The 70,303-nt window shown below is 41.8% G+C and overlaps 4 protein-coding genes across 5 annotated transcripts; 3 read left to right on the top strand and 1 right to left on the bottom strand.

Moving 5' to 3' along the window:
- Positions 1–13,385: 13,385 nt before the first annotated feature.
- Positions 13,386–17,484, top strand: LOC117003583 (cyclin-G1-like). The gene is made up of 7 exons (XM_033073585.1): positions 13,386–13,486; positions 13,874–14,137; positions 15,166–15,419; positions 15,999–16,077; positions 16,179–16,277; positions 16,516–16,710; positions 17,336–17,484. The coding sequence occupies exons 2-6, from the start codon at positions 13,874–13,876 to the stop codon at positions 16,705–16,707; spliced, it is 888 nt and encodes a 295-aa protein (XP_032929476.1). The 5' UTR covers positions 13,386–13,486; the 3' UTR covers positions 16,708–16,710; positions 17,336–17,484.
- A 5,044-nt stretch (positions 17,485–22,528) lies between these two features.
- On the bottom strand, positions 22,529–27,015 carry LOC117003611 (nudC domain-containing protein 2-like). The gene is made up of 3 exons (XM_033073620.1): positions 26,661–27,015; positions 24,263–24,311; positions 22,529–23,066 (listed from the first exon to the last, which is right to left on the bottom strand). Exons 1-3 carry the CDS (start codon positions 26,847–26,849, stop codon positions 22,906–22,908), a joined length of 399 nt encoding a protein of 132 aa, XP_032929511.1. The 5' UTR covers positions 26,850–27,015; the 3' UTR covers positions 22,529–22,905.
- Positions 27,016–27,128: 113 nt separating this feature from the next.
- Positions 27,129–40,113, top strand: LOC117003298 (hyaluronan mediated motility receptor-like). The gene is made up of 18 exons (XM_033073148.1): positions 27,129–27,221; positions 27,655–27,753; positions 28,341–28,417; positions 29,210–29,290; positions 29,993–30,181; positions 30,404–30,490; positions 30,766–30,866; positions 31,960–32,034; positions 32,168–32,346; positions 33,125–33,273; positions 33,563–33,777; positions 34,379–34,495; positions 35,304–35,462; positions 36,598–36,750; positions 36,861–36,960; positions 37,204–37,380; positions 37,866–38,028; positions 38,630–40,113. Exons 1-18 carry the CDS (start codon positions 27,167–27,169, stop codon positions 38,647–38,649), a joined length of 2,196 nt encoding a protein of 731 aa, XP_032929039.1. The 5' UTR covers positions 27,129–27,166; the 3' UTR covers positions 38,650–40,113.
- Positions 40,114–40,830: 717 nt separating this feature from the next.
- On the top strand, positions 40,831–55,816 carry LOC117003297 (methionine adenosyltransferase 2 subunit beta). 2 transcript variants are annotated; one of them, XM_033073146.2, is made up of 7 exons: positions 40,831–41,282; positions 46,022–46,216; positions 46,813–46,927; positions 47,220–47,372; positions 51,597–51,790; positions 53,122–53,235; positions 54,219–55,816. In XM_033073146.2, the coding sequence occupies exons 1-7, from the start codon at positions 41,274–41,276 to the stop codon at positions 54,387–54,389; spliced, it is 951 nt and encodes a 316-aa protein (XP_032929037.1). In that variant the 5' UTR covers positions 40,831–41,273; the 3' UTR covers positions 54,390–55,816. The 2 variants fall into 2 exon arrangements, with proteins under 2 accessions (XP_032929037.1, XP_032929036.1); XM_033073145.1 differs by lacking the exon at positions 40,831–41,282 and adding an exon at positions 42,922–43,084.
- The last annotated feature ends 14,487 nt before the right edge of the window (positions 55,817–70,303 follow it).

Here is a 70,303-nt window from a genome sequence, read left to right as displayed (position 1 = left end):
ATTCAGATTATTTCTATTAGCCAGTTTTTCAACTTACTCTTTTCTCAGGTAAATCAAGACATTATCTGTTAATGCCAAGTTTAGGGAGGTAGCTGTTGACAGTCCTTTGATTTCTGCTTGAAGTTCTAAAATACTTCCTAACAAAACCATACTTTTTTTACAAGACAAGCAAGAAGCACATTTTCTGTTTATCTACTGGGATAAACAAAGCAGTATTTGGTAATTCATAGTTTCCTTAAATTATTTTCCTCAGTAGGAACTGATACATTCAATAAGCGAGTACTGAAAGGAAGAAAAACAAACATCTGACGTGCTGCAGGTCTTTATCTCACAGCCATGATTATGAAGACAGCCTTTATAGGTCTTCCCCTGTCAGTCTGAAAAAAGTTCCATGTTACAATTAAATCAGATTTGATGTAAAAAAAGAAAGGTATGAAACAGTGAAGTGTAAAGATGCTCATTACCCTGAAAGAAAAATGAAACTGCACACAGAGTAATTGCATGAACCACACATTCTCATATCACCAGCCAAAACAATCTTACTGATAGATATTTTTAAATCTGACATTACCTTGTAATAACATTTTCAAACACTAGTTCTTTCCTATTGATTTTCTGTGCAATCCATTACAGTGAATGCTATCACCTTTGAGTCAGCTACAGGGTTTTAACCTTCCTAGAAGTCTGGGAACACAAATATGACAGTTTTTCTGAGCAGCACTGATTGCCACATATTTTAAGTTATTCTGCAGAGGAATATGAAAAAAGAGCTTATAGATGCATAATGTATAAGCTCATTTACAGGAAGCAAGGAACAAATCAAAAAGGGAGAAGTGACACCTAAGAAACTGACAGAAGCAACAGCAATTTTGTTAAGACAGATAACAACACGGAAATTTAACCTTACGTAAAACTCTCTTTATTCAAAACAGATATTTTGAAAAGCAGCCTTTTAATTTGCAAACTGTGCTTCCCAAAGGTAATGAAGAGTACCCAAAATGAAAAGGAAAGGCATTGCCCCTTGTCTCTGAGACCTCAGCACACAGATAACCTGTCAGTGCTTCAAAATGTAGACTTCCCTCCCACAAACATCCAGTGCACATGGAGAACAGCACTAGGCTTCCTGGCCAATACACATATTCACAAACCTCATGATAAATGGTAAATAGAAGGTTTGCAAACAGAATGCTACTATAATTCTCCATGCTTCTGCAGTTCCTCAGACCTAGACTCATGCTTGATTCAGATCAGCAGCCAGCCAAGTGTAAATGCTTCCTAGGGAAGAGTTTCCCAAGCCAAGATCAGAATTAATTTTATTTCACAGCTTTAACTTGAAAACCATACTATGTTACAACATAATAAATATCCAGCCAGGAGTCCATAAATATTTAACTAATCAGTATTGGTTTTGTTTCAGGTAGGTTGACAATTTACAGCTGCATGCTTAATGAAGCCCAGGTTTTCCAGGCAGCCACAAAGCTCAGCAAAACACGAGAGGGGTGTTTTCCCTGTCCGCTTCCTAAGAAAAGATTCCTGAACTCCTGTCACTGACCACTCTGTTCCAACCATGCATGTACCAGGGGCCTCAAAGGAAGAAGCCAGTCCCTCATGGACCCCACTACTTGAGGCACAAGAAATGACCAGTAGGGATGCTTTAACCTACACATTCCCTACAAAAAGAACATTTGCAGAGTGCCTGAAGATATGCAGGTGCCAAAATGGCACCATTCAGCACACAAGGTATATTTGTACCACAAACAAATTACCACACAAAAGTGCAAAGTTCAGCTGAAAAGTGCCACTTGCTCCTTTTGCACATTGAGAAGGCAGTGGTCACACACAATACAGCACATTTAGCCTGCAGTTACACCTTGGACTGCATGCAGACCTACTCCTCCAACACCTTCGTCATCTCATCAGAAGTTTGCTGCCTATGTACTTTGAAAACGTGATTATGTTTTTATGCTGACTGAGTTTAGATTCCCACCTCCAAGGCCCATCTATGCCACTGCTTCCTGCTTACCAGGCATAGAAAGCAGGAAGGATTATTCTGTGGTACAAGACTCCACTGGCATACTAGTAGATAAATCCAACAAAGAAAAATTTAGCTAGATAAATTTCTTAAATTATAGTTAAAATTATTTGCAAGCAGAGCTAATGTACTTCATCTTAAGCTCAATATAAAAGCTCTGCCTAGCAGTTAACACTCAGAACTGAAGAGTGGATGTGCTCCCTGTCACTTCAAAGCCAGTGACTCTACCACTTTTCATCGGCCAGGGATTAGACATCCATCCTTCACATTGCTCTAGCAAAGCCTTCAGGAAACTCTCATCATGTACAGTGGTGTTAGCAGGCACATAAACACAAACATCCCACCATTCAACAGTCAGCAGCAGCTGTGCTTGCAAGGAGTTACTCTTTCACTTCATTTAATAATCTGCCAAGTCTTCTGCAGAGACCTCAGCTCAGTCTTCTGCGCCACTATTGGCTTGTGACAGCAGAGTTGCCAGACTCACTGGAGCACAGGCTTATGTAAAGCTGGGCAGACACAGAGAACAAACAAAACCAGACTGGACATATTATCAGCAGCTTCTCAAAACCGTAATACTCAATTACATAATTCATTCTATTATTCAATCCAGTTCTTGTGCCACCTCAGCAAGCTATCTGTCTAGTTAAAATCTTATCTTCACTGCTACATTAAGTGCCCCAAAAACCTTGTCACTAGATGCCATATCAAAAAGTCCTCAATTGGTAGGGAAGTCACACTTCAAAATACAACATCCTTAAAACACCTGCAACAACATACATTGTTCTCTCTTAAATCCATTAATATTACTCAATAATGAAAGGCAATTTAAAAAAGCATGATAGGTCTTATGTTAAGTCAAGGGGAAAGGAAATTACTCATCTAAAACTTCCATACCTGCTGCTGCAAAAAAGCCACATAAGGATGTAGCAATTAAAAGTACAAGATTTAAGTGCATGTAAATAGATTTGGTGGGTATCAAACTAAAGGGTAAAATGAAACACTATGTACAAAAAGTAATCCTTTAGCAAAAATTAGTCTTCATTCTTACAAAACTTGAAAAAATTTTCATTCTTGCAAAAATTTGAAAATCTAGAAAACTCCAGATACAGATTTGCAAACTCTATTTATCAAATGAGTGCATCTTATTCCCCTCAGCAAGTTGTCGTGATTTCTTCAAAACTCAAAAATCCTTCTAGGGGGAGGTTAAGTTGAAAGTCCTCTATGTAAAAATATCTCCCTTCACATTCTTTTCTCGTATTTCTCAGCCCTGAATTTATAAAAGTAATTCCACAACACATTCACTGAAACTCCTAATATAAATACACCAAATCTCACAGTCTGTAACGAGTGTTGCATTAAACATGAGCAGGGACTGTGCAATCCATGAGCCACCACTGCCCTCAGCTGGGAGAAGGCTGAATCTCCCGTCCTACTGGGAAAGACTTTAATTTTCCACACGATTGTTTGTATCATTCATTTTGGCAGTACAGATCTGAGAATACATACTGTCATTTACATTTTCCTTCAACTTTAAGTGTCCCCTCTCAACAAAGGGATTCATTTTAGATCCCCAACCTGCTAAGACACCTGAGTAAACAAACAAACAAACAAACAAAAAAAGTCACCAAACAAAGAAACCCACAGCATTTGCTTCTACTCGAGAGGTAACAAGTGATTTCAATGCCGAATCCATCTACATACAAATGCAAACACTAGCTATGCAGTGCAAACAAATCAAAAGCTGAAAATAACTGGAATTCAGATAAAATAGAAAGAGGTAACAGAACAAAAAATTGTTACAATGGGAACAGCTTAAATGTGCTCCACTGTTATTCATAAAGGCATAACTACTCAAGGCAGGATGAAAAACCAACCTAAAGAGGGGCAGAAGGACAAAAACTGATATTGAATAGGTATGATATCCAAAAACTGCAAGGAAATGGAGCCGTGACAAGAAAAATTTGAATAACCATAATTTAAACAAAATCGATGTGTCACAAACAATAGGGAGTCAGATCAGTTTAAAGGAGCAGAAGGAATAGCACAGCCTTGACCCACTATGACACAGAAACAGAAAAAACCCAATCAACGTTATTTTGCTCTCCTCTTAAGTAAATCACAGTCCTATCAAAATAATTTAGCATTTTTAACAAATTTGGCTGTTAGCATTTTATTTATAGCAAAAAAAGCTATTTGAAATGCCTCTATTCCACAAAACATACACTCATAAAGTGCATTCTGTGCCATTTAAGTTGATTTTTAAACGCTCCATATACAAGCTGGAGTCATGATAATATTTTTAAGGAAAACATTCAGTTAGCTGTTTAGTCTAAATCAATCCCTAGCAGTATCATTAAATATTTGCCTATTTATTCCTTCAATGCACTAATCATCTGGTCCTTTTCAAAAAAAAAAAAAAAAAAAAAAAAAAGCTGTCATCCCTTCTCAGTCCCTCCCAACTGGCAGCCCAGTTCCTAAAACTGGCAGCAGAATCTGAGGCTCACAAGCTGAATTCACAAGCTGAATCACTGCTGGTTTCTGCAGAAATTACTTGTCTCAGCTGTTTCAGATCTTGTAGTGGGAGTGTGTCACCAGCAGAAGTCAGTGAGGCTGCTCACAAGCATTTATTTATTTAACGAAGGAAGAATGTTTTCCATGTTTTCAACAAACAGCTGGCAGCTTTGGCCAGCTGTGAGCACGCTGCAGGGTACTTACTCCCACTACAGGATTACTGAGTACTTCCAGCACTGTTTGAGCCTCCACAGAGTGGTATCAGAGATCACTGACCAAAAATTTGGAACTTGATATACCATAATTTAAGAAAAGTATGACAAAAATAAGTAGGGGCATATACAGGTTGGAGGGCAAGATAAGAGTAGCACTGAGGTACTGCAGCATCTCTTTCAAAAATCAAATTTCACAGCACCTCTCACGCCCGTATATTAAAAACTGAAAACTGTACTTCATTTGCTTCCTCTGGGACCTGCTTTTCAAACGTGCAGCACCAGACAAGCAGCACAACAGGACTCATGTTTACCTCAGAGACAATACTCCAGCTACATTTGTCTGACATTTTACATTCACACATTAGGAAATTACTATTTCTGGATTGCAAAATACTGTCTGAAGGACAGACATATTATATACCATGCATTCTAAAGTGGCAGGTTGCTATGGTTTCCCCCTGCAAGAGCAAAATTCACTTCATCAGGTTATCTGAAGATCTCCACTACAACCAAAAGAGGCCATCAGGGAAGCAGCCTGTCCTTTAATCACAGCTCTGCCTTTGTGAACACCAGTCCATTTTTCTTCTGAAACAGCTTTTGAAAAGAAGAATGTAGCTCTGCACATGAACTGAAATATCCTGATACTCCATATTCTGAGATAAGCTCTAATCACAAAGCTGGCCCAACACCATGGGCAGTGACTGACTTGGCAACTGCTGTACTGTAAACCTACGGTTTAATAAAAGGTATTTAACTCTCAGTTGCTTAAACTACTACCTGAACTACCTAACTCATTTGGTAAATCATATTAGGAATTAGCAGGCCCTCTTTTTTTGAAAGTAAGACACAGGTACAGGACAAAATATTTCTTCTTTAAAAAGACACAAGCCCAGCCAAGGCAAACTCCCATGACCAGGTGTCACTTTGCTTCTAGAGGTTGTGGCAGGAATAACATCTTCAAGCAACAATCTTTTCTGTGTATTTTCGCTTATTTCCAAGTACTACATGATCCATCAAACAAAAATTATTTGTTCATGCCATCTCTTTGGGCTCTTCAGCCAAGCACAGTGCCAAAGATCCCCAGGTACTGCTTTTAGCGAATTTTTTTTCAATCATTAAGCGCTCCTGAGCTCTCAAGTAGTGATTCAAGTTGCATTAATTTGGGATTTATCAAAAAGCTGACTTTTTTTAAAAGGCAAAATAAAACTTCCAAGTGCAAGTGATTGACTTCCTAATTTTTTTTTTCTTAACAAAAGACAAACCATGTATTTTCATCATGTCAAATCTCAGCTTAGAGGGCTCACCAACTGTTATTCCAGAGTAGTCAGAACAACGAGCCCATTATCAGTAAGCCTAAAGCAAAAGTGCAGCACTCACATAACCACTGGAAACATTCAGTCCATAAGCAAAAAAAAAAAAAAAAAAAAAAAAAATTAAAATATTGAAAGATGAAACATGACTTTGTACTGTCTCGTAATGACTCAAGTATTTCTAACAGTTCTCTCTGAAGGAAACTGGCACTTTCCCCAAGCTGCTCCTCTTAGGGTGATTAACAAAAGCACACACAATTTTGCAGTTATTAAGCATCATAAGTGCCTGGTCTCAGCTTTTCTTGTCTGTTCAACAAATTACCTATGTTCCAAATCCAGCTGACTTTTCCTAAAAAAGCAGTCCTGAATCTTCTCAAAGTGGGAAAAAATACCTGGCTGAAAATTATAGGCAGAGAAGACATAACCATGAAGAGTACATGACGGCTGCTAGTTTTTAAGTTTACACTGCAGATCCATGATTTCATACCCTGTCCACACCCTCTTCTTCTAGGGCAGCTAACTACACAACAGTCCTATTCACAATGCTTGCTGATGCTCTTAAATAAGGCTGGGGGAAAGGAGTGTAAAACAGCAAAGCAGTTCCCTGAATTATGTCAATATAAATACAGTAATTTCACGCATATAAGGCGCACCCTTGTGACTAAAATTTTGGTCCTAATCGGAAGTGCGTCTTATACCCCGCAGCACCTTATATATGGACAAAGTTTGAAAAATTTGCCAACCCGGAAGTGTGAGCCTGCAGCAGCCCCGAACTGAGCTGAGCCCGTACGGCCCTGAGCGGCAGCACCGGGTGGGAGAAGCACCAGATGGGGGAAGTGCTGGCCCAAGCAGCAGTGCTGGGTGGGGGTAGCACCACCCTGAGCAGCAGCGCCAGGCGGGGAAGTGCCGTCCTGAGTAACAGCACCAGGTGGGGGAAGCGCTGGCCCAAGCAGCAGAGCCAGGCGGGGGCCGCCCGGCCTTGAGCAGCAGTGCAAGGCGGGGCCAAGCCCACCCAGCCCTGAGCCAAGCCAGTAAACCCCGCGATCGCGTGATTCCGTTACTAATTGGTTACTTTGTTGCATGTGGCTCCTCGCTGGAAAAAAAAAGTGCGCCTTATTACACCGGTGCGCCTTATACTCGTGAAGTTACTGTACTTTGGGGGTAAAATATTATTTTTAAAATCAATGCATCACAAAAATAGCTCAAAGAGATCACATAAGCAAGCATATAACTCAGATAGCAAGCATATAACTCAGATACCAGATACAGACAGGAGACTAACATTTAAATTACATATTATTCCAGTGCAGTAATAGAGAAAAAAGAGCTAATAGACTGCCATTATCCCTATCCAAAATAGGGGTTTGGGCATTATCTTTGCCCAAAATAAGGCAGAGAAACCCCTGAAAGTCTCCTCAACCTGGCAATTTCACTCACACAATATACAGTAACAAGCTTTCTAGTTTGAAAAAGGAGATATCCTGTCATTACCATGTAATTCTTCTTTATTTAGAAAATAAAGACAGAAGAAAGAATAAAGGAAATATTTGACTAAGATTAGTGTAAGAATATCAATAGGTAATTACAGATCCTAAATCCTTTCCAGGTTTTGGTATTTATGAAAAGTTTTACAATCTCCATGGTCTGACAAAGTGTCCTTCTCTCAAATGGTTTATAGCAAGGAAATGCAGAGCTCACTGCCTTTCTTTTTGGCCTGAAGAGTTTTTTCTGTTTAAAATCTGAACAATGCAATGTAAGGCAAAACTCACAAGAAACTTTTGAATTAATTTAATCTACATTTCAAACAAGTCACTCACTGTTGGGGCTAACTGATGCCCCCTCTGGTCTCTGTGACCTTTCTTCTTTGGTGAAGCTTAGACCTCTAAATTCTTTACATTAAGAGAGTGGGTGTTAGATACATAACAACATTTAAGAACCTGGATTTCTGCAGGTTTTGAAATGGGGCCTTTGAAATCAGAATTCCACAGTTCTCCTGAGCCTAAACTTGACTTAATATTATGAATATACTTTTACCTAAGGCTGATCCAGATGAGTCCTTCATCTCCCACCTATATTACCAAGCTCTTGTACTTAAATCCATCTCAGAGATCTTTACTCTCTCCTCTGACATATTTGATAAAATGAGAATCAGTAAAAGAGTAACAGCAGACAAAGCAAATCTCCTACAGGATCTTATATTTACTTGGGAAGCTTCACCTCTTTCATTTTATTTACCTTTCTTTCTTGTGTGCACTTCTGTACAATTACGTTAATGAACTAAAGACAATTGTTACAATAAGGGAACAAACACAAGAGAAGGGGCAGGGAGAAACCTTTCCAGCTGTTACAATAATTTATTTTTTTAACTGAAATCACAGGAAAAAGAAATAAGAAACTTTACATTAATTTTGACGCTATAGTCATAAAACACACAGCAAAGGGTGAAAAGACAGCATTAATTTATTTAGCTGTCTTGAGAATGTGGTGCCAGAAGCTATATAGCTCTTTTTCTATAGAAAGTAACAGAAAAGCTGAGGCAAATGCAGGCAAAGGCAGGGCAGAACCTCACCAACAAAGCCTCAACCCCAAAGCAGGAGCAGAGCCAGCCTGGTTGTAGCCATGGGCTGCACTGTCATCACCAGACAAACCAGGGGACACCACAAGTCCAAGGCCCATCTGGGAAATCCAATAAACAAGTCTGGCCAAGCAGGGGAGAAGGCCAGCCACAGTCCTTCCTAGACCATAGCCTTGAACTTACCTGAGGCTCCTGGATCCTCGGGCAAGGAGTATGGGGTGGAAGCCTCAGGTGAGCCTGATGCACATAATTAAGCCCTGCAGGTGCTGACTGAGGCAGTGAGGATTAAACAGACACAGAGATTTCTGAAAGACACCTGACACAGGTTAAGTAGAAAAGAGATGAAGACACCACTCCAGCAACTATCCACTCTGCTTCTATGGCACTATGTGACCCTGCACTCCCAGCACTTCTCAGCTTGGCACAGACACTGGGAGCAATGTGTGCCCTCAGCCACCAGACCAGTCCACAAGAAAACTGTTCTCTTGTCTCAGGCATGACAACCACTGAAGAGGCAGGACAGACAACTAGGAGAGAAGATGTAGCATCATTACTATCCAGTCTTAATCCTCTCTCCCCTCTCTGCCAGAGCTACAACCAAAGAGCTGCAATGCATTTCAGAAGCTGCTAGTGCTCTCACTGTTTGCAGCACCTCTCTTGAGGCATCTTCTACCCACACACAGCAGCCTGCAGAGCAGATGGACTATGTACGCTCACTTCAGCCACTCCAGCATGAAGTCTGGCAACTCAACAGCACTTCCCAAGCTGCTGCCCAAGTTGCTACAGTAACCCCATGAAGGTGTTTTGGGCTTCTGTTTGCCAAGTGCCTCAGCCCAAAGAACATTTTTAAATCATAACTTCTATGTTATATTTAATCAGCATGAACTGCTTTTCTATGCTGTCATGTCAGTCCATAATCCTTACTGCAAGAACAAAAAACAGGCCAACGATTTTGCCTGCTGTCAGTGGTTTCAAACCAGATCCATGGCCTACTGCTTTTTACAGCACTCCTTTAGTCTATTTTTAAGAGCAACTTGAGAAATAAAAGCTATTCTAAAAAGCAGTGTGAAGAGATGTATCGTTTTCTTCACATGATTATTATGTGCATAGTAATGACAGGAAGAATACACAAATGTTTTCCAACTCTTAAAAAAAAATAAAAAAGAACACTTCCTTTGCAATATATAATTTTGAATTTTAATTTAGATAACTCAGACTTAATTACTGGCAACATAAATATCCATATTCATGACATCTGATTTATTATAATCTTTATTTCTGATATGCTGCATCTGTGAATACTTGAAGTACTTGAGTTTGCATTCATGGGCAATTATATTGGAACTTCATCCAATAGCAACAGATTGATTTAGAGTTTGTAGCACTGAAAATTCATTTTGTCTCAGATGGGCTGTGGCATGAGACCTGGGATTGATGCTTCCACTGTCATTTTTTAACCAATTACTTTTTCCTATCTAATAAGACACTCAAATCAAGGACATTATAATGAGGGTCAAACCAGTGCCTTTTAGATGCATTCTCTCAACCAGCAGTTGCAAAGGTCTGAGGAAAGAAAGGAAATGGACAGAAAATAGAAACTCAGATTTCATTCAAGTGTTTTAGAGGGGAAAGAGGCACAGGAACGGTATTTGGTCATTTCACCTTCACATTCAAGGACTCCCTCATGCTGAGCCTTCCAAAAATTCAAACTCTTGCTATGAAAAGCACATTTTCCTTAATAATCTCTACATCTCTAACTTTATTTCCTTCTAGTCTTGCCTGCTGGAAGATTTTCTGAAGTACAAAGATTCTTCAATTTCCACAAATGTAATGATAAATGATAGGAAGAATTAAACAAACACAAAATAAATGTGCAGTACAATAGGAGAAAGTAGCATGAATATTGCTTTTGATGCATATATTGAGTAAATAAGGCGATAAAGATCATGGATGCATGAAGCAGTCTCTCTTTTACGGCTCTTCAAAAAAAGGAGCACAACTGCAGAGGCTTCCCAGAGAGCTGCTGTCTCATCATCCCCTCCTTGGTGACAACAGGGCAAGGAATATTGGTAAGGACAGTCATTAACACAGCGAGGACGTGCCAAGTACTTTTAACAGTGAATCACTGAATTCAAAGCAACTCAAGTGGTTGCTTTGGTGAGTTCTCATTCTTGTGAAAACACACACAACGTCCTTGCCAGTTGTTAGCCAGTGTTTCTAAACAGTTTAAACCTCACACATACGATTTTGCTAACATACTTTTATACCTTACAGCCAGTCTCCATTAACATCATTACTTCTAAGGCATACAGGAATAATGAGAACAACTACAGTTTCCTATAGTTATAAAACAAAGACCTACCTCTGGGAGGCTCATTTCAGGCAGAGGGGACCAGAATTTATTCACACCAATCATAGTTGTCTCACCACTTAAAGTGCAACTCAACCTTCTTTTATTTCAAAGAGAGGCATACAGGACTTGAGAAGCAAAATTTACGGTAAGTGCAAAACAAACATGCTCAAAAGCAGAATACGTAGAGACAAAAATCCCACTCTCAGACTACATAGGATGACTTGGCTTGTGTGTTCAAACGTTGGCTATCAACAGAGCTAGCAAAAAGTGGTACCAAAAATACTGGCTAAAAAGCTAAATAAATCATTCAACCTTTTGTTATAGATAATAACCGAACAAAGCCGAATTAAATAGTAAAACAGCAATTTTTATTTTTGCAACCGAAAATACAGTCCTGGGAAGTCACAAGCGAAAACAACAGTACTGAGCCCGGGAAATTGGGTGACACACACGCTGATCTGACCTCTATCGCATCAGGTCTCCCTGTGTTCACACCGCCATCCCGGGGAGCCCAGCTTTTATACAGTTTTTCTGGCCCGAGGCGAGAGTTTCCTTTATTTCTGCTGCAGATTCTCATATTTAGATGAAATCCTTTTTCTGGTGCTGCCCTGGACAAAGGTCCTTCCTGCGTGCTGATGAAGGCTGTGTCTGCTCCATACTGATGTGTAATTTTCCTAGGGAGTGCTGTCTTCTCGCTCACGGGAACCAGCGAGGTGATCGGCTGTCTGATATGTGGTACTTTGTCGACAGATACTTTATCGATGATTTTTTCTGTCCGTTGTGGAGATCGCCGGGCTAGGTCTGTTGATATGCTAATTACGGCCGTTGTCTACGGCCCCCGGTGCTTGGTGTTTAAGAGGTTCTTTTTCTTTTTATTTTATTTCATGCAACCTTCTTATATTATATAAACACAAATTATAACAACATATATTACACTTTCTTTCAGGAAGATTTCTAAACATCAAACAAGCTAATAAACTTCACTGGGAAAAAAAGTCTTCTTCTCAGTATACTTATCACCTAGGCTTTATTGCAAACTTAGTCTTCCTAAAATAATTTCTAAAAACCATAAAATCCACCTGGATTTCAATTCTTTCATGCCCTCCTGAGATGTGCAGAGTACTTTCTCCCATCAGCAAGACGTGTATATGTTCAATATCTCCATCAGTACTGAAAAAAACCAGTTTAGAGCTATGTATCACTTCATGTATTAGTGACATACCAACATGTATTTTCTTTGAAGAGGGAAAGAGGTCTGCCCTACTAAAAACTTTGTTTTTCCGAAAAAGTCAATTCATTCCTCAAGAGAATTTTAAGCCTTTCAAGCAATTCACAATAACCTTCACAAAATATCTTGAAAATTTTAGGCTGAACTGGAAATAACACCTCAACAACTTTAAGAAAAAAACCTAAGTACCTTTAAGCCCTTTGAAATACCATCCTAATGGTCTGCAAAATGGATTCTTCAGCCATTGTTCAGTCTTTTTAAGAAATTGGTAATCATTTTGGATAAAGTAGCACATAATGGAACATTAACTGAATAAATAAAAGCCTCGGGCCTCAAGCATGTCCAAAACAAAACTGTTTTACAATATGAAACTCCCTTTACTCGCCCAGAGTCTGTTCAGGAGTGGAATATTTTCAGCTCCTGTAAATTTCCAATGCTGGTTTGAGTGTTGGATGTGTCATGGAATTATTTTCTCCGCACTCCTGGGCTATGTGTGGATGAAATTATTTCTGTTGCACATCCTGGCCAGGATAAAGCTATGCCTTGATTCTTTAACACTAGAAGTGTTGTTGGAGGGCTTTTCTCTCTGCAGGTTCGGTGACAACCTCACTTTCCATTAAGATACCAACATACAGGAGCGGCTGGAAAGGGTTAAAGACATGAACTCTTCAATGCCTTGTACCTGAGAGGTTTCAGCCGTGCTGGAGGTCAGTAAAGCACCACACCCTGCTAACCTTCAGCCCTGGGGGAGAGGATCTGCCCAGGCCTGGAAACCCAGCCAGGAGCCATCGAAAGGGTTTAGAAGACATTTATGCTTTAAAAGCCATTTGTACCAGGGCTGCGTGAACGCTCAGGAAGCGCACAGCGCCTCAACCAACGAACTCACCCCAACGGCCTATGGCCAGGCCTTACCCCGGCGGGCGGGCCCAGCGCTCGGGCCGGGCTAGTCCGGCCCAGCCCAGCCCAGCCCTGCCCTGCCCAGCCCTGCCCTCAGGCGCCGCTCCGGCCGAGGGCCGAGGGGAGCCCGGCGCGGCCCCAGGCGGGGCGGCCCGGGCGGGCCGGGGGCGGGGCCTTGCGCAGGGGCGCCGCCAGAGGGCGCCACGGCGGGGGCGGGGGCGGCAGCGTGTGGGTCGGGGTGCGCGCCGGTGCGCGGGGCCGGACAGTGCCGGACAGTGCCCGGCCTTGACCGCGGCCTCGCTCCGCACATTCTGGCCTGCCTGGCCCCTCCACTCCCGGGCAAGGAACGGGGCTGCACAGACACGGTAAGGGCGCGCGGCCGGCTCCCGTCCCGCCGGCTTCGCGTTTGGCATCCCCGTATCGTATCGGTGCCGTCCCCTCCTGTGTTCTCCCATCCTTTCCATAGGGTGGGTGTTGTCCCTCCGTCCTTCCATCCCCCGGCGGAACCAGCAGGTCGCTCGTCCGCCGGCAGAGCCCCGCGGTAGCGAGGGGCAGGCCCGGGCAGGTCCCGGGAGGCGCCGCCTGCGCGGTCCCGCCTGCGCCGCTCGCTGCCGGGCTGCGGGCCGGGGATACCCCGGGGCGCTCCGTGCGAGTGCCCCGACTGCTGCAGCTTGGCCGTAGCGTCTGCGAGGGTTTTGGTGAGTCGGCCGCGTTTTAGCTGCTCTATTGGCTGGCGTTGTTTCTCGTGGCAGATGATCGATACCCTGGCGGGCGGCGAGGCTCGGGACCTGCTGCTCGAGCTCCCCGCAATGCTGGAGCAGGAGCTGCGGACCCAGCCCCGGGCCGCCGGCCTCAGGCTGCTCGAGGCTGCCCACGACAACGGCCTGCGAATGACCGCACGGCTGCGAGACTTCGAGGTGAAAGATCTCCTCAGCTTAACTCAGTTCTTTGGCTTCCACACTGAGACGTTCTCACTAGCTGTGAATTTCTTAGATAGATTCTTGTCAAAAATGAAGGTAAGGCTTCTTAAAGTATAAGCTCTCAGCCTAGTTCCTATTCGAAGCTAGAATGTTTTAGGTTTAAATAAAGGTTAAGCTCCTGCCAGAGATGTTTGGTTGCACAGAGCTAAAAAATGGTGTTCTCCGTTCAGGCTTTGGTATTGTTAAGAAAGGTGCTTCCTCTGGAGAAGGAAAAACTAAAGAAAGGATGCACATGGGCTGGGAAACAAGACATGTTAATGGCTTAGACAAAGACAGACTGCCTGCCTGTCCGGTTGCATAGATTCAAGAACACCTTAAATTACTTCTTATTTAACTGCCCGTTCAACCTATCAATAAGGCTTGTGTATAATCGAGATACTGTTGAACACTTAAAATCTGGTCAAACATTAGTTAGCCCTTCATTCTCCCATGAAGATGTGATATGCTGACCTGGATTGTTTTTAATTGTGTAACAATTAAAGACAAGACGGGATTACCACTGTACAATCTGGACAAGAACAAAAGCTTGTTTTCCTTGTGTGTTAAAACAAAAATGAGATGGAATGGATGAGAAAATGATGATTTTAAAGACTTATGAATCCAGAATAAGCAGTAAAAATCAGGACTGCATTGTTTATGGAATAAAATAAGACAATTTATATGTACATGTATATGTTTGAGTATATATGCTTAAAACAGAGTTAGAAACCCCCAATTTTTTACTATCACCCAATATGTACAACACTTTAAGTCCTAAAAGCTTCCTATTAGGCTATTTTAGAACCCTATTAACAAGCCAGTTCTACCTCAATTAAAATTGCTCTGCAGTCTTGCTTTTTAGATGAATGAGATACAATTTACAGTGCCTAACTGTTTTCTTGTTTGGTTAAATAAAGGTAAGAATATTTGATAAAAGGCTTAGTTTTCAATCTTCAAAAAGCAAAACAACCCCTTGTCCCCCATAATTTTTTGATTAAATAGATCAGTGCCTACAATTTGATACTTGCATGTTGTAATAGCGGATCAGAGGCCTTCTCTGAAAATAACAATTCATTTTCCTTTAGGTACAGCCTAAACACGTGGGCTGTGTTGGACTCAGCTGCTTCTACTTGGCTGTGAAGGCATCAGAAGAAGAGAGAAATGTGCCCTTAGCCACTGACTTAATTCGAATAAGCCAGTATAGATTCACGGTTTCTGATATGATGAGAATGGAGAAAATCATACTGGAGAAATTGTGTTGGAAAGTCAAAGCTATAACGGCCTTCCAATTTCTACAGCTCTATCACGCATTCATTCATGAGAATTTAAGCTGTGAAAGGTACAATAGCTAATCCTGATTTTGCTATAACTGCCTATGACCAGAGAATGTAGAATATAGAAAAACAAGCAGAGAAATTGCTTGAGTAATTGTCCTTTCTGTACTTTAAAAATCCCACAAACTTTTCACCTTACTCGTAATTGTCATAAATGTGAGCATCTGTGATTTAATATTATTGTAATTTTAAATAATGTTTTCATAAATGGAGTATTTCTCTCTTTGGCAAAACCCGAACTTGCTCAATAATAATGGTATAATAAGTCTCTGCTTACGCTGCAGTGAAGTATTGCCTCATTGTAAAGATTGCAAAATCTTGTTTAAAAAATATTCCTTTTGCTAGTAAGCACTGAAATTCCTTGTTAAGCCTGCTTTGGTAATGCAGCTCTTCCTCAGTGTAACACAGGATTTATTTTTGGCATTGGGACTGTCAAAACTGAACACCTGTTTGAATGTAATCTGGGACAAATGAGGCTTTTGTTTAGATAATGAGCATTCTTGCTGCTTCTCTGAGTTCCCAGAGTCATGCTGTCTTGATCAAGCTTGCATTCCTCTAGATTCACTCATCTGTTTTTGTTACAGGAGAAAATACCTTAATTTTGATAGACTTGAGACCCAACTTAAGGCCTGTCACTGCAGACTCATGTTCTCTAAAGCCAAGGTAAACATCTTGAAAGTTCAAAGAAAATTAAACTGCTGAAACTTAACAAAACAGTGTTTAAAACATAACAAAACAGTGTTTAAAAACATCTCTCTCTCCAGCCTTCTGTCTTGGCACTGTCTATTATAGCACTAGAGATAGAAGAACAAAAACTGCTGGAGTTGACAGAGGCATTGGAATTTCTACAGTTACATGCCAAGGTATGTGCAGATAAAATTTCAGGGGAGGGTGGAAGAAAAATGCATGAAAAGAGCTACACAGGGGGAAAGGGACAGGTGCATTGGCATATTGGTTTCTTTTGTAGCTTTCTTGTGATGTTTTGTTGAGTTTTTTTCATTTGGCCTGGGATATTTGGCTGCCTGTCTTGTTGAAGAAGCTGAAAGTACATGTACAAAGTAAAGATTCAACTAGTTATTAACAACATGTCTTATTGTGTAGATAAGCAACAGAGAATTGACCTTCTGGAAGGAGCTAGTGTTAAAGTGCCTTATGGAGTATTCCTCAAGCAAGTGTTCCAAACCAAATGTGCAGAAATTAAAATGGATTGTGTCTGGACGTACAGCTCGGCAGCTTAAACATAGCTACTACAAAATAACACATCTTCCTACCATTCCAGAGACCATCTCATAATAGGTACATCCTTGTAAAATCGACTTCTGACCTTTTAAAAATCAGCTTCTGATAATATAGAAGTAATATTGGCTGTTAACTACCTCCAGGGTCCTTATAGGTTACCTCCTGGAATCGAGTAACATCAGTGTAGTTAGCCTGTTCTCATGTTCTTGCTTAAGCCAGTCTTGTACCTGAAGAAGTGACAACCTGATTAATGTATGAACACTGGAGAAAGAACTGATGTGTGTTGTGGTAGCAGGAAGGTTCTACAGACATTGGGATCGCATTCACTCTAAAATGTGGAGTAAAGCTTGGAAAAGCGGGGAAAAAACCCTTGCATTGCTCCTATCCCAAAAAGAATACAGCCTGTGAAAATGAGTTTCTTGCAATTGTTCACTTAAGCCACTTACAAGTAAGACAGTTTAATACAGTTTAACTGCTTAGTGAAGGCTAAAATCTGTAATTCAGTTATTTCTGTTACTGTAGTTTTACCGTGTAAAAATTGTTAAGTTCTTCCTTACCTACACTTTACATAAAGATGGGTAGCCTCTGGAAGTAACAGCTGTCTTGCTGTTGTCTTGTCGTGCTTTGTTTGGCTCTTGTAGAAAGCACTTCAGCTGACTGGTTTGTTTGGGTTTTTTTACAGGAGTACAATAAAATGAGAAGACCATCCCATGACCTTGTCAATAGGCACACTAATGTTTGAGAAACAGTCTGAACCGTGATCTTAATAATGAAGAACTCAGCTCATGGAAAGAATATGTAACATCTCAGACTAAAGGTCCTTCCAGCAAATACCAGTTCTTTTCATGATTAATTCAACAGTACATGGTGTCAATACTTGGTAGACTGTTTATTAGTCAGTGAAATAACACAATCCCAGTACAAGGAATTTTAGCACCTCAGTATTTTGTAAGAGCTGTAGTTTACCAATGCCACAAGTTATCTCATTGAGTGTAAAAACTTGGTGATACCTAAGGAAGACTAAGGGAAAGAACTGGGTCACATGTAACCCTTTCATGGCCTAAATATGACCTTAGTTTTCCAGAATTTTGCTGTACTAGAGGTAAATGCTGATGCTGAACAGGCACATTGTTAAGAGTTACAGTATAGGAGCAGGGCTAGTTTCCCATCTCAGCCTGTGTGTAGGAGCAATCCAGTTGAGAAACACTGAAGATTGCTTCAACTCTGATGTCTTTAATGGTAAGCTTTGTAAAACACAACTGTTCTGAAGATCAGGTCAATATTTGAGGCATTCATGTTTCTAGAGCTAACAAGGAAGTGAATAATAAGAATGTATTATTGTGTGTTAGATGAAAAGAGGTTCTGGGAGAGTGTTGCTAATTTCTTCTTGAATTCAGCATCACTGTGGGACAGAGGCTGTTGGCAACAGGCTGTTAAACCTGATTGTCATATGAGCTGATGGAGTGGAGGAGAGATCAGAGTGTGGGATGAGCTGTTAGCCAGCCACCCCTTCCCTGTAATGGTACCAGCCGAGGTAGAAACCATTCTCTGCATATCTCAAATGAGTTAAAACATTGACAGAAGACTCCATACCAAAGCTCTCTACTGGACAAATCAAGTCTTCTCATGAGCTCATAGGGGTGATTGCACTGCAAAATGTGTAACTGGGTATCACACCTGTCAGTGCTGCCTGGGCATTGTGCTGACCTGTGCAAAGTGATTCAAAGTTGTGGTCAGCCTACTGGGAGAGGATGCAATGTGCAATTCTAATTGTCCTGTCTTGAGATATGTACCTTTAAATTAAAAATTGAAATAAGCTTAACTAAGCTTTTTTATTGTTTGGTTATGAATAAATGTGACATATCTGAACAGCAACTGGAGAAAAATTTCCAGGCAGGAGCTGACATAATGAACTTTTTTGTTTCCCCCCCAATTTATTTTTATAAGAGGTTGAGGCTGCATGGGAGCAACTAGACAACCACATGAGAAAATGGTAAATATTTTAATAATATCTGTTCTTCAGCAGTGAATCACAGATATGGATGGGACCATGGGTAGCATGACCTGGTCCCACCTCCTTGCTCAAGCAGGGTCATCCTAGAGCACATAATGCTGGATTTTGTCCAGACATTTCTTGATTAATCCCAATAAGGTAGACTCCATACCATCTCAGAGAAACCTGTTCCTGTGCATAGTAACTGCACAGGAAATAACTTCTTCCTTATGTCCAGGTGGAACTTTCTGGGCATCAGTTTCCAGAATCACAAGGTTGGAAGAGACCTTCGAGATGACTGAGTCTAATCCAATCCCTAACATCTCAACTAGACTCTGGCACCGAGTGCCACAATCAGTCTTTTTTTAAACACAGCCAGGGATGGTGACTCCACCACCTCCCTAGGCAGACCATTCCAGTATTTGATCACTTTCAGTAAAAATCTTTTTCCTAACACCTAACTATATTTCCCTTGGTGCAGCTTAAGAATTGTGTCCTCTCGTTCTGTCAGGGCTGCCTGGAGAAAGAGACCAACCCCACCTGACTACAGCCACCTTTCAGGGAGTTGTAGAGAGTGGTAAGATCACCTCTAAGTCTCCTCCAGGCTAAACAGCCCCAGCTCCCTTAGCTGTTCCTCGTTGGGCTTGTGTTCCAAACCCCTCACCAGCCTCGTTGCCTCCTCTGGGTGTGCTCAAGTGTCTCAACGTCCTTCCTAAACTGAGGGGCCAGAACTGGACACAGCACTCAAGGTGTGGCCTCACCAGTGCCAAGCACCTCCCTGCTCCTGCTGGCCACACCATTTCTGATCCAGGCCAGGATGCCACTGGCCTCCTTGGCCACCAGGGCACACAGCTGGCTCATGTTCAGTTGGCTGTTCACCAGTACCCCCAGGTCCCTTTCTGCCTGGGCACTGTCCAGCCACGCCATTCCCAGCCTGTAACACTGCAGGGGGTCATTGTGGCCAAAATGCAGGACTCAGCTCTTGGACTCATTAAACTTCATCCTAATGGACTCTGCCCCTCCATCCAACCCTTCCAGGTCTTTCTGCAGAGCCCTCCTACCTTCCAACAGATCAACACATGCTCCCAACTTAGTGTCATCTGCAAATTTACTAATGAAAGACTCAATATCCTCAGCCGTGTCATCAGTAAAAACATTGAGCAGAACTGGCCCCAGCACAGACCCCTGAGGGACACCACTGGTGACTGGCCCCCAGCTGGATGCAGCACCATTCACCAGCACTCTTGGCCCAGCCATCCAGCCAGTTCTTAACTGAGTGAAAGAGTGCTCCTGTCTAAGCCATGGGCTGGCAACTTTTCCAGGAGTCTGCTGTGGGAGACAGTGTCTTGCCAAAGGCCTTGCTGAAGTCCAGACAGACAACATCCACAGCCTTTCCTGCATCCAGCAGACGGGTCAGCTGGTCATAAAAGGAGACCAGGTTGGTCAAACACAACCTACCCCTCCTAAACCCCTGCTGGCTGGGTCTGATACTCTGGCCATCCTGTAAGTGCTGTGTGATAATACTCAATATAAACTGTTCCATTACCTGACCAGGTACTGAGGTCAGGCTAACTGGCCTATAATTACCAGGATCATCTTTCCCACCCTTTTTATGAATGGGAGTCACACTGGCCAGCTTCCAGTCATCTGGAACCTCACCAGTGAGCCAGGACTGTTGGTAAATGATGGAGAACGGCTTCGTAAGCTCATCTGCCAGCTCCCTCATCACCCTGGGATGGATCCGTCTGGTCCCATAGATTTATGAACATCCAAGCAGCTCAGCAGTTTTCTTCCTCCTCCTGGATAACAAGGGGACCATTCTGTTCCCTGACACCATCTACCAATCCAGGAGGACAGCTGTCCTGAGGACAAGCTGTCTTTCCACTAAAGACTGAGGCAAAGAAGGCATTAAGAACTTCCACCTTCCCCTCTTCTGCAGTTACTAAGTTCCCTCCTGCATCCAGTAGAGAACAAAGGCTGGTCTTAACAAAGGTTGGTTGGCTGCCTCTTGTCCTGTTGCTGGGCACCATGGAACAGAGTCTGGTCTCTGCTCTGAGCCCTCCCTGCAGACGTGGACAGACTGGGATGAGGTCCCCTCTTAGCTGTGTCTCCTCTGGAGGCTGAACGGCCCCACCTCTCAAAGCCTTTCCTTGTAGGAATATCCTTCAATCCCTTCCACAGCCTCTGCTGGACTTGCTCCAGGAGCTCTATGTCCCTGCTGTCTTGAGCAGCCCAGCTGGACACAGTACTCCAGATCTGGCCTCACCAGGGCTGAGCAGAGGAGCCAGATCATCTCCCTGACCTTCTGGCAATGTTTTTCCTGATTCACTCCAGGATATAATTAGCGTTCTTGTCCCTCAGGGCACTGCTGCCTCAGGGACAGCTCACTGTCCATCAGGACCCCAAGGTCCTTCTCCACAGAACTGCTCTCCAGAAGATCAGCCCCAGCCTGGTACATGGGGAGATTCCTTCTCACGTATAGATAAGCAAGAATAAGAAGATATCCTTGCATTAAGACAAGCGGTAGATTTATAACTGATTTGTTTACTATGGTGTTTCTAAAAAGAAAAAAACACCGAAAACAAACATTCTGCTTAAAGTCCTTACTTTTTTTATGTACACCTTTCTCTATAGTCTGTGTCTTAGTATCACAGCTTATAAATCAGCTGCTAACATTTTGTCTTCATTCTGCTGGAAAAGATCTTCTTTCTCTTCACTGAAGTAATTACTTTTGACAACAATCCATTGAAGAGATCACTGAAGTCTTCAACAGTTACATGATTCCAGTCCTTAATGGTAACATGTAATTTGTCTAAAGGATCACATATAAAAAGTTCAGTTTTCAAGACTAGAAAAGTCTGGTCCCCCTTTGCTGTAGTTTCCAGAAATTTCTGCTCCACTGAAGTCGAACCCAGGGTTCTGATGGAATTAAAATTAAAAATTGTTTAGTAAGTAAATTATTTAGAATAAAAATGTTTTTTAAAATCCCAGACAACCCACAAACAAAAACCTTAAATTGCTTTATGTTAGTATTCTGCCATTGTAATAAGAACATATAATAATCAACTTGTCATACATTTATCTCAGCCCTAAAATCCTTGGAAAATGCATCAACAAACTCTGAATTGTCAGTTTGGTTGGCTACTGCTGAACTGACTTTGTAATGCTGTTTTTGACTTAGCAAGTAGTCAGATCTCCCAGAAAAGAAATATTAAGCAAAGTTTAAGGAAGAGATCTGGCTTTTGGTATCCTTTGAAATAAGTACATGCCCTGATGGATAACAAGGTTCATAAAACTACTGTTCTCTGCTGCAGTACATAGCCTGCTGATTCAGCTGGCATGTCAAATGTAATTCTATACCTCTGCAGACAGGTATAGGAATAGTTGTGTGCCAAAGGCATAGCAAAACAATTTAGGCAATTTTAGAAAAGCACAAGGAACATCTTTCCCACCTTATTATTCAATCTTACATTATAAACAAACATATCCAGTAGAGTTTGATGTTTGTATTTTATTGTAAATATGGCTATGTCATAATTCTAGATAATAATAGAAGTTGTGTGTAGTCTAACAAGTGAAAAGTTGTTAGGAAGATGCAATTACTGAAACAGCAATAGCACCTCCAAACTCACCTGAACTTATAACCCTGCAGACAGAGTACAGACAGACAAATATCTTAAAAGCACAGTGATAAAACCTTGTAAGCATTTCATAGATATTGAATTATTGAATTGGAAATTAATACATTTCCATGGCATTTGCTCAGGTTTCTTGGCCATAATGTCTGTGTGCTAACAAAAAATATAAGGAGTAATTATGGTCTTGATTCCTTGGGTTTTAGCACTTATATTTTTCAGATTCTCTGCTGCTTGGTGTGTAACTCTGAAACTTCATATTCAGTCTTAGTAAGTTCTCTTCACAGGGTAGTTAGACAAAACAATCCCTTCCCAGCTAGAGAATCAAAGACAACCCTTACTCAAAAAGCATAAACAATGTCGAAGGGAAGGGGCAAGCCAGGGGGACTTCATAACCTGGGGCTGTGGTTGGAAAATTGACCCCAATGTGTAGATGAACCAAAACTTATACAAGTATAAAAACTTGTGACAGAGATACATTTTGGATTCAACCCGGGTGCAGCCCCAGCCAGGCTCTTGTACTGCCCAAAGTGTATCCTTTTAAGGCCTTTCAATAAATATCTATTTTATTCCTTTTAACTGTCTAGTCTCTGTTCCACATCAGCTTTTCTAGGCATCAGTCCTTTAACTTACTTCTCTTTGGAAGCGCTCCAGTGTAAGTTTCCTTTGCATCTGGTCCTGTACCCAAGGATCAGCAGCATATTCATTTTCTAACAGAGATGTCCAACAATTTCCAGCGTCTCTATTTGTCTTTGTTAGAACAATTCGTATCATCTGCCTGTCTTCTGTTGAATGAAAACACATAGAACAACCTTTAATCTCAGTCCTACATGTTGGTTCTTTTCTTGGTTTGGTAAATTCACCATTAACAAGTACAAGACGTGAAGTAATTTAAGTTCATAATGCCAATGCCAACCTAGTTCTTGATAAATAAACAAACATTAACAAGAAAAAAAGGGCTGAAGCAAAGATAGTCTGTATTGTCATCTCTCCCCAACTGGCCTGTAACATGCTGAAGCTGTTTTAAGGGATTAAACACAGTTCAAAAGTACTTCTATTGCAAACATAAAGTCTTGGAGATATTCACAACAAAGATTTAATCTATTAATATAGGCAACTCTGCTAAGGCAATAATGAAAAATTTGAGATCAGGCTTTACAGAGAGTTATTACCAACAAAAGCCAGAACTAAGTTTTAGCAACATATGAATGGATGATTATTTAAAAGAGTGTGTATGGCCATAGAGAATATACTGGAGGCATGTTTCAAAGTAAATGTGCAGGGTGTTTAGGTCCACTGAAGTGAATAAATACAGCAGTAGAAGTGTATTTTGAATGTTATTTGCATACTGAAAAAGACTGGGCTTTGCTTCACAATGTGTATTAACACCTTTAATTTCAATGCCTAAATTACTAAATTATCAATACATATTTAAAATAAATATAATAGGAAAACACTGGGAGGCACAGTCCACAAATATGATTGCCAGCTCCCAAAATATTCTGAATACTTTACAGTATTTATTATATAATGGCCTGATATGCTTTTTTTCCTAATTATATGTAGGAACTTTAAGTGTGATTTTTAAATTTCTTTCTGATTCTCTTGGACTGTAGATTTCGTCATTCATTCAAAAACTATAATGCATAAAAAGCAGTAATTATGGAGAGTCATATACCACGTAACTGTATCATAACTGTTTAGCTTTAAATGAAGGTTTGAGAGAAACTTCTCACTATATGGAAATGTTTGTAACCCATTGATTACGACCTTCCAGGATTGTAGCATTTTCTCATTAACCTTCATCTCAAGTGCTTTTGTAATACCTCAGTTCCCTAATCCAGCAATAACGACTGCCTTTTTACAAAGCTATGGAAAGAAAGTAATCTTTCCCATTAATAAAGAGGGGGTAAACTATTCTGCAGTGTCTATTGGAAAGTTTTACTGCCTTTATAATGTCACTTCAGATGCAGGTTATTACCTAAGGTCCATGTTCCTTCATCAGTTACTGTAGAGTCAAAAAGTTTACCCTGCAAAAGACAGGTACAGTATTACAAATCAGTAAAACCTCTTCAGCATCCAGTTTACATTGAGTTATGAAGTTTTACTCACAACTTAACCACCTTGTATTCTGTTGAAAATGAATAGGGCGATCTGGCCCTACACGTATACACTTGCATGTAGCCTGTTAAAGAATTACTGCTTGTTACGCAATTATTTTTTTAATTATATTTCAGTATCTGGAGTCATTGAAAAGGCTTGTGTTTCTCAGCAGGTAATGCCACTTTTAATAATCTCGTCATGAAAATGCAAATGTTTTTGCCAGGAGTAACATTGAGCTCTGGTGCAGGGTACAGGTAGTATGAGCAGTTCACCAAGTACAGTAAATTCACGAATACAAGCCGCACTGAGTATAAGCCGCATCTCTGGGTGTTGGCAAATATTTCGGTTTTTGTCCATAAATAAGCCGCACCTGAATATAAGCCACTTGTTCGCAGTGAGGACCCGCGTGCAACAAAGTTGCCAATTAGTAACCGAACCACGGCAGGGCGGGGTTTACTGGCTGAGCTAAGGCTGTGCAGGCTCGGCCCGCTAGGGGCCGCTGACGGGGCCAGGTGGCCCAGCCCGGTGCTGCCGCTCGGGGCCGGCCGCCGCTGCCACTGGGCTCGGGGCCACCCGCCGCTGCCACTGGGCTCGGTCACCACGGCCCAGCGCTGCCCTGCGGTGGCAGGCAGTGACGGAGCACCCCCCGCTCCCACGGCAGCGGGCAGGGATGGAGCTTCCCCGCGACCGTGGCGGCGGCGGCGGGCAGGGACAGAGTTTCCCCACTCCTGCCACGGCGCCGGCGGGCCGGGACGGAGCCTGCCTGCTTCCTGCCGTGGCGGGCGGGGACGGAGTTTCCCCGCTCCTGCTCCTGTCGCGGCGGGGGGGGGACGGAGCCTGCTTGCTCCTGCTGCGGCGGGCGGGGACGGAGTTTCCCCACTCCTGGCGTGGTGGCGGCGGCCGGGCGCGGAGCCCGCTCCCGGCGCGGCGGCGGCAACCGTGCACGGAGCCCGCGGAGCCCACACGGCAATGGCAGCCGGGCGCGGAACCCGCTCCCAGCGCGGCGGCGGGCGGCGGCGGAGAACAGGGGCGGACCCCCCGCCTCCTCCCCGAGCCGTGGGGATAGCAGCACAGAGCCCCCTGCCTCTGCCCCGCCTGAAGTAGGGAACTCCCCTGCCTCCCTCCCTCCCCCCACGCTCCCGGCGCTGAGCTGACCCCACCCGCCGTGCAACACATTAACCAATTTGTAACAATCGCGAAATCCTGGGTTTTACCGGCAGGCGCTCGGCTCGGCACCCTGGCTGGCACTTCTGGGGTTGTAAATGTCAGAAAATTATTCACATATTAGCCACTCCTGAATATTGGCCGCATTTCCTGTTTGAGAGCAAAATTTTAGTCAAAACGGTGCGGCTTGTATTCGTGAAATTACTGTAAATCTCTGTTTAGGCTGGTTTTTTGGGTTGGGTTTTTTTTTGGTTTTTTGCTTTCTGGAGCAATTGAAGCTGTGCGCTGAAATGCTGTCCACATTCACATTAAAATCCATGTGAATTTGTATCTTTGGTATCTTTGTTTTTCATAGAAGCACAGAATGATTTGAATTGGACAGGACCTTAAAGTTCATCTCATTCCAGCTCCCTGCCATGGGGCAGGACACCATCTACTGTCCCAGGTTGCTCCAAGCCCTGTCCAACCTAGCCTTGAACACCTCCAGGGACACGGCATCCACAGCTTCTCTGGGCAACCTATGCCAGGGCCTCCCAACCCTCACAGGGAAGAATTTCGTAATAATATCCAACATGATACTGTCTTCTGACAGTTTAAAGCCCTTCCCCCTTGTCCCATCACTACGTGGCCTTCTAAGAAGCCCTTCTCCAGCTCTCTTTCCATGTACTGGAGGACAGGCACCATCTGTAAAACCTCGTGCAGCTGAACAAAATTGTTTCCAACGAATGTCACTTTTAATGTATCAAACCTGGGATAAAGAACAGAGAGGCACCACAGGGCATGGGTGTGCAAACCTTCTCCCAGGTGACTAATGACAGCACACGAGGGCGCAGCCTAAGCTGTGCCAGGGCAGGTCCGGGAGGGACATCAGGAAGAAATTTCACAGAAAGTATGACAAGACGTTGGATCGACCTGCCCACAGTCGGAGTCACAATCCCTGGAGGTGTTTAAGGCAAGCCCACATTCGATTGACACAGCAGACAACTGTGCAGGCTGGACTCGATGGCCTCAGAGATATTTTACAAGCGAACTGAGCCCGTGACCCCCAGCGCCCTGCGGCCTACGCGTCGGGAGCAGCCGCTGGCCTGTTCCCCCCGGGCTGCCCACGGTACCTGCAGCAGCTCCTGCCCGCACACGGCCAGGGAGATGTGCCGGCTCCGCAGGCTGCAGCGCACGTCCTTGGCGCGGGTGCCCGGCGGGACGCGCACCTCGATGAACACCTCCTCCAGCGTCTGGTACCAGCGGCCCCAGGGCGTCCCGCAGGGCACCACCCCGCTGCGCTCCTCGAACGGAGCCGACATGGGACACGCCGGCAGGGCTCCGCACCGAACGGCACACAGAGTGAGCGAGTGAGTGAGTGAGTGACTCCCGCACACAGCGCGTCCCGCACCGCTCCGCGACTCCGGCCTCGCTCCCCGCCCCGGAGCGCCCGCCGAGCGCCCGCCCCGCGCACGCGCGCCGCCGGCCACGCCCCCGCCGGGCCCGCACGCGCGCGTGCCCCGCGCCGGGCTCGCCGATTGGCCGAGGCGGGCGGAGCGGCGGCAGCTGATTGGCTGGGCGGCGCGCGCTGCGGCCGTTGGCCCCTTTGAACGCCGTGCAGCGAAGCGCTAGTGCCGTCATGGCCTCCGCGCGCGCGCCGCTCTCCCGCCACCTCCACCGCGATGGGAGCGCCGGTACGTGAGGAGAGGGGACGGAGGGAGCGGGGGAGAGCCTTTCGGCCGTGCTCAGGGGGCCGGGGACTGGCCTCACTGTGTCCCTGTGAGGAGCAGCCCGTAGCGCCGTGCCTGAGGACCGACTGGGTTCTCGCAGGGGTTCCCTTCGAAGGCAGAAGGTCCCGACTTCGTGTGTATCCCTGGCATGCCAAATACTGTAGTGATCGTGTATTATGTACATAGTAACTGGAGCGATGCCTTGCTGCCTCCAGTTCCGTTGTAAGAGAAACGTGCAGAGCTTGTTACGAGAGCGTTTTCTGATGTACGAATTTCTCACACTGAGGTTTTGGCTGTAGATTTGCCTTAGGTGTGTTATCACCCTCAACCCATCGAAGCTGAAAATCCTGTCATTTACCTTTATTGTTCTTTGCTGTTCTGAAAATCTAATTTTTAGCACAAACCCCCCTTCAAGGATCCCATAACGTTAAGCCATCAGATGGAGTGGGAAGTTTGCGGTCCTCTGAAGCATGCCAAGGGGCTGGGAAACAGAAGAGTAAGTAAAAATTGCACAGAACGCAATAGTAAGATAGCTTAAGATGTTGCAATTATTAGTGCTATTACTGCTCTGATGTTGAGAAATTGGTTTCTGTTGCAGAGGCTCATTGTCTTCCTTCCAGCTCAGAGAAGGAGCTGTATAAATATCTATTGGAATCTTCCAAAAATAGGTTTATATGTGACTTGTGCTAATTAGGGGGGTCCTCTGGAGGCCAAATAAGCTACTTATTAACTTAGGGTTTAGAGGTATTTTCATGCATTTTTAATGTCTAAAGCATCCTTCAGTTCAAAACTGACATTATGGATCTAGATCATGTCAGGGAAACTTGGCAGAAGTGGAAATATCAGAAGTGTCTGTCACCTGGTAGTCTCTCTCTAAACTTTTGTCAAGTGCCCAAACGACTAATATTGCACTGGAAGTTAAAAAGCAGCTGGTATTGGGTTGAGAAGTTGATAGCCTAACAACCAGGTGGAATGTTGTCTTTTGTACGAACTCAGTTAACCTTATGTAGTTTAGTTACATTTGCCTCCTTGTGTGCATGCACACCTTCTTCCTTCACCACTCTCTTCTACATCCTTCTGTAGGTAAGACAAATCTGAGCAGCGAGAAGAGTGCACCCACCCCCGTAACTGCAAGGAGACTCACATCTCTCGGATCCACGGTAAGACTGCTGTAGTGCTGTTAAATCCCAGCTAAGTCTCTGATGGCTTAAACAATGCAGCATCTTCATACAGTTGTCATTGATCTACCCAAGTCAACTATGAAACGTATTGTTGTAGTTGTGTTCTGTAAGACCTAAGCAGGAAAAATGAAGTTGCTGTATCCTTGGGAAACACATGATAATTAAGTTGGGACTAAATAGAAGCTTGTTATATTTGGTGCTACACTCTTGAGATTTCTTTTCCTCTTGCTCACCATGTAATTATGGTGTGGCTCCTTCTTTTTAAGGAGATGGTGTTCCTGCTCTTATGGGCTAGGCAAGGCAGAGTGGAAACCTGGTGGTGAAAGAAACAAGGAGGGGATGGTACTGCAGGTGTAGGTTCTCAGTGTCCTATGGATATAGATTTCAAGATTAACAGGTTAACAAGCTGAAAAATGATAACCCTGATGTACTAATTAGCTTCCTGAGTACTGATGATGTAGGATGAAATTCCGCAAACAAACCTGAGGTGAAGTTATTTATGTTTTTATAAAGCTTAGGGATGCTAAAGTCTCCAACTTTGTTAATCTTCTTATCTCTGTAGTTATGAGCTGTCCCTTCAAAGTAATGCTGATGAGAAAGTATAAGAGTAAACCCCATCCTAACCTGATACTTTTCTGCCCTGAGACAAAGGTTTGCTCTTTATTTGGTGTCTATCTTTGTAATATCATCTGTATGAAGCACTCACTCTTGTATTTAATTGTGCTCAGCTACTATGAAGCTAGAGATTTCTAACATATCTCTCTTCCAAAGCCGGCTAATGGGATTGTGAAGACTAAAAAAGATCTTATGCTTATGAAAGAGAAAAAGAAACAGAAGGCTCTGGAGAAGGAGGTATGAATCCATTATGTGAGTGACATCCTGTCATGTCTCCCACTTACAATAATAAAAAATACAAACTGGTAGAACTGGCCTCTTTTGCATCATGCAGCACACAAGTAGTTTACAAACATCTCTGTGCAAAAGAAAGATTATAAGATATTATGGATGTACAAAGCTAATGGAACTGCATTAATTCCTGCTGATCATGAGCAACTATTCTGTCACTCTTTTCGAGCTAAGTCCTCTGTTGGCTGCTACAAAAAGGTTCTGTTTTATTGAATAGTTTCTAGCTGAAATTTTTTGCTCATTAATTGTCATACTTTTAATGCTTAAAGAGGCACCCTAAACTGTATCAGTACATTTGTGTGCTGATTGGTGCCTTGTGTCTCAAATGTCACATTCTGCCTTTTTGTCTGTCACAGCCAAGAAAGAGACTTGGCTTCTGTTGCCTGTTAAAGACTATTCTAACATGTTATATTGGCTTAGTAGATAAAATAAGTCAGATGAAACATTGCCATTGTATGATGCATAATAATAAAGAATTGTGGTGGTTCTGTTATTTCCTTTGTGTGAATGAGAGTTGCAGATAAATTTTCTGAATGAAAGTAAATACGGTTTGGATACCTATGCCTGTGGTTTACTTGGAGAGGCTAAGTTCTCCAAGTAGGACTATTTTCTGATAGTAGGAAATAAAGAAAATACCTCATGTTTTAGATTCGTGCATTAGCAAGAGAACGTGGAGAACAGGATAAAAAACTTAAAGCTCTGGAAGAAGATCTTGTAAAGATTGAAGCAAAGCTGAGTGCTGCAGTTCAGGAGAAAACCTCTCTTTCGGCAAATCTTGCATGCCTGAAAAAACAGCTTCTGGAGATAACAAGAAGTAATGAACTACTAAAGTCAAAGGTATTCAGACAAATAAGTGCATCTTTGCTTTGCCTTTGCTGTTATTGAGCTTCCTGTGCAAGAGGAAGTTGCTGATCAGCATCTGTTTTGATGTAAAGCATGTCTGCTTTGGGATCTTGTGCCTTCTGTCTAAACACAGAGCAGAAGGAAAACACTTGGTAAGGGTTTTGTAAACAGCAATTAATACAAAGGAATTACACATTTATCTTCTTTCCTAACAAGCTGTCTGAAGATGGTTTGCAGAAGAAAATGAGCAGTCTGTGTATGGAGTTGATGAAGCTCAGAAACATGAGGGATGCTAAGGAAAAGGTATGACCATTTGCACAGGATAGCAATTCTGAGCTGCTCAGCAATAAAACCAGGGATTCTCAGTATAGTTTGAAGCTCTTGGTGGTAGTTGTTTAACAAGAGGCTGATATCTTTACAAAGGGATACTTGTAATCACATTTAGCATAGTAGCTGGTGCTGTCATTAAATGGGAGTGATGATAAAATTTCAGTTCACCACTGTTTCTTCCACGATGCCTTTTTTTTAACTAAATCTCATTTTAATGTTAATATGTGTGTTTTGTTGTTTGCTTGAAGACTGCACTGGCAAAGCAGGAAGACATGGAAATGAAGCTGCAGGAAGTACAAAGGAATCTAGAGCATTCAAAAGGAGAAGTAGCACAGTTACAAGAAAAACTGTAAGTGCTAGGAAGGGAATTAGATGACATGATCTGGCTGTGTTTCCATGCTTATCTTTTGTAGTAACCAAAATAAAGGCTGTCTCCCTACTGAGAAGGAACAGACATTATCAGTGTTTGTAATCTGGAATAAATAGGATGGAATGATGTTTTAACAACTGCTGTGGTTTGATAAAACAACCATTAGAAACATTGTTTCTCTAGTGTATCTAACATTTTTCCAAAAGACAAACCGTATCGTGTCAACCCTTTGTCTTCCAGTGCGGTGTGGGTGGGGGGTTTTCTTGGTTATGGGGAGGAAAGAGGTATGTCTTTAGAAAAGAATTGCTTTTCAGATTCAACAAAGACATTTGTATGGATGGGATATTTCTGGGCCTTTAAACTACTAAGTTAGGAATAAGCAAGAACAGAAAAGCATTAGAGCAGGAGCTGAAATCCTAATTCAGCAGCCAGGCATTTGGCGTGGATTTGATGAACGCATTCATGTTCTCCTGAGAAGTGCATTAAAGAGCTGTTGTGGTGCCTTCAGAGCTATTTTGATGTAGACACCTGCTCTGAAGGAAGGTAACTGCACAGTCTCTTTGTTTCAGCAGCTCTATGAGAAAAGAGAGTGAGTTCTAGCTCAGCACTTTCTATTTGGCCAAAAAAATGTCATGTGTGCTGCACAGTGCATAATGTGTAACCTATTGCTGAGGATAGTGACCTAGGATGAACTTCCAAGCTACATTTAATGTCAGATTGGCACAACTGGCACTGCGCACAAACTTGGCTGTTAAAATACACAAAGATAATAATGCAGATAGTGCAGGTCACAGAGGGAGGAGATGCTGATTTGCTGCAAAAGCTACATTATGTTAATGCATGTTTGTGTTATATTGCTCATGGCAAAATGTGGCTTAGTATCTTTACTACATCATCTCTACTATATCTTTACTACATAATTTACTACAATGAGAAGACTATCTGGAACAGATATGAAAAGAGGATAGAATCACTTCTTAGAGCTTTTCAGCCAAACTGGGAGATGCAAAGTATTTCTTACTACTTAACTCTGAATTTTCTTAAATATGTCATAAAAACTGTCTGGTTTTAGGTCTGCTACCGAGAGAGAGAAAGTTGAAGAAAAGTCTGACACTGAAAAACTCCTGGAATATGTTAGAGAGCTCAGGTAACAACAAATTCTTCTTAAGAAGGCTGTTTTCCTCTTGGAAACCAACACTCCTGAAAACTTTCTTTTGTGTTGATGTGTAAGCTTACAAACAAAATTGAGTGGTAACAAGTGCCTGAATTTTCTTCTACAGTACTGTTGCAGAAACAGCTGAGAAGTACAAACTGAAAATCATCCAGGTGGAGGAGACACTGAGTAAGAAAGACCAAGATATTGAGATCCTGAGGAATACCCTCAAAGCAAAAGAGGAAGAGTCATGTAAACTGCTGAAAGAACTTAATGAGAGGTGTCAATTGCTTCAACAAGAGAAAGGTAATTGTTAGTTCTTGGACACTGTTCCATATGTGGGATCACTCACATATCTTAATGCATCTCAAATAGATGTTTTCTAAAATGTCAATTTAGACTGGTTTGTTCCAAATGAGTAGTCAAGTCTCTGAGCTCCAGCTAGAAACACCAAGGAATGTTTTTAACAACAGGGAAGTCACTTCACATCGGGCATCTGTTAATTGGTGTTTCCATGGAGGGTAACTTGGTTCAATAGTATGCAATGAAAATTGTAGGAATGGCTTTCATCTTAAAGGTGAGCACTAAGAAGTTATTGTTCCTTACGCTTCATGGAGAAGTGGTATAATATTGTGTGTATTCACTGCTAGCAGTGAGGTTCATTGAGGTGTTAGGAATGTGGTAAGGCTGCTTCTTCACCTCCTTACTCCTCTCAACTGCAGCAACACTGCAATCTGAGATATGTACTCAGGTTTCCGTGCCTTCTGTGTGCTAGTTTTTGGAAGAAGCTTTGGGGAACTCATATTGTTTTCCCTGCCATACTGCTCTTCTGGTGAAGGCTAATTGCTTGGTCCAAACACTCCTGCTGTTAAAATTATTTTAAAGTGGTGTACCTCAAGCCAGTTTTTAGGAGTTTCCAGATGGGTTATAGGTGTAGGTTTGTTTTTGTGGGGGGTTTTCTTACCGTGTTTTTGGTAGTTAGGGGAAAACAAAGATGGAATAGAAGTATTGTGAATAATACATATTGTAGCTATATGAAGATAGAGAAGGGAATTTATGTTATATTGACAATTTTTCTGGGCAGAGAAAGAGTTGTTGGAGGCCAAAGGACAGTTCCTGAGTATGAATGCTGAAATAGAAGACCTGAAAAAAAAAATTTATTTGGTAGAACAAGAACACCAAAAACTGCTTCAGAAACATCAGGAGGTCATCTCTCAACTGCAGCAAGAGAAGGTAAATACGGGCTATAAATTAGTCTAAAAGTAGATTGTATTCCCAAGGATTGGCACTAAAAAATGTTGTTTTGGTTATGCATGAGATGTGCATTCCACAGATTGGGTTATCATTAATAATAGCAAAGTGGGTACTGGCCTGCAGAACCTTCTGTGGTTTAATAGATCTAAGAATCATTGCTGGTGGGATGGGGGTTTTCGTTCTTCCCATAGATTCGAAATTTAAGCGCTGCAAATTAGCCCTTTACTACCCAGAAAGTACTGGTAGTCTTAAAATCTTTGGTATGCAGGAGTCATCTGCATCAATGCAGCAGAAGTTACTAGAGTTTGAAGATGAAGTAACAAGTGAGAGACATCTTCTGAAAGAGGAGCTGAATGATGCCATGAAGGAGCTGAATAAATTGCATGTGAAGGAGAAGAAAGCTGAAAACCTGGTGAAACGACTGGAACAAGAAATCAAATCTCAAGATCTTGAACTTGCACAGATGAAAGAAGAGTTGAAAGGGTTTGTGAGAGAAAGTTTCTGATTCTTTGAAAGGAAAAATGTTAAATTTGTAGTGCAAACAGAGCTTTTAAGTTCAATTCAGGTTTTAGAGACCTGAGCAGGTTTGAAGTTATTTCTTGCTGATTGTTAATTGCTGATAGTAGTGAGATCTAATCACTAGCAGTAGGAACTTGAGTCAGTATCAGTAGTAACTTGAGTCAGTTTTACTTTGTTGTAATTTAAAACAAACAAACAAAAAAAAAGCCAGCTGGGATTTGCTTGAGAGGCTAGTATTGTAGAGCTCTGACCTTGCTGTGCTGGGTAAGCTATGTGCATATTGTATTGGCTAATTCTTTTCTGGAGAAGGCAATGACAAAAAGATTTTCAAGCCAGTTCTTATTTAACTTTACTATTAAGTCTTCAGTCTATTCCATAGCTCCCTTGGAAAATAAGGGGAGGGGGAAATCCTTAGTAATACCTGTTTTGGAGATTGTGCTTTAGTATGTGAGAAGCTACTGGTTTGTCACAATTAATTTACTGCTGCTGCTTCAAGCCTTCTGTAACTGATAGCAGCATCTGGTGATGTGTTCACACAGTGTGCAATGCTGAATTTTTATTTCAGGAAGAATTTGGAGTTGGAGCAAATCAAGGCAATGCATAGCAGTGCTGTATTGAAAATCCAAGAAGAGCATAGCAATACACTACAGAAACTTGGAAAGACTGTTGCTGACTTTGAAAGGTATTTAAGTTTTATTAATGTATAGGTCAGGCATTATCTCTAAGATGACAATAAAATTTCCTGTTTATTTATGTGCCTTGGTACTTCACACTGCATGAGTGTTGGCATGGCATTAGAGGAGAGGATTTTGTGATAGTATTTAGTGGCATTAAGAACTTATTCCTTGAGTACTAGGCAAGTATAGTGGCATAGTATCACTATCTAGTTCAGGAAATAGGATTTTTTTTCTTCCAAAATGTAACCAGTTCTGTGGGTCCTGAATCACAATGATATTTGTAACTAGTGATGGTGTTCTTGGCACTGAACAAAAAGACTTGTATTGACTCAAAATTTACATTGAACTGAGAGTACTTTCTTACAGTTATTGTCTTTAAATTATTTTACCTTAAAATATTCAGGTTTAGAAAGTATATAAAAAGTAATACTGTTATTACTAGGTATGTGTGTCGCCCATGAAGGATCCTGTAGGATATTTGCCAATGCCAACTACACACAGCTGTTGCTTTGCAGCTTAAAATAAACTTCAGAGAGAGTAGGTCCTTTGTGTTTTTAAAATACCTACAAAAATATAGTAATATCTGTATCACAGAATTTGTCATTGTTTTACTGCTTATGGCTTTATGGAACTGTGTTGTAGTTTCCTTCTTGCCCTTGGATTTATCAGTGTCTGTACACTGCCATATCTTCAGATTACAAAATCTTTGATACTTGCTAGCATCAGCTTGTACTGCTCTTGTAAGGTGTGAACACATAAATCTGTATTTTGCCTGAAGTAACATTTTTTTTCTCATTTGTACTGTAATACCAGCTACAAGAAAACATCATCTGAAGAAATTTCCAGCTTTAAACTGGAGAATACCTCTCTGCAAGAAGAAGTTGCCAGCCTAAAAAAAATAGGCCAAGAGAATCTGCAGTTGATTCAAGAAGCAGAATACAATAAAAACAAAACAAATGAAGAATGCGCAAGGTACTACAGAAAAACTTTTCCTTAAGCTAAGGAATGCAAACTGAGGCTTGCCTTTCTAACTAGAATGTCATGTGATGCTCTAGAAGATCAGATCAGTATTTGGTGTAAGCTGAAGTTTCTTGCTTTTCCTATGCAGAAGATGGAAAATACTGACAGACAAAATTTATTAAGTTTATATGTATTAGGAAACTGGTCTGTCCAATCAATTGTTTTGACTTTTGTCTATTTGTGAAACATAGAGGAAAAGAAAAATATTTGAATGAAAGATGTTGGAATATTGTCTGTTTCAGCATAAATATCAGTTACAGTAATTGCTCTGCAAATAAAATCCCCAGGGTAGACAAGCAAATACTTAATGCAGAATGTGCTCTTTGCCACTCCAGTCTGAATGATGTCACCTCAAATTCTGCTCACAAGCAGATGCCAATTAATCATCCATGAATTGCCACAATGTGGTGATGTAAACTGAGTTCCTCTCTGCCTAATATGGGGCGCCACACTGTAGCTAATGAGAAATAACACCCAAGAAGTTGTGTTAGGCTAGTAGCTGAGGACATGCTTCTGACTGTCTAACAGCAGTTTAGCGATCCATGCTTTCTATGGCTCTTTGCTGGTTAAGACACTGCCCTTTCTTTCCTCCCACCTGCTTAATGTCTCCAATTTCCATTAAAGCTGGTAAAAGAAAAACTGAAGAGGTATTTCCTGGCTGAGGTGGCAGGAAAGAGATGAACAAACAGCTGGGGCTGAAGAGGGGTCAGTGCTTTTAGATGTTAGGGTTTTTGAAGTCTTGCATACATCCACACTGAACAGTCTTGATTAGTTCCTGCTTGAGCATATCTCTGCATGTAAAGCCTAACTACTATACTGCTAAAAGCTGTTGGCTTTGAACAACTTTAAATGAGCAACATGATCTTTCTTTGCTTCAGAAGGACTGCTTGCATCCTTACAGGAACAGGTAAAAATGTTGCTCATCTTAAACTTAATTGCCTCCTGCACTACTGTTTTCTTTGTGGCACAGTTTGTGCAAACCTTTATTTCACTTCTACTAAGACCTTTCCCACCATGTTAGATTTACTGTAGTGGAAAAAAAGGAAAAAATCAAGGGCTCATTAAGAAATTTCGGTATTTTCCTCAGGATGCTTTTAGAAATCCGGACCAAGCTTGCACTAAAAGAAGCAGAAACAGAGAGAACAAAAGAGTCTTGCCTTGCAGAAATTACTAAACTTCAGGAAAAATTTGAGGAGCAAACTGAAGTTCTGAAAAGCGAACTTGAAGCAGAAAGATCAAGGTGACTTTCTCAAATTTAAACTGCATATCATGGTTACAGCCAAGTTTTATTGAAAAGAAGTGCTGAGAGCTAATGAGGAACATAATAAAACTCTGCTTCTTGCTTTTTAGGAAAACCATAAGTGAAGATGTGACCTCTAACTTAAAGAAAGAGATTGAGACCTGGCGTAAACTATATGAAGATTTACATAACAAAGTTAAGCCTTTTCAGGTGTGAATTAGATGTTTGTTAGTATCTGTTGACATAAGACTTTTGCAGTTGGCTCAAGTTCTACTCTTGAGAAGTAAATATGCTACATCCCATTGTAAGACATTTATTCTGCGGTAGTTTCCTAAGTTACTATTCAATGAGCCAGCTATTCCCCTTCCCAAAGTAATCTTCCTTGGTAGATTTCAGTTCAGTAAAATGTTATGCTTAGTTGAAAGATTTCTAAGATGTTCAAATGTATTTCAGCAACAACTAGATGCTTTTGAAGCAGAGAAAAATGCCCTACTGGAGGAGCATGGGGCAGCCCAAGAAGAACTGAATAAACTGAGTGATGCATATGCTAAACTACTTGGCCACCAGAACATGAAGCAAAAAATCAAGCATGTTATGAAGCTGAAGGAAGACAATGCCCACCTGAAGCAGGTTTGTGAAATGAAAAATTAGAAATCTCCAAGTTACTAATGTGCTTTGTTTGTTGCTTTAAATATTTATAGACTAATCCTGCAAGCTACTTTCTTGGTTCTAAAATTCCCTGCACGAAATAGATTACAATAAAAATACCAAATGTTTTATTTATGACTGGATTTAAAACATACAGAGGGATCAACAGTACAAATAAATAACTCTACTCTTAGTTTGGTTGACTTTTCTTACTTTTTTTTTTGGTGTCCTAGACTTAATAAACTTTCTACTGAAAGTTTCAGACTGCCATATTGCTTAGTGGTATAAGTACGGTGTTACAGCATACCTGTATGTGCTGCTGGTTTCTCTACACCTGTATGTTTGGGTTGGGTTTTAATGCCACCAATAACTGTCTGTGTTTAGCATTAGGCAAAATTGTTCCCTCAGTAAATGATGATGCCAGCTCTTCTCCTGTTCATCTAACTTCCAAGTATTGTTTTCCCTAGGATGTCTCAAAACTGCGTTCATTGCTGGCCAAGGAAAAGCAAACCAACAGACATCTTCAGGAGCAACTGTGTGCAGTACAGGGCATTAAGCGTTTTGATCCTTCCAAAGCTTTTCAGCATGATAGCAAGGAGAATATTCCTCCAAAAACACCTTTAAAAGAAGGTAAGTTTGATATTGACATAGCCCTTTTACCCCTTAACCAAAGAAGGTATGAGAGTCTTGCCTAGTCTGCTGCATCTGGGGGAGGTGAATGGTGTCTCTTGTTTCACAGCAGATGTTGGTGGCTGCATCAATGGGGCACTCCCAGTGTACTTTCCCTCCCAGATCCCTACAACCTGACAGGAATAGGTGGTGTACCAGGTCAGACAGCAAAGCCATTTTCTGTCTGTCACCAGCTCACATGTTCCTGCTGATGAGGTGACAGAAGTGTCTCCTGCACAGGTCATGAGGTACAAGTGGCTCAGCCAGACCTTTGCACTCTAGTTCTTTAGCTGCTATCTGGCATGACCTTACACCACTGCAGGTGTCAAGATAAGATGCAAAAGTCTGCAGGTAAATGTGGAGTGGAGGAAAAGATGGAAAGAGCATGGGGGCACACCAAGGGAAGCAGGGTAGGGGAGAGAGTTTCATTGGAGTGTCTGTTCCAGGGCTTCCCTGTGAGATTCAGTATAGGGCTTTCTGCCCCCCAAGAGACAAGAAATTACTTAATGTGGTGGGAGCAATAGGTGAAAAATTCAAACTTCGTAACATTTTTCCATTGCAGGTAATAAAAACAAAATTTGAAGTTTTCTTGGTATTAAGAAAATAAACCACCCGTAAATTTGTGTGCTACGGGAGACTTCAACAGACTGCTTCTTCAAGGTGAACTTGGATGCTGTATATAATACAAATCAGTAGGAGCCCTAGAGAAATTATCTAAAATTATATATTTTTAGAAAAATTGTGTTTTACTGAGAAGCAACAGGTGACAGCATATTCTTGACTCCTGTATTATCAGTATAGGCATGAACTCTGAAAAGTGTTCACTGTTGCATGTTTTGGATATGCTGAGGCTATGTAGTTATGTTTTGAACAGAGCATTTTAAATTTGGAAAAAGTGAATAAGCACTGGAGAATAAGATTACAAATGAAATCCAATTTCATGTAAGTTTTTTTTATATATTTTAAATTTTTTTTTGCATCTAATTGTGTATACAGTTTTATGTTAAATTAATTTTGCTGTTTATAGCTACCTTGGTACCAATGGCAGCAATAATGCCATTTTACTTCTGTTGCCTCCACGCTATAGAACCAGTGCAGAAATGGGACTGTACTCTTAATTTTTATATTCTACAGGATCTATATTCAGTATATACAAATTTAAATCCTGGGGCTAGATGTTGCAGCTGCTGATCTTCAGAAGAACATTTTCAGGTCAAAGTAAAATTGACTGCATTTATCTAAATGTTTTTGTACTGTGACTAAGATTAGTGTTTTAAGATCAATGCTGTGTCCACTTGACTCTTAACAGTTAGCTACAAAGATTTTGTGGCAGTTTATAAGTGATCAATGCTACAGTGACAGGGAATAACAACAGAACTTCTCTCACTTGAGTGGGAGGAGACCCACAAAACTCACTTGCATTGTACGGACTGGAACTTTGGCAAGGGAGGAAAGACTGTTAAATTGCATTTAAAATTAAGAACATTTTAGCACAATAAAAATTTTAAATTAAAAAATTTGTTCATTTCCTTTGTAAACCAGGGATAAAACCCAAAATTACGTTATAGTGGGATTCATCTAATGTTCTTTTTTCTACTCTCTTCTTCAAAACAAAGCCCAATGTCAGTCTAGTCTCAAAAACTACATATTCTCTAGTCTTAGGGAAATTAATTAACTGAACTGTACAATACATACAACCTGCAATTCTGTTATTTCTCTTAATGCAAAAGTAAATAATGAATTCAAGTAAAAGATGTAGCTGTGTTTTTGTTATTGTCTGTGCAGCTGTCTTGCACAGAGGTGTTGCAGAGGCAGTACCCAAAGCTTAGCTGGTAGAATTTATTGATGTTTATGCTGACATTGTGAGCTTACAGAAACTTTGTAATTCCTATATACAAAAAATGCACATTAAGTCCAAGGAAAGAAGTTGCTAGATGTTGTCTGTTAATGTCGTCTTTGTGTATTTGCTGGATTACTTGATCATCTGGAGATTGAGGATGAGGATTAGTTTCAAGTGTTTTAATTAAAGAGAGCACTTGGTATTCAGCCTGAAGTGTTGAGAGAGATTTTGATTAAAAAAAGTTGCTAGAAGCATTTTATACTGTTTTTTCCTTGTTAAGGAAAAAAATTAAAGTTTCCTTGTCTGAAAGAGGCAAATAGAGTAAAAACATTGTAGAGGAAAGAGGCATTTTCTGATTGTTAATGGAAGGCTCCACCAAACTCAAAACATGACAATGGAGACACTGAGTTGAAGTTTTTGGTTTTTTGGGGTTTTTTTTGTTTGGTTTTTTTTTTTTTTTTACTGGAGGTGCAAATAGACCAAGGGAAGCCAAGAATGGCAGGTGTCACAAGACTGGGCTTTTAGGATTGCTACATCCTTGTTTTGATACAGCTGGCATGAGCATGTTTATACTGACAGAAATAAAAGTAAACTCCAGCAAATAATTCTGCGAGCCTTACAGCAAGGGTGGTCCTTGAGCTTTAAAACATTGATAAATCATGTAGAGCAGAGTGGGGAGAAGAGAAGGAAAGGGTAGAAGTCAAAGGGAAATTGAGGGCTTTCTGTCAACTTCAGTCTAGGAGGCTTTTTTGCTTTAATGCACTATGAAATTAAAAACTGAAACCTTGACATTTTTAGCTTAACTAACATTAGTATTCACTGCAGGAATCCATTACTTTCATGTTGTGGAAGATTTTTTAAAAATTGAAATATCCATGATTTAACACAAAGTTATTTCTCTGATCATTCATCTTGCTGTATTGTAGCAAAAGCTGGGCTGTGCTTAGTTGAAATGTAACATGAAGAGCTAGAATTCTCAATCTGCTTGACCTAATTAGAGCCCTCCTCCTGTTTGCTATAAAAGACAAATTGTGTAAGACTCAGTGCCAATGCTTTGAATGGATCTCATACACACAATAGCTGGGCTTGCTCATGGCTAGCTGTTACGAGGTAAAAATTTAAGCTCATACTGAGCTGCTTAAATGGTACTACTGGGACCAGACCAAAAGCTTAACAGGATTCAGAGCCACATGTGATGTCGAGCTTGGATTTGTGTTTTGGTTTCAAAGGTCAGCAGAGCCAGCACTGCTCTCAGTCCATGTGCAGGCACAGCAGACAAAGGGACAAGTGCACAGTTGAACTGCAATGATTTCCTAGGCTGGTAATTCCCTCTGTGGTTTGGCAGTGCCTGAAGTGCTTCTTGGAAATGGAGCAGGTAAGGCTCTGAATATTTGCATTAACAGGTTGCTACCACACTTTGGTTACAAAATCAAGGGAAAAGCAAATGGGGAGGGGATAGGGAGACTTAATGATGTTTTAGTCTCTGAATTACAGTCTGAAATGTTAATTTAATGGGTGGTCCATTCAGTCAGCCAGGGATGCATAATGCTTAAGTGGCTATGATCTAGACAACAATACAATTTTTATTGTGTTGTAAAATTTTAGTGCTTCACAAAGTGGATGTAACAATAATAAAGAAATTAAAAGTATAGGTAGAATACTACAGAACTCGAGATAAATATTTGAGGAAAACCTAGTTTATATTATATAATGAAGATACAAAAACTGCAAATAATCTATTCTGGTGACAAAAATGGTAAGTTATTTTACAGGCTGATTGTAGCTTGAGATTTCAGTGTTCATGCTCTTGCTATTTTCATCTTGTTCTGAGCCTAGAAGACAAAAGTTTTATTTTCCTACCTTGCTTTTTGTTAAAATGCGCAGGGAGTTCTTCCAAGCTGTGTTGGGAGAAGATGATGTGACATCTGGTGTACTTGGGAGTTCTTACCTCCATACTGCTACACAGTTTGGTATTTCTTGTAGGTTGTTCTTGATTTCATGTTATGAATTACTGGTATTTTGAAATTGAATTCCCTTCCATTAACCTTATAATCTTATGTCAATTCTATGTCAGCTTGGGCATCTGTATTACATGAAGGCAGAAACTGGCTGAAGTAGTTTAATTCTTTTATGTATATGCACCTTTTTGTCCTTTTAAATGTTAGTTGTTTGTCATAAATAAAAGTCATTTATAATATTCTATAAAAATCTAGTATGATTCCGTTAAATTTTGGTAGACCTTTCTGGTTTTCATTCCACTTTTAATCAAGTCAAAATAAATTCATTGGCATAGATTTAAGTGTGAAGTATCTACAGTGAGCTTTGGCCAGTAGTTTTAACGTATCTTCTCTTGCTAAAAAAATCCTAGGCCCAGTCTCTGCCTTTGTGCATCAGAAAGGGTACAGTAACACTTGGTATACAGTATCCTGTTACCTTCGAAAACTTGTATGAAAAAGAAATCAAATCTGTCAACTTGTAAGCATGTAATGATACAAATATGGTACTGTAAGTAGTAATTGCTCTCAGAAACAACTACCCCTTCTCTGTGGGATTTACCACTTTGTATTTCACAAATGTAAAATCACAAAAGCAAGTTCACAGCTTCAATAGGGGTGGTGTGGTCAAATGTTACAATGCAGTAACTTTTCTTACAGTTTAAAGTACCATGACCATGAAAAGAGGAGCCGGCCCTGCAGATACGTTAGCCTCAGTGCTTGCGGTGCCGCTAGAGTACAGGCCTGAGGCCAGGAGCCTTATGAGTGGCCATGGCGTGTGGTTTCCCGAACGCCAGCGCCGTTGCCGCGGGGCTGTGAAGCTGTGCTGCCGGGCGGGGCTGGCTGCACGCACTGACAGCTAACACTGTCCGCCACCCGCAGCCCTCCTACTCTCCCCGCCCCGGACCCTGCCCGCCCCTTTAAATACCGCTCTGGCCCCGCCCCCTCCTGCGCCCCCCGCCCAATGGGTGCGCGGCGGCGGCAGGCGCGTGCGTCTGGCGCTCAGCGTGACGAGGGCGCCCCCTGTCGCGCGGCCCGCAGCACGGGCGCGGAGGCTCGCTCGCGCAGCGCCGGGCGAACCGCGGGCGCGGAGCGGCACCAGGCCCGGCCCGGTCCCGCCATGGTCGGCCGGGAGAAGGAGCTCAGGATCCGCTTCGCACCGGGACGCTGCGAGCTCGTGGAGGTGAGGGCGGCGGGGCCGGCAGCCCGCCGCGGGGCAGCTGTGCCGGTGTGCATCGCGGGGCCGGGCGTGTAGGCCCGGAGCGCTGACCCGTTCACAGCGGGGCCGGACCCGGGGAGCCGCGGGTACCCGAGAACCGCAGCCGGGAGCGCCCGCGGGCTCCAGGAGCTCGGGTCATTTTGTATCCGCACGGCCCCGCAGGAATGGCCAGGGGGACGCTTTCCTCGGCAGCTCGCGGCGCTCGGGGGTCGCGGGGCCGCTCTCGGCGGGGCCGTGGCGTAGGGAAGGGCTCGGCGATAGCGACCGTGCGGTGATTCCGCGTAGGGAGGCGCGCCCCTGCCTGCTGTCCCGGCCGGGGTCTGCGGTGCCCCACAGGTGTACGTGCGCTGCCGCAGCAATGAGGGCTGGGCGTGTAGGGAAAGGCACAACAACTTCTGGCAACGCGAACGTAGGTTCACCTGTCATTCCAAGCTTTGGAAAGCCCCAGGCTTTCCCTTTTGCTTTCTGTGACTGGGGGGGATGTCAGAGCTAAGAGACCTCAGTCTCCCGTTTCCTTCCCTGTAGTGACTTGGATCTTAGAGTATTACGTTGCAAATCTGTTACAGCAGTAGCTTCCGGGTTTTAGTGGCCATTCCTTAAAAGTGGTTTGAGTTCATCATGATTTTCTTAATAAAAATATAAAGCTTGAAAACCCTTATAAAAAACTTTCAAAGTACTTGTTTCTGGTTTTCAACTTGAAATGTATCAATGTATCATGTATTGTTCTTTTTATGAATTATGCTGTTATTTTATATTTTGGTAGTGTCTACAAAGTGATCTGGTGTCTCATAAATGCCATTTCTTAATCTCATAATGCTGCGAGTTTATTTTTATGTGAATGAGACTTCTAAATACAATACTTTTTTGTTATTCTTGGTTAATATGGATATCAGGTGCCGATAAACGGGATGGTTCCTTACAAACCTCAAAATGGCATGTTTCAGTAGTGTTAGCAGACCATAGAAATGCTGCAGCAGTTGGGTGATGTCCTGTGAAGGAGCAAGGCAGTATACAGGGAAAGAGTTCATCTGTTCAGGTTTTGTGTCAACAGAATGTTAAAACTTCTGACAAGAAAGAGGTTCAAACTGGTAATTAGTTGGTGTTGGATTTATGAGAAATGTGTATAATTTGTCTTGCTCTTTCGGAAACAAGTAACTGGAATCCATTAGTCTTGCAGACAACAGCAGTAGCGTGCAGGCGTGCTTGGTGAAAGCTGTGTTTGTGTCCAGTTCAAGCTGTGCTGCTGATGTAACATCCTCTTTATGATATGTAAAGTAAACAAACAGATGAATGAGGCTTTAAAACATCAGATTTTGCAAATGACACTTTGTTTTCTGTATGTCACTTCTTACTTACTGAAGACATTCAGTGTTGTTTTTAGAGAACCTTTTGGCTCTGTTCTGCAGCAAGTGTTGGATATTTATTAGTGGGTACCTCTGGCTGTGGAAGCCCTGATCAGAGGTTACCTGATCCTGTGACACTCTGTGCAGACTTTTGTAAGAGAAGTACAGAAGAAAATAGTAGTTGCATGTTCTTATTCATGCTCAGAGAAACCTGAGTAGCCTTAAAAATGGTAAATCAGGTCGTGTTCTCAGGTAAGATTTAAGGATAAAAACATTGCTTTTGAAACATCGCTTGCTGTAGTCTGTCATTTTCAGGCAACATCCAGATGTAAATTATTAATTTTCATCTAGTACTAATGGGAATAAATCAATTTTAATTTTGATATTTAGAGCTGAGAAAAATGCACTGTGCTGGGAACTTGAGACAATTGTTTTGGGGTAGGCTGTTTCCATCATGCCCTGCTGCATATACCCACATGGAACAAATGCTTTGTAACTTCACGGGTGAAAGACAATAATTTGGAAGTGATTGCTGTGGCTTCCTGTGCTGCAATCAAAAAATAGCAGACTGGTACAATGCTTAGAAATTACTGGGCCATTGAGATTACATAGCAGAGAGCATTCTATGATGTACAGAATTATAGTAATTTGTCATAAATTGTCCTTGTGTGTAAAGTGGTCAGGACATCCAAGATTTGTCCTGCATGCCCAAAGTTTTTTCTATGCAAGTGTGGTAAAGATACGCTTTCATTTTTGTTTTTAGCAGGCAGTTTTTGGGTTTATTCACGGCAGATACAGGAGGAAAGCATTAAAGGAAAATAAAGATTGCAGAGACACACATGGATCTTATGTTTGCTGTCTCGAAAACTTGATATTCTGGTGGGATGAAGTTTGTGTGTGCTGATGTTCACAGCTTTCTGAAGTACCAAAATGTGCAGGAGCTAAAGTACAGCTTTAGTCTGTTGTATGGATTGAGAGCTGAAATTGTAACACTTCTAGATGCATTTTGTAAAATGGACAAGAGATCTGTATCTTGGTTTTACTTACTGTTAGACTGTTGTATTGAATAACAATTAATTACTCTTCTATTTAATAATAAAATTAAAGATTTGGATTACTACTACTAAGTTATATTGTATTGCTGCAGCCTTTAACAAGAACAACCTATCCAGAATGATTTGTTGTAGGACTTGTACCCTCAATGTTACATCTGTTTTTTGTGTCTATTTTCTAAAGAAGTTATTTCCCTCCTTTCAGATTGCACAAAGTTATCAGCTTTTGAATGAACTTAAAGTTTTGTCTTCACTAGTGGTTTGGGTTGTTGTAGAAGTAAATGAGTTGAAGTTTTGTTTTTGTTACCTTTGAATATATGTGTAAATAGTTGACTGGCTGCAGTATTGGTCCTGCCAGATGTTGGTGTTCCATGAGACACTTCAAAAGACTCAGGAGAAGCTTTTTTTAATACAGTAACTTCTGACTGTAGTCTTGCATATTTCTAAAGGAAAAGCAGTAAAAAATTACAGTAGAAACAAAACTTTTCCTGTTGTCATTTCCCTAGGAAGATGTTGACATTCCCAGTAGGCGAGTTTTGATCACTGGTGCTACGGGACTTCTTGGCAGAGCTGTGTTTAAAGAATTCAATGAAAATAATTGGAACACAGTTGGTTGTGGATACAGGAGAGCTCAGCCCAGATTTGAACATATTAATCTTCTCGACTCTATTGCAGTTCACGATATTATCCATGATTTTCAGGTAAGTTTCTGGAGTATAAAGTGGATGGGAAGGGTACTTTATGTGTCCAGTAGTCAGCTGGTAGTACTGCTGAGTTCTGGGACATGAGGGGGGCTGGTGCTTTGGCAGAGCTCTGACAAAGGTGTGGCTGTGTGTTCTACCCCACCCAGAGCAGAGGTTTGCTCTCTAGATACAGATAGCTCTGGCCTTTGCTATGCTTACCACAGACAGGCTGCAGGTATGTGCCAGTACACTGAAAAGGAAAAGATATATATGTGTTATTGATACAGTAATGTGTGGATATGCAGTTCTGGGAAGGTGGAGGAATATTTGAATATAACAGCAGTAACTTTATGTAGTGTACAGTGTTCACTGGTTTCTTGAGTCTTAGTACCAGGAGGAATATATAAAACCTGAAATACATGATCCAGGGTACCAGTCTATAAAATAGTACATATCATCTTAATAATTTGCATATGTCAAGTAAGCCATATGTAAATAGCTTACCTAAAAATTTTTGTTACTTTGTTTTACCTGAGGGTTGTCATCGTAAGAGTTCATGTGCAAGTGCCATCTCTTGACATATTGGTTGTTTAAAATTAGTCTTTAATTTCCAGCCTCATGTTATAGTGCACTGTGCTGCTGAGAGAAGGCCAGATGTGGTAGAAGGTCAACCAGATGCTGCTTCTCAGCTCAATGTAGCTGCTTCAGCAAACTTAGCAAAAGAGGCAGGTAAGGGGGCCATCTCATGGATTTGGTGTCTTGTTAAAACCCTGCATCTATTTATACAGGACATCAATACAAATAGTATAAGTGTGAATGTCACTTCTGCCATCAGTGTGCTGTTGATCTGTTTTCCGTAGGAGTAGTGTGCACAACTCTGTGAAGGATCTAGGAACAGACAAAGCAGCAGGAATGAATGTGCATGGAAGATGAGATCCTTGGGAGTTTGGTTTAAGGGTCTATTGGGATTTTAAAGAAGGCATGAATAAATATAAATTATGTATAAATATTTTCTTCCTAGCTGGAGTTGGAGCATTTCTGATCTACATTAGTACAGACTATGTATTTGATGGAACAAGCCCTCCATATAAAGAGACTGATGTACCAAATCCCCTGAATTTGTATGGTAAAACCAAACTGGAGGGTGAAAAGGCAGTTTTGGAAAACAATGAAGGTAAGACACTCAACCATTTTTAATACAGGCTTTCTATTTTTAATCAGGTATATATTAGCTCAGTAGACTCTTAAGTCAATGATGAAGTTGCAAAACCATGGAAATGAGTTTCAGAGAAGAAAGTGATTCGGAGTTGGTCTCCTTGCTCATGAGCAGTTCCTCTTGCTTGCATCTTGACTAAAGCTTTTATTTCTTGCTTTTTTATTTCTTTATTTGTTTCTTTTTTTTCTTACTGCTTGCAATCTTCATGTTGTCTCTCACTGATGGACATTCATAAGCCTTTGTCTTGTGAATCTGCTGTTCATAAGGAAAGATAAAATACTTAATTCAATACATAGCTGCAGTTATTTATGGGGATGCATTGCAAGTATTGTCAATGTGTGTTTACTTAAAGGGAAAACCAGACTTGTGATTCAGTAATAATGCAGCTCAAATCAACATGGAGTCTTGTTGCTCTTTGGATTTTGCTCTGTTACGTATGTCAACAGGCCACCCATTTTGGTTTTACTCACCTGCACACATTAGATTCCTGCTTGTAGCACTTTTTAAAAGGTTAGTGACATATTTATGGTTTTAAACAACAAGATTTAAAAATTTGTTTATGTCTTAATGAAAATTTTGCATACGAAATATATAAACATAATTTTTAAAGTTCTGCTTAAGGGAAAAGAGCACATTACTTTTAATTTAAAATTTATTTCTTGCATGAAAGAGAGATTTGGCTGTTTCTAGTTAGTGCACTGTCAGTGTCAGTCACGGATTATAAGGAAAGAAGCACTTGTATTTTATCAAAAAATCTGAAGAAAATAATCTCAGTACACATGCAGAAGAGGCTTCTGATAAGTCAGTATGATACTAACACTGTGGTTCTGTGCTTCCCAACCAGAGAACCCAGCTATTGATAAATTAATGTGATGGTCTTCCAGTAAGTAAATATATGCTGTGTATGATGGATTTGGCATTACTAGTAAGAAAGAAACTTTGTAAAAAAAATACTTTGATAGGAAAACTCTCATCTAAGTAAAAATAAATTTAAATTACAAGTTATTAACTCCATCTTTAGATTAAATAGTCTCCGAATTTCACTGTGATGCTGTTTACTCCCTCTTTTAGATTGGTAATGAAGATAAGACTTTACCAAATCCAAGTATGTGTGGGTATCTTGCTAGACCCTTCCCCCAACTCAGCACTGCAGTTTGTTTCCTAAACTTTTGGATCAGGATCTGTCAGGCAGTAGTGGGTTGCAGCAGTGGTATTATTAGCAGGATGAGTGTCAAGGTGGTGCTGAGTAAAGAGTTTGAAAATATGAGTTCTCTTGATTCATACAAATACAAATATTTTCCATGTACTGGTGTTCCAACGACTAATTTACTGATATGGTGTAGGTAGAATTCCATTGGTCAAATCTGTAGCTGTGTGAAGAATTGCCCTGTTCATTTCTGTTTTAAAATGTAAAAATCTCCAATAAGTGGAGGTTTAACATATTTTAAAAAAGATACTTTTTGTTGGTTAGAAAGGGATACATGCTTATAAAGAAACATATGTATATGCATGTGTATATGTATGTGGTCATGATTGTCAGGAGGTCCTCAGAGCTGTTAACCATGAGGCTGATTCTCTTCATGTCCCAGAGAGCTGAGAAAAAAAGGAAGGCAGTTGTCGTCTCAAAGAATGAATATTTTTAAAGTACAGTAATTTCATGAGTATAAGGCGTACCGGAGTATAAGGCGCACTTCCGGGCTGCTGGCAAGTTCCCATACTTTGTCCATATATAAGGCGCATAAAGTATAAAGTGTACTTTTTTTTTGCAGCGAGGATCCATCGCTGGCTCTCCACACACAGCTGCTGCGGCCACCGGCTCCCCCCGTGTGGCTCCTCCTGGTGCGGCGGCTGCCGGCCGGGGCTGCCCTCTCCCACCCTCCCCTGCCCTCCCTGCGTGGAGCTGCTGGCTGGGACTGCCTGCTCCCGCCCTCCCTGCGTGGCTCCTGCCGGCCAGGGCTGCCCGCTCCCGCCCTCCCTGCGCGGCTCCTGCTGGCCAGGGCTGCCCGCTCTCGCCCTCCCTGCGCGGCTCCTGCTGGCCAGGGCTGCCCGCTCTCGCCCTCCCTGCGCGGCTCCTGCTGGCCAGGGCTGCCCGCTCTCGCACTCCCTGCGCAGCTGCTGCCAGCTGGGGCTGCCTACTCCCGCCCTCCCCATGCGGCTCCTGCCGGCTGGGGCTGCCTGCTCCTGCTCTCCCTGCGCGGCTCTCACGTCTTGCACATCCAGGTTGGCAATTTTCCGAACTTTGTCTATATATAACGCATTGGCGTGTTCGGATCATAATTTCAGTCAAAAAGGTGCACCTTATACTCGTGAAATTACTGTAATTTAAAAATAAATGTTTCAACCAATATTTAAAGAGAGGAAGAACATATCTGCTGAGTGACCAAATAACTGCTTCTAGAGCAACAGGAAATCAGTGTCATATTGGGTTTTCTATTTGTTTTTCTGTTTAAATACAGTCATTTCGCGACTATAAGGCGCACCCTTTTGACTAAAATTTTGCTCCGAACCGGGAAGTGCGCCTTATAATCCAGATGCACCTTATATATGGACAAAGTTCAGAAAATTGCCTGAGCCACCTCAAACTGTGGCAGCCCCGAGCCGCGGCCACCCCAAGCCACACCTCGCCTGCTAGCGCCAGGGGCAGGTGGGAGTGCCAGGGCCCACATACGGGGAAGATGCTTGGGGCTGTGTTTAAAGTCTACACCAATCTGTGAAAAATGTTTGCAAACAGTACCTGCCAGTAAACCCCACAATCGTGATTCCGTTACTAATTCGTTATTTTATTTCGCGCAGCACGGATCCTTGCTGCAAAAAAAAAAGTGCGCCTTATAGTCCGGTGCGCCTTATCTGATCTACAAAGTTGCGAATTTTGCTGACTCCTGGAGGGGTGCCTATAATCTGGTGCGCCTTGTAGTCATGAAATTACTGTACTTATTCTAATTTACAGTAATTTCATGACCATAAGGCGGACCGGACTATAAGGCGCACCCCCCAGGAGTCGGCAAAATTTGCAACTTTGTAGATCATAATAAGGCGCACCGGACTATAGGGTGCACGTTTTTTTTGCAGTGAGGCTTGCCCCCAGCTACCCCCGAGCGGTTGCTGGCCGAGGCCCCACCTCAACCCGGCAGCCATTGGCCCCCAGGCCCGCCTCCACCTGGCAGGGGCGGTACCGCAACACTGCCGGCTCCCCCCACGGCTCACACTTCCGGGGTGGCAAATGTTGCAACTTTGTACATCATATAAGGCGCACCGGACTATAAGGCGCACTTCCGGGTTCGGGGGGAAATTTTTGTCAAAAGGGTGCGCCTTATAGTCATGAAATTACTGTACTTCTCTGTGAGAATGATTTCTGTGTTAGCTTTTTCTGTTTGTCTCTTCAATAGCTGTAGCATTTTCCTCCAAATATATTAAGAATGGCAATATTTTGATGACTTCAGCTTCTAATATCAGGTCTGATTTGTTTTCTCTTTCAGCAAAACTATTACTATTAAGTAATTTGTCATAGCATGATTTCTCCTCAGAGGCTTTTTGAGTCTTCGTGACAGAGATAGACTAGTGTGATGTATTCCATCATGAAATATGCTTCTTTTTGCATTTTGTTAATTTCTCAAATCACTGTCCTGGAATCTAATGTTATTTACTATTGTGTTATTTGAACCTATTCCGTATTTGTCAAGCTTTTCAATTATTTCAAGCTTCATGTATTTTTTTCTGGTAAATAATATCCTCCCTTATACAGAAGGCATCTGGATGATGGGTGAAAAATATTTGTAATTGCTGCCTGAATATGATCACTTGAGATTGGTGGGAATTTTACTCCTTGTTTTTACCCAGTGAGGATGGGGAGTGCTGAAGTAGCTGCACAGAGTAGTCAGGTTTATATTTTTTAAATTTTTGTTCTAATCTAAACAGGCACCTTTATGCAGTTAATGAAAGCTTGTTAACTTTCTGGAAATCACTGGCATAAATGAAAATAAATAATAATGTCTATAATCTTCTTGTTTATGAACTGGTTTTGATATAGATTAAAGTTATATTCTGTGAACCAACATACTACTTGGATTTTATTTGTGATTTGTAGATGCTTAATATGATCAGCATATTTCTTAGCACTTCCACTTTTCAGATTATGCTGCAGCATTTTTACCCACCCATGATCTAAAATATTCTTTCTTTTAGAAACTGCAGTACTTAGGATTCCTGTCTTGTATGGAGAGGTGGAAAGACTGGAGGAAAGTGCTGTGACAGTTATGTTTGATAAAGTGCAGTTCAGTAATAAATCTGCCAACATGGACCACTGGCAACAGAGATTTCCTACCAATGTCAAGGATGTAGCAGCTGTTTGCAGACAACTAGCAGAGAAGAGAATGCTGGTAAGAATGGCAAGAAACGAGCCTCTGCTGAGTTCTCAGCTTTGCTTCTGAACAGGACTGTACATCACCTGGATTATTTGCGTTTCTGGAATGCTGGGAGGGAGGAAAGGACTATAATACTACAGGATCTTTGCATGACTATGAGGGTATTGTGGTCTTTGAAACAAAAGTGGTTGATGGGACAGAACCTTCTGAAAATTGTATCTCCTGGTATAGAGGAAAGAATTAGAAATGCTGAACTTATTCTGATATGCCTTTTACAAACCGCTAGCTTGAACTAGAAAAACCCATGTAGTTGAATGCAATTCTCAAAGATGCACTTGTTTATTGTATTAACAACACTGAAGTGGCCAACCAAAGCCCCTGGACAATTACTTCCTTGTATTTGTTGATTGGTTCTGTTACCTTGCAAAGATGGTAATCTGAAGGTGGTGTGGTGAACAAACAGCCACCTGTATTTTTGCCCATGGTGACTTTGAAAATATGGACTGTGGACATGATGCAGTCAGTTTGACTGGACTTTAACATAGTTTGCAGTTTAGCATTCAGAATATTTGTGATGCCTTTTGCCTTTGTTTTTGAGTAAGTGAACATCACAGAACAGCTGAGTTCATTCTCCCCAGCTCTTCAACCTTGCTTGATTGGTAGGCAGCTCCTTTCCCTCCTGTTCATTCTACAGGACACAAGCTGTATGTGAAGTCAGGTCAGATAGAAGTAACACCAGTTTCCCATCTCAGTCCCATGTCGGGTATTCTCTGAAAGGGTACAGATGTTTCTAGAACATCACTGAGGTGCTTTAAGGTGCCTTTTGAGATAGGGTCTTGCTGGATTGTAATTCTGCACAGTTTTTGCGCAAGAATTAGCCTGAGGGCCAGCTGAGTGCTTCCTTTCATCTGTTGTTGCAGTAATAAGCAGACAGGACTCAGTTTCTTCATTAAGAAAAAGCGGAATCTTTATTGCATAGTTCATATTTTATAGGAGTACCAAAAGGCATCGTGTTAGATCTAATTAGCTAACAATACCCTGATGTGCAGTTCATTGGTCAGTAAATGGCATTTTGCATGTGTGTCAAATGTCTCTATTCCTGGATTGTTTACATATCTTCTTCATCTATTCTCATGGAACAGATTTCTTGTTTTTTACAGGTGCAGACTGTTTTTCTCTACAAGAATAGTTTGTTGTGTTAACTACTTCTCATTCTTCTGATTCTTCCTTATGGAACTTACAGGACCACTGGTAATTCAGCAGAGCCAGACCTGATTTTATAAGGCCTTTCTTTTATAATGTCTCTACCTCTATGCAACAATCTGTGTTTCCTCTTGCTTCCCTAGGACCCATCAATAAAAGGAACCTTTCATTGGTCTGGCAATGAACAGATGACTAAGTACGAGATGGCATGTGCAATTGCAGATGCTTTCAACCTTCCCAGCAGCCACTTGAGACCAGTAAGTGATGTGTTGTTGGACCTGTAGGCAGACAGATGTTCCTGATCATTGCAAGTATAGGTCTCCCACTGACTGTACAGGTGAGCTGCTTCTTCAGGACAGACTCTGTATGTCCAGCACAGCAGCTCTGTTGTTGAGGGGAGTGGCTGGTATCGAGGAAAATAACAGCTGCTTTGACCTGCTGAATTAGAAAGATTAGTCAGTCAGTCACCAGTTTTCCAGTCTATAGTGTAATGGTATTTCTGCAGAACAGTTCCCCTAAGTCAAAAGCAAATGTGTACTCTTATGCTACTGATTGATAGAACATTAACTTGAAGATAGGGCTCTGTAAAAGCTGTGCAATATCCAGGTTTATTTCTGAATACGTGCACTTAGGAACTACAAATTATTTTTGCTTTGCTTAAAACACCTGCAGTTAATTATTGACACTTGAGACTACTCTTAAAGACATATTAATGTGGTGGGCATATAACATGTCAAGAATATTTTATCTATGTACAAAATAAATTCTAAGGATTCAGAATTGTCGAACAGTGGAACTGAAATGTGACTTGTAAGATGGAAGAAAAACAATGGAGAATACTTAGTCTTAATTTTTTTCTGCTCACCTCTATTTCTCTTCAAGTATATTGATCAAGACATGGTTCCATTTACATTCTGGAACGTTCCTTACTTGTGGCAATAATCATAAAGTGAAAATATGAATAAAATGTTGAAAAACACAAATAGTAGCAGTAAAGAGAGTGAGAAAAATTTACCTTAAACCACTTCACATGGCTTGACATGTTGAAATAAAGTTAAGTATAAAACAAGCAAATATCAAAAACCCAAACTGAAAAAACCCCCTCAAAATAGTTGGAAGGGAGGAGGTGATCATACCCAGATAGAAAACTGTGAGGAAAAAGTTCTAATGTACGTGTACTAGTATTTTTCTGATTACTTATTGGTGTGGGGTTTTTTTGGTTTTCTGTTCCTGTTTTTAGATTACGGATAGTCCAGTTGTGGGTGCTCTTCGTCCAAAGAATGCTCAGCTGGACTGCTCCAAGTTGGAGATGCTGGGAATAGGTCAGAGAACGCCATTTCGAGCTGGGATCAAAGAATCACTTTGGCCTTTCCTTGTTGACAAGAGATGGAGACAGACAGTCTTCCATTAGTTTGTAACTTTTTTAGTAAAATTATGGTATGTGGCACTTTTTTAAAAGAAAAAATAGTTTTGTATGAGTGTTCTTAAATTGTGACATTTATGAGCTTTCATTTAATTGGGTAAACAAATGGTCTTGCACTAGTGAAACTTAGCATAAAAAAAGTTCAGTGACAAAACCTGAGCCTATTTGATGTCATGTTTTTTTTGCTTCCACTTGTATCAGTCTAATTTAATATCTGTTCTTGGTGGATTGAGGTTCTTAGTAACGAGTACTGTGTGCTGCTAAGAATGACTCAGATCACTTGCTGACTTACTTTTGGCTGAAATACATTGTTGATGCTTAAGGTCTGTGCCATTGTTGTATATAACATTTCATTAAAAGATATGGTCAGTTACTTTATCACCAAAAATATGAGGTTTTTGTTTTTAATTTTGGAAGGTGGTGTTCTTAGGGAGTTAAGCTGAAGTAGGAATCCTTAAATGTTTGTTTTGCTTGAGCTCTGATCAAAATGTTTTTTTAAAAAGTGAAACTTTATTTTTGCAATTATCAAGTGTACTTTTTATGCTTGAAATATTTTCAGAATGTTCTGTAAATTGAATGCCTGCAGCTTTGTATTTGAATAGTAAGTTGTATGCATGTGTTTTCACAGTGACTTACAAACATTTAGGGGAGGGTGGGAACGGTGGGCAGCCAGTAGTTTTGACCTGGGGTGTTTTTGAGTGGGGGATTGGAGTTAAAGGGTTTTGGGGTTTTTTTGGTGGGTGGTTGTTTGTTTTTGTATGAAAGCACAAAATATCTTTATCCTTCCCTTCCCTATTTGGGGACAGCATTTTCAACTTGTTAAATTAATGGAAGATGTTTGTTAGTCAGTAAATGGAGATGGAGAGGAAAGGTGTTCAATAATTTGTAGCACTGCAGCGGCTTTTGCACAGACTGTCAGACCTGGCACTGCTACAGCTTGTTCTGGGACAGCAAGGTGTATGTAGTGAAGGTTTGCAGCATAATAAAACTGCAATAGTCTCATGTAAGACAGTCTATAAAGCCGGACTCAATAGCCATGGAGGAAGAATATTGTAAAGCTTTGCTTCCTTTTGAAGTTGTAGAATCAACAGTATAGATGTTCTGATATTACTAGCAGATTATTAGTAAAACTAGTAAAAAGTGCAGTTGGATGGTCATTTATTTTTCTGAGGCTGAAATGAAGGGGAAGGAAAAGATGTTCAGATTAAATTTTTTTTTTATGTGTGTGGGAGAGGCACACACAAAATAAACCAATTGAAGGTCTTGTAAAGGTCAGCTTCACATTCAGTCATTTCATTTCAACTAGCATATGCTAAGCATTCATAATCCCAGTTTGTTTTTAGTCAGAAATCCTGATATACACATGGTAACCTATCTCCAAAATGACAATAAATATGTATTGCCAGCATGAGAAACAATTGTTGATTCTTTATTTACCATCAGGATTAGTTTAGCTGAATCACAAATGTTTGCAATTCTTCTTGAAAACTGTGTGCCCTGTCAGTGTTGGGGTTTTTCTCCCTCTTTAATTCAATAATTATTTCCAGACTTGGATTAGGTTGGATCAGTTTCTCTGTCAGTGTCACTGCCTTGAAGATTTGATAAATGTGCACACAAAAGATTCAGGTGGTGTTGAAAATGCAAGCCCTGAAACATCTTGGGCCTCAGGCCTGGATCAGGAAGATTCTGTGTCACTTCCCCTTGCAGAGGGCAGTTTGACCAGGAAGGAAAAAAGGATGACTTCTCTCCCAAAGAAAAAGGACCTAAGTGAGATGTGTTGGGCATTTTACTTGCAGGGCAAAATTGAAATATTTGAATTTTCCACACTGGGCAAGTAAGTCCCGCTGTCCAGTTTATACACTGTCTTGGGTTGCAATACAGGATGTAACGAGAAATATGTATTCTATCACCATCTGTGGAAGCAGGATGGCACAGTGATCCTTATGTCCGTGGGACATATTATCTGCTACTGGGCAGATAATTAATTACTGGGCATCTGTTAAAACCACCACCCATCCTTCCTCCAGGAAGATATCATCTGCTAATGGGCCATTAGGTCCCACTGTATGACTGATAAAATGACATCATTCTATTGGGAGATGCTCCACCCAGTGGGAGGAGCCAAGCCTTTCCTTATTAGATAAAACATGAAATTTTGAACACCAGAGTAGCCTCCTTTACACTGGATTCCAGAGAAAAACGGGACCTTTCTACATTATCACTGGACCTTTCTACATCATCACTGGACCTCTGGAGAAAAACTGCACCCTTCTACAAAACCACTGCTTCAACCGAAGCTCATCTGTCACTCCAGGAGGGCTGCAGCCACCATTTAATGGGACTGCTACCAGCACCCTGACTGACGGGATGTCAACTTGTATTCTGACTCTGTCAGTATTTTAGGCTTGTTCCCTATAATACTATGTCTATTTTAGTTTTCCTAGTAAAATCTATTATTTGTATTTCCCGTGTCTTAGCTTGAGAGACCCTTAATTTTATAATAATAATTTGGAGGGAGGGGTTTTACATTCTCAATTTCAAACAGAGGCTCCTACCTTTCTTACCAAATAACTGTCCTCCAAACCAAGACATAGACATATGCTATATTTGCCTAGTATGTTTGATACACAACTTGTACTTGTTGCTTCTGTCTTGTGGGAAGTTTCCAGTTTCAAATATCAAGTTCTGTTCTCGCCTGTCTTGCCAGTTGATTCAACTGGTGTATTTTTACTTTGAATTCAACAAGCAAAAGATCTAATTTTCAGAATTACTGATAATAATCTAATAGTATCTTGCTCGCTATTAGAGTCACTATTCTGAGTTTATTAGAATATAGGTAAATCAGAGAGTATTTTTCAAAGTCCTGACTGATGCATGGACAAATAAACTATAGGGGGAAAGGCTTTGAAGGAGTCAAGGTTAAGGAAACCATTAAAAAATAAGCTTGTATTTGTATACCTGTCCTAGCTGCTTGGTACTGTTGACCCAGGAAAATATAAAGAGGTTCCACAAATATCCTAAGTTCAACTAGTTCAACACCAGCTCTGAAGAACTCATCTCTAGGGCAAATACCTGAGACAAGTATCAGAAGGACAATGCCAACTGCACCATTTCTACTGTGAAGAAAACTGAGTCTTTCTCTTTAACAGTTGATAGAAAAAAATGGGATGAATCCACGACCTGGGAGAGGTGATGGAATGCATGCTCAGCAAGTCTGCAGCTGGCACCAAATTGTGAGGAGCAGTTGTTATGTTCAAGGGCAAGGTTACCATTCAAATAGCTCTGAACAGGGGAACAGACACAGGCAGTAGCCTAAGTTGATTTATTTGGCCCATTATTCATGAAAAAGTTTGGAGAAGGTCAAATTTTGGAAATTGGAGTAAGTGAGATTTTAAAAGGTTTTATGATTATGCTGGAGCAGATGGTCAGTTTTAAGTATTAAAAGCTGACAAGGCACAAGGTTCAAGATGAATTATATATTTCTGTATTCTAGCAGGGGTGGGAAGAGAAGTATTTTGAGAAGCAAATGCTTTGGAACAGTGGAGGTTCAAAAAATGAGTGTAAGTCTAAAAAACTGAAAATTAACCAATATGCCCCTGTATATAAGGAGGTTTTATTTTGCCAAAATTCAGTTTGAGAATGAAGATGGCAGGAAGGGAAGAGTTTGTGAATAGGAGAAGGGTCCAAATGAAAGCAGAACATATTCTTCTGTGTGATAGTCTGTATATTTTCTCAAAGTAGTTAATCTAAATTGTAAATCATTGGTCTTACAATAGTTTTACTGTTTGTTGCAAGAAAGGACAATACAGAAACACAGCCCAGTGGGTGACAGCAGCAGTATTTTTTATCCCTCCAAAGTGTGTGAATATCAAAGACAGAGTATGAAAAGCTGCTTTGTTCTCACACGGGAAGTAGCTTCTGATTTTCTCCCTGAGGACCTAGAGCACCAGACATCTCTGTGAGACAGGGGGACATGGGGGGACGATCTCTGATTAATTAAAGGAAAAAGAAACAGGGGCCAAATTTGGGCATGACTGTTTCAAGTCTTTAGAGTATAGTTACCTCCAACAAAAATGCAATTGTGTACACTGATAACAGTGACACACAAAGGCAACAAATACTGGAAGAAAAAAACATAGACACACTAAAAGTACAAGATAACCAGTATCCATAAACAGAAGTTCTCCATCTGAAAAACAAATACATTAGTGTAAATGAAGGTATGCCTTACTCAGTAGCTAAAATGTTAAAATGTGTAATATTAATCTTTTTATGCAAATAAGACGTAAAAACTGTAAAAGCAAACCTCCATCTGGAACCACTCTGCAGCACTAGTGCTAGTCTCAGCCTACATGAGGCCTGCACACTCACAAAGAGTACTGTTCACTTCAACCTGACTTCTAAAAGTACAAAAGGAGTATTACATATCCAGTCCATGTGAACTGGATGCCCAATACTAGTCTGAACCTTTACTTGTGCTTTTGATATCCTTTCTCATTGTCTTCTGTGAGTCAAGTGGGGAGTTTTGCACAATGTCCTCCTCCTTCCTGCTGAGAACTGTTCTCATTTGTTTTGGAGAAAAGTACAGCTTCTTCAGCTTCCAGAAACCTGATTCACCCAACTGTGACATGAGGCCATTCCTCTAAGTGCCTGCATATCCCACAGATCTGGAGGATTCACTTGTACAGGTTAATGTTAAACTAATGTAGAGGAAAATAAGAGAAATATTTACAAACAGCAAGTCCAGACAAAAAGAGGGGAACAATGAAAACACTCTCTGGGCCTTTGCCAAGACACAGCAAAAGATTTTTATCTCTTCCTCTCTTTGGGGCAATACAGGTGGAGTTGAATGGAAGCTTTCTTTTATATCCATTTCAGTTACAGATGTCATGGTATGATTGGTCTTTTTTATGTTTGACTTTTGAAGAGGACTTCCAGTAGGAAGAGATGAAACACAGAAAGCTGAGAGTATGGAAATGACTGCAAGAGGCAACACAAGCAACAACAAATACTGAACAGATGTGGGAAGATGGTTTGTAAGGATAATGCTGAAGGCAGTGTTGGGCGTTGGGGGAGTTTTTACTCTTTCCCTCGATGGAGAAATTTTTCCCATTATCATGTTAAGAAGCTGGCCAGGCGGATCCCCTTTAGCTCTTAATTGCTCAAGACAAAAGGGATGGGTGGGGGGCTGTCTCGATGGCTCGATTTCTGGGAGGGTTTGAGGGGTGGGGGTGGATGGTCAGGGGTTGTTTTGTTGTTCTGGGGGACACACACTCTCTCGCCGGCCTGAAGGCAGAGAAGAGAGGTTTTTTCTCTGCAGTGGGATCTGCCCTGCACTCCGGCACTGCTACAGCCTCCTGCTCTGAGAACAGCGCTGAGAACCGGGATGATAACGGTGAGCAGAGTTTCCTTCACCCTTCTCTCACCTGGGACAGCCCTGCCCCTGCCACCTCTCCTGCTCCTGCTGCTGCTCCGCCTGAGAGGGGCTGTGACTGGAAAAGGGACGGAGACTGAGTTTAGTTCTGTTTCGTCACTGATTTTTCATAGCTGATATTGTTCTTGTTTGTCTTGTAGATATATCAGTAAAGAACTGTTATTCCTAAAACCATACCTGTGCCTGAGAGCCCCTTAATTTCCAAAGTATAGTAAACTGGGAGGGAGGGGATTTTCACTCTCTGTTTTTGAAAAAACTTGTGCTTTTTTTCCTGGCAATACTGTCCCCTAAACCAGGACAGATCTTAGCGCCCGAACATGGGACAGAGAAAAGAGGGTTAAAAAAAAAAAAGGAATAACAGTTCTTCAGTTGCCTAAGATTGTCTTTTTGTGTGCTAGCAATATGTGGTCCAGTTTAACCTGGTTTGGGCTGCACGTGTTCATACATGTATCTCTCCCATTTGCAAGCCCTTACATAAACATGGGCCCTGTAACTAAGGCTACTGTGGCTGTTATCCAGTTTGCTTTATGAGTTGATAAGGTGAGGAATTCATGGATTTTTAACTTCCTTTGGACGGCGGGTACATGGATTCAGAGATATCACACACTAACTGCATATATTTGGGGTTACTTTATTAATGGCACCTACTATGATGGAATAACACCAGGGAAAATTTTTTCCCAACCCTTCACCCAGATTTTTGGGTCTACCCCACCAGTTTTTGAAGGGTTCAGATTTCCTCTGAATGCTAATGATATCGTACAGTGGCTGGTGTTACTGATAGGCTTGTCCTATTTAACATTTAGAGATAACGGGGGATCGAGCTGGATAACAACTCTGATACCTACTCCAGGAAATAGGGGTGCTGCCACAGAGCCTGACCCTACCCCAGAGACTAGGGATGCGGCCACAGAGACTGACCCTGCCCCAGAGACTAGGGATGCTGCCCCAGAGCCTGACCCTGCCCCACAGCCCACCTCAGAAAGAAACCCCCCAGAGTGGGTGGGGGATTCTAGTGAAGCAGATGAGTAAGATGAGCCAGATGATGAAGGAGTACCTCTCCCCAGCTGGTGAGAAGCCCTGCCATAAAGGGGGAGAATCCAGTGATGCTGTAGTGGAGCCCATAGATATTATATTTGCCCGGGTTCCAGCTGAATTGCAAGGGCACACAAGCCAGCAGCAGTTACCCCTGTGGAAACTAGAAAGTCTAAGATGAAAACTAGGCACCTAGACAAAGAGGACCAGAGAGGAGGGCCCTCACAATCAGCAGGGGAGCCAGAGGCTGAAATCATCACTGAGTCCCTGTCTTATGAAAATCTCTGCAATCTGCTGAAAGATATTGCACGACGGGGCCGGGAGGCTTTGACAACTTGGTTACTTCGGGTCTGGGACCTCATGGGTACAGGTGTGCACTTGGATGGTACAGAGGCAAGAAATTTGGGATCCTTGTCCCAGGACTCAGGTGTGGACCAGATATTCATAAGGGAGTCAGGCCCACTTCCCCTCTGGGAGCAGATTTTAATGAGTGTAAGAGAGAGGTTTGTCAACAGAGAGAGAATGCAGGAGCCCCTTTTCCCTGGCCTTGGACCTGGGCTTGGCTGCAGTGTGGGGTCAGCTCTAGGATGGGGTGCCAGGAGAGGCTCTGTGGGGAAGAGCTGTGGGAAAACTCCCTGGTCTTTGCCCCCAGATCTGACTGTGGTCACTGCCAGGCCCCTTCTCCCCGCCAGCTGGTGACAGGCTGTGCCCAGAGGATGAGGAGCTCAGCCTGCCTGCCCTCTGGCAGCCCCTCTGGCTTCTCCCTGGCCAGGGAACTAAGAAGGCCTATAGGAAAGAAAAGGCCTCTAGGCTGGGTGAGATCAGAGAAACAACTTAAATCTGTCCCTTCTTGAGTCTTAATAGTGGCTATTTTGACTTTTTCTGAAGTGTGTATTTTACTGTTAACTTATTAAAGGGCAAAGCATAGTGTTAGGCACCAGTGAGCATCTAATAGAAGCAGAAGGACTAGAAGAAGGTTGCGGACTCGTAAATCTGATCTCAGTAGCAGAAAATGCATGGAGAGCAATTATGCACACAGAGCATTTAGATATATGTAATTGCTTAAGGGGAGTCAGCATGGATCCTGGAAAAGAAGATTAGGCAAGATAAATGTGCTTGGCAGCTCTGAGTAGGCAGGACAGCCAGAGTGGATATCATTTATCTGGATTATGGGGAGGGAGGGGAAAATTTCTTAATTCTACATAAAGTGAATGATAACTCATTTTTGAAGTCCATAAACATAGCTTGAGAAAAGAAAGCTGGTGGACTGAATTATGACAGGTAGAGACAACAGATAAAAATACCATGTAATGCTTTTACAAAAATTCCCCATCTGATTTTCAGAGACTGTTTAGTGAACCCCTGAGGTTTTCTGTTTCTCTCAATCGTGTTTAAGTAACCCCCACTGGCTCCAGGACTATCCTAAGGACCTGAGTCATAGCGGCAGCTTGTGTGGCAGAAGCTTAAGCCTGTATTCACCTGTGAATATCCACTGTCACAGAAGTAGGGATACAGGAAGGGGTCCAGCCTAGCATCAAGGGCCCTGGCAATAATTAAGTCACCCATTTTAAAATGTGATGGAACCTCTTTTAAGACCACATGTTGCATTAACTCAGGTGAATAGCACTCGATCTAGGACAAATGTAAGGGCTTCCAAATTCATTTTCATTTCCATCTCCAACAGCCATTCTTATGATTTTGCTTTTATTCTACATGAAACATTGTGAACTTAGCTCAGAGCAGAGCAAGATGTATTCACTTTAGAACATATGGCTGTGTTGGAAAACTCTTAACAGATTGGACTTAAGTGTGTTTTTCATGTCTCCAGTTGGAGTGGTCATAGACACCCATCCATGGCACATTTATGGCCTTACTACGGCTGTGCCACCACTTCAGAGCCTGTATCCTGCACTCCTCGGGAATCAAAACCACCAGGAGCTCTAAAACTGAAGTAATTTCAAAAGCTCATTTTCATTCTGCACTGAAGGCTTCACCCAGTTTACACAGAGGTATTAAAATGGTCAGAGTACCTTTCACAGGTGACAGCCTCATTTCTAGGTCTCAAGGGAGCTGTTTCATGGGTATTTCTGGCACTGGGATAAAATATTTACCCTGACTATCTGATTTGTGTCTCCCAGAGTGTAATATGGTAAGCACCTCTGTTCCAATTGTGCTTTACAATAATTTCCCTACTCAAAGCTACATTTTTTGTACAAACCAACCCTCAGGCTAGAGGCACCTTTGTTCCTCAAACCACACTGCAGCTATGAGTTAAAATAGAGCAACTTTGCAAGACTGTTTTCCCCATTTTTTCCTTCTGGAAATTAACCTCTGGGATATGCACCACAACCAGCAGCACAGGAGAGGTGTGAGAGCTGAGGTGAAATGGAGAGGCTCAGAATCTCCTCATAGGTGATGCTGAGTGGCTCAAAATGGTGTGGCCCGGTCGAGGGAGGAACTGCTGTTTTTAAAGTTATTGTGCTGAGGTCTGTTTGGGGTTTTATAAGTATAATGGTTTAAGCTGACCACTTCAAAGTGGTCTTGAGGTGTTGCTTGGTGTTTTTTTCCCCTGATCTTTAAGTACTTCAGAGTTCCCCAAGCTGAGCTGATGGATGTGTGAAGTTCCTTGTGATGTAGGTCCATCCTGTTGCCACCTGGGGCTGAAGGAGGGGACAGCTCTGCCTCTGAGTGCTTCAGTGCTGCCTTTGCTATTGAGACAGAGAAATTAAAAAGTAAGAATCAAACATCAAGAAGTGCTTTGACTAAAAGGGGGCTGATAAAACCTTATGGAATGCTTAATATTTACTGTGCTTGCAAGAACAGGAGGAGAGCAAGGCTACAAGATAAGAGATAAACAGCTAGAATGCACAGACAGGATGGAAGGACAAAGCCACAGCAGGATAAGGGGGAATTCTTCAGACTGCTGAGCCAGTGAAAACTGGTGTCAAGGTCCAGAGGATGACCAATACACTAAAAAGCGCATGCACAAGGAGACAAGGTGAAAAGTTCATAGAAGACTCGCTTTATTTCACCCCAAAGAGCAATGCACAAGAGCATGGAGCTAATTTTGATACAAAGCAAGGGCAGGTGGGGTTAGGAAATGAATGTGTATTAGGCGTATTGCATAATCCTAGTCTGTAGAGAATAAAAAGAGAGGCACAAGTCGCCGAAGGTGTGCATGCTTTTGGAGGAACTATCGCTCATGCACCTCAATGCTGAATAAAATACATACCTGTAACTTACTTTGTGGGTTGTAGAGTTTTCCTATAACACTATAGAAATGTATGCTTCTCATTTTATAGTGTGCTTCACTATAACAATGCAGGTTTTGTAGGTTTTCCAGGTAATGCATGTGCATTACCTTGTGTTTTATTGCATTTTCTAATCGAACAATCAATTTTTGTGGGTCGTAGGTTTTGAAACTCCTTCTCACAGATATTTTGCATTAACGGATCATTTACTCTGCTCCCTCAATTTACCTGTACTTAGATCAAGTGAATAAAACCAATAACATTCCTCAAGACTTCAAGTGAGGTTCAGGCTCATTATGATGTTGATACGCAGCCACACCCATGAGAGTTCTTCAGGTGATGTGCATGAAACTGAATGAAGTTTCCAGGTGGTAGTTTCACCCCTTTTATAATTGAAAACCAAATATCCAGAAGCTACTTTCATTTTGGTTTTGTGCTGGGAAGAGGTTCCAGAGTGGAGAGTGATAAGCATATTAACCTTGTCAAGGAGAACCTAGAAACGCCAGAGGTTTATGTCAAAAAATGAGACAGAGGAGTCCTTCAACTTTATTTGTATAAAGGGAGAGAGTTCACTGGGGCACACACCCAGGGGTTTTCCCTCTCTCAAGGTTTCATCCTAAACTCCCGGCCGCATGTTGCCCTCTTCCTTTCCCCATCGCTGAGGTACTAGGAAGGTACAGCCTTCCCGAGCTGCCTACCCCAGATCCTCCCTTGAACCCACTGTTTTACCCCAAAGTTCAGAAGTTGAGTCTTGTGCAGACCCTTCTCTGTTTCAGGAGCCAAGCTGTCTGGGCCCGGTAACAAACCTGCTGCCCAAAGTCAGCAGAGACATTCAGACCCATTTAAAGACCTTAACACCCATCCCTTCACCCACCAAATTATTTGTGAAGACATTAACACGCATCTTGCCTTTGAAACTCCTCCTTCTCACGGGGAAAAACCTCCCCCCTTCACCTTGGCCTTGTTCCCTAAGGTATGGGCAGCCAGCGTTCAGCTGCGAGCCTTCAAAAGGAGTAGCTGCTGTTTGAGCGTGCCTCTCCTTACCAAAGGAAGAATTGATACTGGGTAGATACGAATGTCTTCTAGCAATGCGTTATTTAGTGCAGTTTAACAAGTGATAATGAGGCGAACAACCTGTGAAATACAGTAGGGTGGAACCTGGATAAAGCTGGTGTTTGTCCTGAGGAGCGAGTTCCAGATGCTGGCTGGGGAAGAGCCCTACTGTAGTGCCTAGCCCCAGTGCACGAGCAGACTCCCAAACTGCTATTCCTAGGAGGAATTCCCAAAACCCGTTCTTGAGACCAGCCTATCCTGGAAAATATGTTATCTCCATGAATATCTGCAACACTTCTCTCGTGAAAAAGCTGTATGTGTATTGGGGTGAGGGTTTTGTTGTTGTTTGTTGGTTTGGGATGTGCATGTGTGTGCGCATTACTGATTCTGTTACTTTATTTTTCTGTGTGTTTCTGTTCATTTCAGGGTTTTTTGTTTGCTTTGAGTTGTCATCTTATTTAATTAAAGCTCTATGCACTGCGGAAGACATAGAATAGACTGAAATTGAAGCAAGGTAGCAAAGATGGTTTGCAGCAACCTTTCCTTTTCGAGTCGTCCAAGAATCGGTGTTTGGGAGCTGTAGTGGTGATTGCTTTGACTTCAGAATCTGAGGCTGAGAGCCCGTGCCCGTCACCAGCGCTTGCTTGTGAAGCTGCAACAACAGCGCTCAGTGATGGGGAGAGTACGTGGGGCAATTCCCGTGGTCAGTGATAAGGACGGAATATGGGAAAATTCCCGTATTTGCTACTTACAAAAGTAGCCAGGGACAAGAATGGGATATTGGGGAATTCCCATATTTGCCTCGGTTAGCCACACACATGGGTGGAGGGGGTGCCGCGGCTGAATTCCCTGTTTGGGGCGATTATCCGAACCCCGCGGTGCCGGGGGGATGCCTCGGCTGTATTCCCGGGCTGTGTTCCCGGGCTGAATTCCCGATCTGAATTCCCGGGCTGTGTTCCCGATCTGAATTCCCGATCTGAATTCCCGGGCTGTGTTCCCGATCTGAATTCCCGATCTGAATTCCCGAGCTGAATTCCCCGTCGGCCGCAGCTCCCCGGCCGCGGGTGCAGTTGCGCAGCGCGGCCGCCGGAGGGCGGTGCTGCCCGCGCGGCGCGGTCCCCGCGCGTCCCCGTTTATCCGAGGCAGGGGGAGGCTCGCGGTTCCGCGGGAACAAGACAGGCTGTTAAAAGTTTACAGTGTTTATTGTTTCTTCATGTGTTTACATTAATGCAAGCGGCCTAGGAGCTGATTTACCTTCATTTGTCATTTGATGGACACGTGCTAATTGCGTGACGTGGCTTGTACAACAGGTGATATTTAGATGCTAGCACACATCACTCCCTGGATGCTACCTGTCGTTGAGATAAGGTGTGTTTTTATATAGGCAGAGTAAAATGTTTGGAGGCAATAGGATCATTTTGGGGAGGGGGGGGTGTGGTAATGAGTTTGGTTGCTCCTTTTATAATGGATGGCTGAGAAGTAATTACAGTACCCAAAGTCTGAAAGTTTGTGTCCATTAAGCATGATGTTACAATGTAGTTTTCTCGACTGGTAAAATAATCCTGAACACAATTGATTTGGGAATTTTCTTGTAAAATACACTGTGGGAAAAACTCTACAGGATTTGGTTTTGTTTTTCGAACTTAAATATAAACCATCTCATTTTCATAATGTGTGAAATTTCTCTGTTTTAAATTGAGTGTTCATCTGCTTCATCTGGAAATGTCAGTTACTCATACATGATGACAGAAGTGCATTAATAAAGCAGTCAGGAACAAAATGCCAGGGTCTTCATGCTCCGTCTCTTGACACCCTCGAAATCCTTGTGTTTAGTTTTCACTTACTATAGCAGATTGCATAAGTATTGAAAAGAAATGCACCTAATCCTGAAATGCACTTTTGATCCCTTGTCTTTGACCCTGACACAAGTTGACATTGGAAATTAAATTCTGGCAGTTTTGCTGCGTTCAGTAAGGGCAGTTTGCAGAGGCAGACAGGAAATCCATTCCTACTCTGTAGATTTATCACAAAAATGCCGAAAGCAAACAACAAAGCAAGTTTGCTTTACTGGAAACAAACTCACACCTTTGCTCTTTCAAAGATCCTGTTTACAAGTTAAAGCCACGGCTCAGATTGTCTTTCTTCTTAAACTACCGATCTATAGGTGCTGCCTGAAGGCACTTGCAAAGGAAAAGATCAGGAGATATCCTGCTGCTATCTTGGTCTAACAGAAGCACTTGATGTTCTGAATGCTGGATGATTGTGTTTCAGTAGTCTGAGAGCCTGGAGAGCTGAAGCTGTAATGGAGGCACAGGTGTGCTGTCACCAGCAAAGTGATTGCTCTGTGTAGAAAAACTCCAGCTGAAGTTACCCAGACCAATACAAATCTTTCTGGTACAAAGTGTATTCCCAATAAGCCTATTAATGGACTATATAATAAAAATATTCTAAAAAGGTCAGTTGAAAGGATTCTTGATGTTACCTTCCTCAAAGGCTCTGCCTGCACTTGGAATAGAGCTGTGTTTGAAATTGGTGTTGAGGCACAGTTTGAGTTCAGGTCTAGCTGTTCCATTAGCAGCCTGGCAAGAGCTTGGATGAGATGCTAGAAACTATACTTTCTTCTTGGAGGAGGAGGGGAAAGTTTTGAATTTTGTTAGAATTAAACAAGGTGCTGTGAGGCACAACTAGCTTTTTTTTTTTAAATTTTATTGATTTTTATTTCCTTCATGTGACTGGATTTGTGCTAAACATGTTTCTATGTTACAGGTCACGGATGGTGCAAAATTCATTGTGAATTGCTTTTAAGATTGTCCTTCTCAAAACAGACCCAATCTGTATTTGGAGAGAATTAAATAAAATTCTGATTGCTAAGATTGTGAAACAGTCCTAGCAGTGAAAGTATATTATGAGAACATGACAAGAAATTGCTCCTTTCACATGGTGGTTGTGAGAGTCAATGCACAGAAAGAAGAACGTGATGAAGGAGTAAAGGTGTAGATTTGTTATGCTGGCTAGAAAATACATGCAATGAGTTTGTATAATTGGGAAGAAAACCCAAGTATTTTGGTGGCCAGTTCTGTGCTCTGTTTGCTGACAATGGCTAATTTGCATTTTGGCACTCTAAGTGGAACATGGAGGTGACTTACTAGGATTGCTGATGACTTGTCAGGTTTCCACTGGGCATTGTTGTTGGTACAGTTTCTGGTGTGAAACTCCAGTTTAAACACAGAAACAGATACATTTAAAAGAAGTAAAAATTCCTCTTTTTCCTTTCTGTCCAGGAAATTGCTGTTAACACTTTCCCCAAACTGTTTCCTCTTTCCAAAAGATGTTTTTACAGTCAGTGAAATAGGCAGCATGGTGTAGTCAGGACACCGAACAGAAGAGAAGATCCAAACTTTATATCCACGGAAGTTGCTGATGACAGCTTTTTTACTTTGCATTACCTCTTGCTGGCTAGTTCTGCCTCATCACTCCCTTATGTGGGTGTTTATTGCACTCTCAGTTATGACATGTCATTTTTCAATTGCAGTGAAAGATCACCGACAAATATAATGGAAATGTAAGGGTATTGTTACAATGCCTCACCTAAATATTTGCTTAAGAACAGGTGTCTTATCTTTAAAATCCTCTTGATGGCACTGAAGCCTTAGGTATATATACTCAGAGCCTTTTCTTTCAGGTACCAAATCCTATTATCTAGGTTAGCTCATCTGTATTCAAAAGATCAATGTTGCATTATTACAAAGATCCTTTCAAGTGTAAAAAGGATGGCACTTCATTACAGAAAGTAAAAGAAACTAATCAAACTTTCTTGGTGAAATCATTGACTTTTTATAGTAAAGGGCAAATTTAAGAATTTGAAAGTCCGAAATGTAAGAGTCTTACAGTTGAGCCTCTGTGCTGCTTTAACTTAAATCTTCTGTAGCACGGTCCTTGGATTTTCATATAATCTGGAGAAGAAAGTGATGTGATGTAACTCTCCTGATGGCTTCTGTCTAAGCCAAGTTGCCATTTGTCTGCAATCTGATATTCTGTGTTACTTAGAAAGCGTGCATTGTGCAAAGAGCATCTTTATATGAGAGAATCTCTTTGCCAAGGATGGTTAGGTTGTGCCTTAGCACTATGCAGATATTCAGTTAACCAGAAATCATGATGTGCTTGAGTCCTTGTCTAAGATTTCTTTTAGGTTTGTGCAACTTGTCATAACAAATAATCGGTTATTTTTTCCCTTTCTGTTATGTTTCATTTGTGAAAGGACTGCACAGAGTTGTACTGTTTCCTGGTTTATTTCTGATAGCTACATCACCTGTCTTACACCTCTTACTTGTAGCTTTCCAAATGCTCCATTACAGAAATGGTTATTACTGCTTTACATGGCCTGAGGATAGATCCAGGACAGAGCTCAGACCACTGAACTTCCACTCAGTGAACTGGCAGTGATCAGCAGAGAGTATTTGTAATAATTTTTTTTTCCTTTTGCTTATTTCCTTGCCTGATTAGGTGACTTGTGTAGCTCACCAGCCACTGGTAGGCCTTGCCACTGAAAATGCTGCTCAGAGTCCCCTTTTATTGACTGAGTGCTCAGTTCATTTTCATGAATAAATCTCTAGCATCTGATCATCCACAGAAATGAATATAAATGGATTATGAATGCAGCCAAATAAAAATTCAGCTTCAGTTTGCATGCATATTCATGAATATTTCTTCTCACCACCTCCTTTCTCACTGACAACAGGCACAAGTGAAACTGCCAGAGGTCAGTGCAAAAGCAGATCTCACCAGCACGTCAAGCAGATCAGTCCAACCAACTTGCACCAGTTTTAACTTTGAACTTGATTTCTGCTTCTCCACCACATCTCAAATTGTCTTACATTTCCTTTGTGCGGGGAATACTGAACTGGCTGTTTTGTGGTCAAAGTGAGGTATTGGAGACTGTAATCCTGAAATAAATTGTAATTAACATGATATTTGATAATCCAACTACTCTGTCCTCAGTACTCCAAGTTAACGGTAGTTGCTGGAGAAAACTGAGCATACAGTAGTATTTCCCTCAAGGAGAGAGGAAACATCTTTCCTTATATGTTAGGATGGGTTCACCTTGGGATTTCTTGAGATGAGCTCAGTTG

Source organism: Catharus ustulatus, chromosome 15, assembly GCF_009819885.2.
Source record: "Catharus ustulatus isolate bCatUst1 chromosome 15, bCatUst1.pri.v2, whole genome shotgun sequence".
NCBI lineage: Eukaryota > Metazoa > Chordata > Aves > Passeriformes > Turdidae > Catharus > Catharus ustulatus.
This window is presented reverse-complemented; position numbering and strand designations above follow the sequence as displayed.

Bases quoted from the DNA above. Each gene is read 5' to 3' on its own strand.
- LOC117003298 (XM_033073148.1), top strand. From the start codon at position 27,167: ATGGCCTCCGCGCGCGCGCCGCTCTCCCGCCACCTCCACCGCGATGGG. The intron at 32,347-33,124 runs GTAATTGTTAGT...TTTTCTGGGCAG, and splicing joins ATTGCTTCAACAAGAGAAAG to AGAAAGAGTTGTTGGAGGCC. The intron at 35,463-36,597 runs GTACTACAGAAA...TATTTTCCTCAG, and splicing joins ACAAATGAAGAATGCGCAAG to GATGCTTTTAGAAATCCGGA.
- LOC117003611 (XM_033073620.1), bottom strand. From the start codon at position 26,849: ATGTCGGCTCCGTTCGAGGAGCGCAGCGGGGTGGTGCCCTGCGGGACG. The intron at 24,312-26,660 runs GTACCGTGGGCA...TGTCTTTTGCAG, and splicing joins GCGGGCAGGAGCTGCTGCAG to GGTAAACTTTTTGACTCTAC. The intron at 23,067-24,262 runs GTAATAACCTGC...TTCATTCAACAG, and splicing joins TGAAGGAACATGGACCTTAG to AAGACAGGCAGATGATACGA.
- LOC117003297 (XM_033073145.1), top strand. From the start codon at position 43,022: ATGGTCGGCCGGGAGAAGGAGCTCAGGATCCGCTTCGCACCGGGACGC. The intron at 46,217-46,812 runs GTAAGTTTCTGG...TTTAATTTCCAG, and splicing joins ATATTATCCATGATTTTCAG to CCTCATGTTATAGTGCACTG. The intron at 46,928-47,219 runs GTAAGGGGGCCA...TTTTCTTCCTAG, and splicing joins AAACTTAGCAAAAGAGGCAG to CTGGAGTTGGAGCATTTCTG.
- LOC117003583 (XM_033073585.1), top strand. From the start codon at position 13,874: ATGATCGATACCCTGGCGGGCGGCGAGGCTCGGGACCTGCTGCTCGAG. The intron at 16,078-16,178 runs GTAAACATCTTG...CTCTCTCTCCAG, and splicing joins TCATGTTCTCTAAAGCCAAG to CCTTCTGTCTTGGCACTGTC. The intron at 16,278-16,515 runs GTATGTGCAGAT...CTTATTGTGTAG, and splicing joins TTCTACAGTTACATGCCAAG to ATAAGCAACAGAGAATTGAC.